This window comes from Panicum virgatum, chromosome 2N (genome assembly GCF_016808335.1).
Source record: "Panicum virgatum strain AP13 chromosome 2N, P.virgatum_v5, whole genome shotgun sequence".
Taxonomy (NCBI): Eukaryota; Viridiplantae; Streptophyta; class Magnoliopsida; order Poales; family Poaceae; genus Panicum; species Panicum virgatum.
In genome coordinates this window covers 27,387,506-27,448,453 of record NC_053146.1, presented here as the reverse complement: position 1 = coordinate 27,448,453, position 60,948 = coordinate 27,387,506, and the positions used below count along the sequence as shown (strand labels likewise).

General features: G+C 45.9%; 3 protein-coding genes and 1 non-coding gene across 4 annotated transcripts; 1 reads left to right on the top strand and 3 right to left on the bottom strand.

Moving 5' to 3' along the window:
- The first annotated feature begins 18,818 nt into the window (after positions 1 to 18,818).
- On the top strand, positions 18,819 to 19,434 carry LOC120658783. Its single transcript, XM_039936973.1, has 2 exons — positions 18,819 to 18,948; positions 19,054 to 19,434. Exons 1-2 carry the CDS (start codon positions 18,820 to 18,822, stop codon positions 19,402 to 19,404), a joined length of 480 nt encoding a protein of 159 aa, XP_039792907.1. The 5' UTR covers position 18,819; the 3' UTR covers positions 19,405 to 19,434.
- Positions 19,435 to 21,471: 2,037 nt separating this feature from the next.
- Positions 21,472 to 23,329, bottom strand: LOC120660173. Its single transcript, XM_039938571.1, has 2 exons — positions 21,634 to 23,329; positions 21,472 to 21,551 (listed from the first exon to the last, which is right to left on the bottom strand). The coding sequence occupies exons 1-2, from the start codon at positions 23,289 to 23,291 to the stop codon at positions 21,479 to 21,481; spliced, it is 1,731 nt and encodes a 576-aa protein (XP_039794505.1). The 5' UTR covers positions 23,292 to 23,329; the 3' UTR covers positions 21,472 to 21,478.
- On the bottom strand, positions 23,319 to 23,723 carry LOC120662514 (the record flags this gene model as incomplete). The annotated part of the gene is made up of 1 exon (XM_039941647.1): positions 23,319 to 23,723. A coding segment is annotated over exon 1 (381 nt), but the record flags the coding sequence as incomplete, so codon positions are not given.
- Positions 23,724 to 48,221: 24,498 nt separating this feature from the next.
- LOC120663231 lies at positions 48,222 to 48,328 on the bottom strand. Its single transcript, XR_005670448.1, has one exon. It is a non-coding gene; the product is annotated as a small nucleolar RNA R71 (small nucleolar RNA).
- Between the last annotated feature and the right edge of the window lie 12,620 nt (positions 48,329 to 60,948).

Here is a 60,948-nt window from a genome sequence, read left to right as displayed (position 1 = left end):
ATTTGCTTGAGAGCTCAAGCTACTTCCCATCTGATATAAACTTGCAGTAAATGAAATACCTTTTCACCCTTGTTAAGTTACATAGTTGTAAAATTAGAGTGGGTAACAGAGCAACCTATTTGTTATTTTTAGAAAGAAACAAAATAATTAATATGCCTATTGTTTGTTCATTAATTAAAATCTGCATACAATATAATATGCATTTTGGATTCCAAATCATATTGTCTAAACTTTTCAATTGCCTTTTGTTTCTAAACACTACTACAGAAATGCTAATTTGTCCCGGTTGGGAAACCCTTGTTGTCCCGGTTTCCCAACCGGGAACGCCAGGCCGGGACAAAAGGGGGGTCCTTTTGTCTCGGGTCTGGCAACCGGGACAAAAGAGTACTTTTTGTCCCGGTTGGTAACACCAACCGGGACAAAAGATGCTGCCAGCGCCACGTGGCTGGCGCACTCTTTTGTCCCGGTTGGTGTTACCAACCGGGACAAAATGTCCTTTTTTTTCCTATTTTCTTTTTCTCAATTCTTTTTCTATTTCAATTATACTTTTGCATTTCAATTAAACTTATGTATTGGAATTCAGCGTGTATGATCTCCACTAATATATACATATATATATAGTTACTTATATAATATTTTTACTAGATAGTTTTCATATATAAATTAATTCACTTATATATATATATGTATACACATATCTATACATGTGAATTCCTTTACATATGAAAATGTCTAGGACCAATATTATATATATATATATATATACACACATATATTATTGGAGTGCTTATATATATAATACATACATACTCATAAATAGAAATTTAATACATACACACATATATATTTACATAGGTATATTCGTTCTTAATTACATATATACGCGTATATTATCATATTTGCTGCGATTGTCAATATTAGATAGTCCATCATAGTAGAATTCGCCTTTTGGATCGAGAACTTGCTCAACAATAAATCCGGACAATTGTTCTTGAATCGCCATAATCTTTTCCTCCGGTATGAGTTTATCGCACATCTCCTCGACCTATGGAAAAAGGGGATAATTAATTTCGACTAGTTAAAATACGAGTTCAAATATTAACAAGTTTTTTACTTACTTCCTCCTCCCAATCTGTCCAGGCCCTTGGAGGACCTACCAGACCATGGATGTTCTCGCATACATAGTATGTGCATAAATTAGTGCCTTGTTTCTGCCTCATACACTTTAAGAGAGAAGAAATTATCAGGTATTTACATGAATATATAATAAAACTAATGAATCGTGCAACAAATCATCCAAGTGCGTACCGCAAAATCTGTCTTGATCTTCAATTCCTTGTCAAATTTGCCTGAATGATTTTTAGGGAATTGTTTCCAAATCCTGTGCATGATTAGAACAATTATAGTCAAGTAACAAAGTGATTCAAATTATCGGTCATCGACGGAGTAGTGGTAGAATTACTTTTTTCATCATGTTAAGAAGATTTTCGTATTGTTCTGGATTTCTCCTCAATGAGTCCATAACCACGAGTAGGCTCTTCTCGGGAATTATGACAATTAGCACCCAGTGTTCACTACAAGATTATACGGAGGCAGTTCTTGGTAGTTAAGGTTTAAATAATTCGATTACATAATAGAAAGAGCTAGACGGAAGGAATCACTTACGCAAAGTTGTAAGGAAACAATATCATTTGCTTGTTGTGATGAACGCTTATGTACTTGAACAAGTTTTGGAATAGCTCATCGGAAGTGTCGCGTAGAATCCTCCAATTACAAGTAATTGGGTCGATGAAGCCGAGGTGAGAGTATCCCTTTCTCCTGCAAGTTTGTATCTCCATTCTACATGATACCGAATAAATCAAGAGATCAGTATGTTGAGATCATGCAAAACAATACGTAAGGAGAGTAAAATACTTACAGAACCCATAAGCCGACCATAGAGATGTCGAGGTTCTCCTGATGGAATAGTTGGTAAATTTCTTCCCAGTTTATCCATATAATGGCCTCCCCCCGTAAGAAATCGTCATCTTTAATCTTTCCGCCCTGCATGAAGATGCAATCGGCCATCGCACGCATGTAGTGCTGGTGCAGCTTATACATTTGCGTTAGAAGCACGGACACTACTTTGGGGGTACAAGAGATTTGCCCAGCTCATACGTCTATTTGACGACCACATCGGCCTTTGGAATATCTTCTCCCCCTACAATCTGAGCCGCCGTCAGGTTTGATTCTTTAAAAAATATAACAAAGTCTTGTTGTTGCGTCGTCTGTTCCACTACGAGAGGCTCTATTGATTGTTTCTTTTGGGCTCCGAGCTGTGGAACGTCGGACGACGACGACTTTGATTGTCTCTTCTTTTTCTCAGTAGTTTTGATAATTGTGCGTTCGTAGTCTGAAGGGGGATCTCTCGGAATGAATTTTCTCTTATTTGCTTCGCACATTCCCTTAAAAAATTTCAAATCTACCGGATTTATCACTTTCTCGGTCTCCGGCTCCGGCTTCGGCTTCGGCTTGAAGTGCTCTTTAACTCTTTCTTGAGTTATCCGATCGCATTCTTCAAGGCTCATGTCCCAGGGTTTAATAGGAGCCTCCTTGGTTTTCTTCTTCTTTTCCTTCTTCTTTGGAGGCTCCTTAGCCGGTGCAGCTACCTTCTTTGCCGGCGGCTATTTCTGCTTCTTTGCCGGCGGCGGAGGGGGTGACCATGGAGGCGACGGTGACGCTTGAGTGTTCATCGGTGCATGAGATGATGGTGATGGAGAATGTGCCGGTGAACCTTGCTGAGACAGTGCTGCCCTTGGGGGTTTTGCGGAGATGATGGCCTTGGAGAGGCATGCTGAGATGCCGGTCTTGGTGTTCGATCATCCGACTTTAGGACAACGTAGCGCTTATCCCATAGGATGTAGCCATGAATGGCTTCTGCTAGTGTCCTCTCCCCATCGCCTCCTGGAATACCAAGCTCGAGCGTCTCCCAACCCTGGCACACCTGCTCCACGCCAACTCTTGTATATCCTACCGGAATTTGCTACCCGTGGTACACGTCGCCTGGTTGGGTTGGCATGGTGGTACCGTACGCAACAGTGAACATTAAGTTCTTAATGGCAGTCTGCAGGTCACAACGTGTCTGCTGGGTGGTCCCATCCACTGGAAATCGCTGCGGGGCCTTCGCTTCACCTGCGGCCTGGATCCCCGTTGGCTCGACGGCGACGTCTGTGGAAGCGTAGCTGATTTTCCGCTGAGACATATGATCGGCTGCGACATTAGGCTCTGAAGGCACCGTTTGCGCTTGCTGTTGCTGGCTCATTGCTATGGCACTTGGCATTGAACCTCTTCCTCCAGTCTTTGATCGTGTGACATGAGCCGTTCCTCTAGCCTTCGCAAGTGCTCCCGCTCATCATTCTTTCTTCTTTGCCGGCTTCTATATGATTCAATGTAATCCCTGAACCCATACTTCCACGGAACCACGCCTTTGCCTCTTGTGCGGCCCGGATGCTCTGGATTCCCAAGGGCGTAAGTCAGCTCGTCCCTCTCTGTATCCGGCTGGAATGTTCCCTCGGCTACTGCTTGTATGGCCTCTTGTAGTCTCTGGGCTGCTAGCTGGATCTTTGGCCCATAGATGCAGTCCCCAGTCAATGGGTCCAAGCTTCCCCCGTGACCATAAAACCAGGTCCTTGACCTTTCAGGCCAGTTCATGGTCGCAGATTGGATGCCTCTGTCAAGCAGATCCTGCTCCATCTTCTCCCATTTGGGTATTGCAAGCTTGTAGCCTCCTTGGCCTAGAGTGTGATGGTACACTTTCTTCGAGGCGTTGTCTTTGGCCTTCTGCACCTTCTGAAGCCCAACCTCTGAAGACTTGTATTCCACAAATGCATCCCAGTGACCCCTGAGCTTTTCGAGCTCGCCGGTAAATACGGGTGTGGTCCCGGTCTTGATATATTTCTTCGTCAAAATTTTCTTGAATGATTGCAGCTGTTCGGCCATCTTACTCAGGGTCCAGCGCTTGCATATCTCTTCGGATTCAGCTGGAACCGTGAAGTTTTTCTTAAGCTCCCGCCAGCACCATTCTTTTTCTCTTTCGGGTACCGCATCCCGTTCCTCGCTTGGATTGGAAGCTTTCCAGAGCCTGAAGCTGATCGGGATGTGGTCCCTGACAATACATCCGTATTGTCTTATGATTTTTTTGACGGCAACTTCTGGAGCGATCGGTTCGCCATCTGGACCAACTTCTGTTATAATGAACCGCCCTTCCAGATTTTTGTCGGGCCTCGCTTTGTCTTTTTCTGCTGCGACGATGATCCAGACGGCTATAAAAAACATTCATAGTATTCATATAGATTCAGATGAAAATATGATTTTCACTACAAATAAGTATAGTTGTGATATGTGCATTAGCACTTTGTTCACCAGAAGTGTCATCCTGAATAGATGGTGGCTCAATTCCATCACCGGACATATTCAAATATATGTCGGTATTGCTGCCATCATTAGCTTGTTCAGGGACATCTCCTTGACCTTCGGCAATCATATTCAACAGGAACTGTTCGTCTTCCGCGTCTGTGTGTCGCGGGTCCATCGTAACTAAAATATGAATACAAATAAAACCCTTAAAAAAATTCTCTAAATAATCCACATATTTGCGATCATTTGATCGGAATTCGCAGGTCCATCTTGACTAAAACATATAAGAAAAATCACTAATTGCCTATAGATGGACGAGGTCGAGAAATATTCTCAAAGTAATTCAAGAAATATACTTGAAATATTGTGTAGTCACTAAGTAATATATATGAAATGTATAAGTCACAATATTCAATGAGTAACAATGTTCAAAAAGTATACATGAAATACTATAGACATTTCAATAAGTAATTCAAATATATGTACACAAAATTTCACAGTCCAGGAAATACATGAAATTCTATCAATAATTTCACTAAGTAATGTTCTATCAAATATATGTTACATTTAGATGTCGGCGAGGGTTGAAGGTCGATGAACGAGGTCGAGAAGGGGGGCGGATGGTTTAGTGCTTGGTAATGATTGATCGGACGTCCGTGCCTACATAAATTTAAATACACTTTATGCACACATACATACATACATTTAAAAATTAAATATACAAATTTTGATTTCATTCTAAATAACATGAACTCATATTCACATTCATACACCAATATGTTTTCAAATTTACACAACAAATTATGATGTCACTCTAAATAATATAATTTCAAAAGTAATTAACAAGTTAACAAATAATCTATATTTTAAACAATTATGATTTCACTCTAGTTGCCATCAATAATTATGATTTCACTCTAATTGTCATCACAATTAAATAAATTAACAAATAATCAATATGTTACAACATAATTTGTAAACAAATTTGAACTCATGTAATCCATATTTTCAAATTTCACTAAAAAATAGACATTAGGATTAGGGGGGCGGCGCCGGCCGGCAGCGCATGGCCGGGCTGCCAGCAGGGCTAGGGCGGCGCACGGCGCACGTACAGCGAGACTGGGCACAGGCAACGGCGGGGCGACCCGGACGCGCACAGGCGACGGCCGAGGTGCGGGCCAGGCAGCCCGGCCGGAGGCGGAGGTCGGGGAGGAGGACGACGATGTGGCCGGAGGCGCGCTCGGGGAGGGCACGGGGCTCGCGGGCGGGGGCCGGCGATGGCGGACGACGGCGCTCGCGGGGAGGAGCTCGAACGGGGATGATGGCGCTCGGGGACGACGCCGCGCGGTGGGGCAGCGGAGCTCGGGCGGCGCTTCCTCTTGCGGCGGAGGTAGGCGGCGCTCGAGGACGACGACGGCGGCGAGCAGGAGGCGGTGGGAGCAGGACGGCGGCGGCAAAGGGCGCAGATCAAGAACTGACAGTGTTGGGGGAAGGTGGAGGAAGAAGGGAGATATATTGGGGGGGTCTTTTGTCCCGCGTCATGGCTTCACCCGGGACAAAAAGGGTGGCCTTTTATCCCGAGTGCAGCCACCATCCGGGACAAAAGGGCCTTTTTTTCCCGGGTCATGGTTCCACCCGGGACAAAAGGTGTTTTTGGGCGGGCCGGGAAAATTCCCAGCCTACGGCCCACCTTTAGTCCCGGGTGGATCTACCACCCGAGATAAAAGGGGCTCGTTTTCCCTCATTCCCGCCAAATCTTATGTTTGTTTTTATTTCTTTTTACTTCTCTTTTAAAATAGGCTTTCATTTGTTAATTCAGTTAATAAATTTTGATTCCAAAAATTATGGAACAAAATTTCTTATCTCTATATAAACAAACTTGATACACGCAACAAAAATAATTAATTTTCATTCAAGTGATTGGGTCAACGAAATATCTAACTTTTTTGAAATCATATTTGTTATTTTGACTATGCAAAAATATATTAGGTGAACAAATTTTTTCAAACTGTTGCTTTTCGACAGAAAGTGGATTCTATCACGATATTAACATTTAAAAAGTGAATTTTACATAAAATTAAGCAATTTCATGATATTAATGAGTAGTGTGTGAGTTTGAGAGATAGTGTAAGTGAGATTGTGTGTGTTAGTGAGAGAGTATAGTGTGTTAATGTGAATGTAATTTCATGAAATAAATAAAATTAGTTGAGTAATCCATTATTGAATGAAAATTATAATTGAGTCTGGTAATTAAGTGAAAAATATAAAAAATGATATATATAACACATAAAGTATAATTGTACAATACATATACAATAAAAGTATTCGAATTGCGATTACGTTTTTATATAATAATATAAAATAATTCAAGTACATGAAGGATTAGTGGTAACAGACTTTCTCTTCACAAATGTCCCTTGATTATGATCACGGCGCAAGTATGGAGCATCATCATTGGCTAGCAGGATGCATGGATCAGCATTTACTTCGAATGGTGGAATGGCAACAAAATTATTATATTCTTCTGACAAGTCTATCTTGTCCTCCCTTCTAATGATGTTTCTCTTTCCTGATAGAACTATGTGTCGCTTAGGCTCATCCTTTTGCTTGTTTATCCCCTTCTTTGGCTTGCTGGACATGTCCTTAATGTAGAAAACCTGAGCGACATCCTGGGCTAGGACAAATGGCTCGTCTCTATACCCAAGATTGTTGAGATCAACTATTGTCATCTCATACTCATCTTTTGTTGCCCCTCCTCCAGATAGCTTAACCCATTGGCAACAAAATAGAGGCACCTTGAAATTGGGACCGTAATTCAGCTCCCATATCTCTTCAATGTAGCTGTAATATGTGTCCTTTTTTCCATTATTGCCCGTGGCATCCATACGAACACCGCTGTTTTGGTTGGTACTCTTTTTATCTTGGGCTATCGTATAAAATGTGTTTCCATTTATCTCGTACCCTTGGTATGTTAAGATATTCCAAGATGGTCCCCTAGCCAATAAGAACAATTGTTCACTTATATCCATGTTATGCATTAGATGCTTCCGCAACCAGCTGCAAAAAGTGTTCATGTGCTCACGTGTAATCCATGCCTCAGACTTTTCTAGGAAATTGAAGAGCAGAATTTTCTTGTATTCCTCGATATATGGGTCAACCAAGGATGATTGTTGAAGAACCATATAATACGCTTTCTTGAATGAGAAATCATCCGTGCAGACATAAGATTTCTTTCATAATGTACCCTTTCTAGTTAGTCTCCCCTCATATCGCGATTCAGGGACTCCAATCGGTTTAAGGTCATCAATAAAGTCAACACAAAAGTCAATGACCTCCTCAGTTCCATAGGCACTGGCGATGCTTCCTTCTGGACGAGCTCGATTACGAACACATTTCTTGAGTACCCCCATGAACCTTTCAAATGGGAACATGTTGTGTAGAAATACTAGTCCGAGGATATCAATCTCTTTCACAAGGTGCACTAGAAGATGTGTCATGATGTTGAAGAATGATGGTTGAAATATCAGCTCAAAGCCAACAAGACATTGCACCACATCGTTTTGCAGCTTTATCAAATTCTCCGGGTCAATTATCTTCTGAGAAACTGCGTTGAGGAAGGCACATAGCTTCACGATGGTTAACCGGACGTTATCAGGCAGAATCCCCCGCATCACAACCGGAAGAAGTTCGGTCATAAGCACATGGCAGTCATGGGACTTGAGATTTGTAAATTTCTTCTCTGCCAAATTTAAGATTCCTTTTATATTGGATGAGTATCCAGATAGAACCTTTATACTGCTCAAGCAGTCAAACATGATTTCTTTCTCTTCCTTGCTAAGAGTATAGCTGGCAGGACTTAAGTATTGTCATCCATTATCTCGCTGTTGTGGATGTAAGGCATCTCGTTCTTCCATACGTTGCAATTCTTGACGTGCTTCTACTGTGTCTTTTGTCTTTCCGTACACTCTCAAGAATGCAATCAGGTTGACGCAAAAATTCTTTGTGAGGTGCATCACATCAATTGCATGACGAACATTTAAGACTTCCCAATATGGTAGCTCCCAAAATATAGATTTCTTCTTCCACATGGGCGCCATTCTGTTTTCATTCGGAACAGGTTGGCTACCAGATCCCTTTCCAAAAATAACTTCTAGATCTTTTACCATGTTGAAGACGTCTTTACCACTACGGTGCATCGGTTTTGTTCGGTGGTCCGCTTGGCCTTTGAAATGCTTGCCCTTCTTTCGTACCGCATGCCTGATGGGAAGAAACCGACGATGACCCATGTATACAACTTTCTTATAGTGAGCCAACCATATATTATCGGTATCATCTAAACAGTGTGTGCATGCTTTGTATCCCTTGTTCGAATGTCCTGACAAGTTACTAAGAGCAGGCAAGTCATTGATCATTACGAACAGCAATGCTCGTAGGTTGAAGTTTTCCTGTTTGTATTCATCCCACATCCGTACACCTTCGTCGCCCCAGAGCAATAAGAGTTCTTCGACCAATGGTCTTAGGTACACATCAATGTCATTTCCGAGCTGCTTTGGACCCGGGATAAGCACTAGCATCATAATGAACTTTTGTTTTATGCAGAGCCATGGTGGAAGATTGTACATACAAAGAGTCACAGGCCAAGTGCTATGACCACTGCTCATCTCACCAAAAGGATTCATGCCATCTGTACTCAAACCGAACCTTATGTTTCTCGCATCCAAATCAAATTCAGGGTACATTCTATCTATTTTTCTCCACTGCGACCCATCAGCGGGGTGTCTCAACATCGAGTCTTTCTTACGTTCCTCTTTGTGCCATCGCATCAACTTAGCATTATCTTTATTTCTAAACAGATGCTTCAAATGTGGTATTATAGACGAATACCACATGACCTTCGCAGGAACTCTCTTCTGGGGAGGCTCCCCCTCGACATCTCCAGGATCATCTTTTCTAATCTTGTAACGCAATGCACTGCATACGGGACATGCATCCAAATTCTCGTACTCGCCTCGGTAGAGGATGCAGTCGTTGGGGGCATGCATGTATCTTTTGCATTTCCAATCCTAAAGGGCAAACAAGTTGTTTGGCTTCATACGTTGTGGTAGGCAATTCGTTGTCCTTAGGAAGCATTTTTTTAACAAGTTTGAGTAATTCACCAAATCCCTTGTCGGATACACCATTTGTCGCCTTCCATTGCAGCAACTCCAAGGTGGTGCCAAGTTTCTTCAATCCATTTCGACAATCTGGGTACAACAACTTACGGTGGTCCTCTAACAACTTCTGGAACTTCAACCTCTTTATTTCAGTCTCACAGTCTGCCTGCACATTGTGCAATGCCTGCCCCAGATCGTCGATGGGATCATTTTCTGCTACATCTACTTCGGACTCTTCCATGGGAATATCGTTATCGAATGCACCGATTCCAGCATTCCCGGTAAAGTGGTCGTCAAAATCTTCTTCTTCATTATCTTCCATTGTAACCCCCTGTTCTCCGTGCTTCGTCCAACAAACATACTTCTCCATGAAACCATTTGCGAAAATGTGGCTGTGTGGCATTCTTGAAGATGAGTAATCTTTGTTATTGTTGCAATGAACACACGGGCAGCACATAAAACCATTCTGCTTGTTTGTCTCAGCCACAGACAAAAAATAATGCAGGCCATCAATGAATTCTTTCGAACGCCGGTCAGCATTGTACATCCATTGGCGGTCCATCTGCATTTTAAATAAATCGATTTGAATTCTTTACACGTATTGAATAAATAAAATATATTAAACCTAAATTAAACTAAATGTAACATAACATGAATAATTAAAAGATCTGCAATATCCATCATACATCTTGATTAATTAAAAGGAGTACTTAATCCATTACAGGACTTAACAAAGGAGTACTATACATGAAACTTAAAAATTCGGACAACAACACATAGGTTTTCAACCGTCCTTGCGTTGGAACGCAGAATGCTCTAACGGATTTCTTGCTGGCGCAGAAGAAGATGGCGGAGCTGTAAACTCTGAGTTTGATGGTGACGAACCGTAACGCCGCAATAAATCCTCAAGATCAAACGGAGGTTCCTCGCCCCTTGCCATGTATTCTCTAAATTCTTAATAACGGAGCACTGCCCTATGAAAAGCACTAGGTTTTTTAGACCGACAACCTACTCGAGTTGTGCCATTCTCTCAAGAAGGACAACAATCACCCCCACCGGCGCCACTCCCTCCAGCTGCTGAAGCCATATTTTACTGAAAAATACCTTTATTTTCCACAAAATTATAAATTCTTACCATTACAATGCAAATATTATTTACTATTACAATTACAATGATCAGATTAATAACTCTCGCAAATAACAATGAAATCATATAAAAAAGACGAAATGTATCATTAATTGAAAGAAATCTCTAATTAATTGAAAGAAATCTCTATAACTTCTAATTACTTTGACACCCTTCAGTTCTAGGAGTACACTCTTTTCAATATCCAGAAACTCTCTAAAAAAATCTTTATTTCTAGAAATATATATGTCAGTAACCTCAACCCTGCGGTGATGACACTGTCTTTCGGGGGGACACGGTGCGGTACAAGGATGTCACCAATCGGCCAGTCGCAGTACCAATATTTACGATTAATAGGCACAGCACTTAGCACAGGCAGCGTGCTTGTTGATATGCTCTCAGTACAACAACGGCCATGCTGACTGCGTCAAATGTTGTCTTCTTATCAATCGGAAGTGCTGGTGATGCGACCAGCCGATTCGCGACGTCCTTATAGCGCATCGTGTATCCCCGAAAGGTAGTGCCATCACCGTTGGATGGAGATTAACGATGTATACTTGTTTCGAAATAAAGATTTTTTTAGCTTCTAGATAGTTTCAATGTGAGCCTGAATAAATATATCACTAGAGTGTCAAAATAATCCATTCATAATACAAAAAATTCTAATATACTCATTTCATTAATTCATTCATGAATACAAAAAATCAACTATCCACAATATGGTCATATATACAAGTACATCACATGAAGTGTCTACACTTATTCTAAAAATTTCTACTATCCACATACTCATCTAAATCTAAAAGAAAATCACACCTACATATGCAATCTAAATGTCCAAGAAATGAGCTAGCTACACATTTTTTCTATTTCTAAAGCATGAAATGAGCTATACAAGCCAAGGAAGAAGAGAAAAACAAGCCTCAAACCTTTAGCGCCGATGGATGGATGGGGAATCAAAGATCTTCAAATGTGGTGAAGAAATGAGCAAGAACTCCTCTCTCTCCCGAACCAAGAACAACAAGAACAAGTGAGATGAATGGCTCGGGCGGGGGAGAGGGAAGGGGATAAGGGGGCCAAGGAGTTTTGCCCCGGTTGGAGACACCAACCGGGACAAAAGGGGGGCATTTTATCCCGGTTGGTGGCTCCAACCGGGACAAAAAGGCTGCACGGGCCTTTTGTCCCGGTTGGAGCCACCAACCGGGATAAAAGGCCACCCTTTTGTCCCGGTTGGTGCCTCCAACCGGGACAAAAGGCCCTTGTCCCCCCGCTGGCCCGGCTAGCCGTTGGACCCGGGACAAAAGCCACCTATTGTCCCGGGCCCAAAGGCTGCGGAGACAAATGACCTGGAACACAGGCCTGTTTAGTAGTGAAAGTAAGTGTTTTACGACATAACAAGATAGACACACACAGAGAGAGAATATGAGTGTGCACGCTAGCTCGAGAGAGTGTGCGTGTGCATGCGCGTAATTCACTATTAACTATGAAATAATTAAATCTAAGCTAAACCTAATTAAATAAGCTAACAAAAAATAATTAAACTACAATTAATCAATTAGATTATCTAAATTATATGAAATAATTGAATCTACATTTGACACATGCACATTCATGGAACACCACTTAAATAAATCTGCCCACCAAATCTGCGGGGACCGAGCGATGAGGTGGATGTGGACGAATCCGGCGAATCTCCGACCACAACCTGCGCTTGCTCATGACGAGCTGGGAACCATCAGCATCCACAATTGCAGTGTTGCACCACCTTGGTGGCGGGGGGGGGGGGGGGGGGGGCTTCCCTTTCAACGGGCGTCCGCCATGAAGCCGCGACAGCGTGGCGTGATGGGATCCGACGGCGATTCCTTGACCTTTGAGGATGGATGGGGAGGAGGTACCAGCAGGTTTTCATTATCATCCTCGAAATCTGACGGGGTACTGAAACAAATTAAATCCACTCCGGTGTGCCACCGAAGCGACGGCTATGTCCTGCACATAGGGAGGAGAGAAGGGGGGAGGAGGCGTTGGGGTTGGGGGAGGAGGGGTTTGAGGCTTCAGAGGGGTAGCTGCGGGCGCTAGAGCTGTTGTGGAGAGCGGCTCACTCATTATGCTCCGCTTCTTCAGATCATAGGCATCCATAAAAAACGAAAATCACTCGGATGTTGAGTAGTCATTCCCCAGCACTAGCCGTAGGAGACGAAGGGCATGCGTCGCCGAAGAAGGAAAGCAAATTTATTTTCTTTCTTCTTGTTTCTTGAATATTGTTCGAGGCACATAATTTTTTTGTTCCCAAATATTCATGATTTGTTTTAGATGCCCTATGTATCTCGTTGCCATCATGAAATGTTATATGATGTAATTGAATTGTTCGTAAACTATTCATGACATGTTACATGAATAATTTTGTACAGTCATCTTCAAACCACTTTGCTATATCTGGAACAATTTTATCTTTAGCAGGAACAATTTATCATAAACCTGAAACACTTTCTCGTGAACATGTTCAAATTCATATAAAAAATTCCACCTGGGTAAAAATAATTTATTTAAAAATATCATTTAACCCAACACACGTGCGACACGCATGTTAAGAAAAAAAATCAGAAAGCATCTGTGACGACATGGCAAATAGCAGGAGTTTGTTCACAAATACAAACTATTTTTGGTTAACATATTTGCATCAACAAAAATCATGCTTGAGAAAGCAATAGTACTGATTGCATCAATTACTCTGTCCAAAGCCTCCCTAAGTGTTGATACCACCATGTGTTCATTGGCTCGATATGGCAAATTGTAGAAGTTTGTTCACAAATACAAACTACTTTTGGTTAACATATTTGCATCGACAAAAATCAAGCTCGAGAATGCAATAGTATTGATTATTGCATCAATTACCCTGCAACATGAACCAAGACATACAAAATAATAATCCCAATCAAGTGTTCGATGGCTCTATATGTCACCTCCCTGAAGATCAAAAGTGACATCTATATCTTTCTTCAAGCCAAATTCTGATCCTTTCCCAAAGCATAGTTATATACCGTTGCTACAAGCCAAATTCAAGGAACTTTTGTTATAAAGAATCCAAGGTCACCGCAATTTTTAAACAGTTAAATTTAGAAACTTTATAGCTTTTTCCGCCGTGCTACCAGAACAGTTAACACTAACACAATCAAGGCTACTATTGGAGTCTTTAGCAGAAAAAGAGCAAAAAATCATTTCCATAAGCCTAGAGTCAAAAAATAGAATCAGGAGATGCATCAGATACATATGATTTCGCACCCACAATAAAGCATGACATCAATTCTATTATTCTATTATTTGGCATTTCCTGTAGCAATGTCTAAAATCAATTTGCAGGAATTGGTTATGTTTCATATGATGCACCATTCTTGTGTGGCAGAAAGTTCATCTAACATGAATAAAACTTGCGAAATTTTTCATGTAGTGCCGGATCGAACAAAACTGCCCAATGCAGGAGAAGAGAGATGCAGGCCTTGCTCACGCCCTACTCATTCACTTCATTGACTGGGCTCTAGATCAGTACAAACGTGTGATGGAATTGTGAAGCATTACATCAACCCTTGCAATAGAGACATGGGTAACTATATGATGTGTGGCTCATAATTCATACCCGGTTAAAGCGGGGAGGCCAGAAGCAAAAGTAAGCTGTACTCCAAAACCTTGCATGCACCTGTCCACGAGGTAGTCAATTTTGGACCCACCACACACTAATGGCTCACCCATGGATCACTCTTGGCCTCATGCTATGGCCTTTACTATTTTGAGAAATCACAAACGTCATTAAAAGGTGAGCAACCCATCGGCATTCATAGCAACATTTTCTTGAATTGCCTCTCTACCACTTGTAAGCATAGTTGGCAATGGTAGCCAAGATCCTCCTACTCCTCCTTTTTGTTATCACAGTTGCAGAAGCTGCTCCGCTACCGGTGGAATGGGCCGCCGCCAACAAGTCCATCAGCGACGCGCGGGAGAAAATGCGAAAGGCTTTCGATGAGGTCAATGCTGCCGCGACACCAGATAAAAAAAAAAGAAGTCCAGGCTGCCACAATGGAGCAGTCATTGCAGGCTATTGTCATTCTCGATGAGGCCAAGAATGCAGGAGATGAGAAGAAAGTTGTTAACATTGCCCGTTCATATGAGAAAGCTGCAGACATGGTCCTTGCCGCCCCACCAACTGAGAAGCTCAAATTGATGAAAGAAGCCTTCAATGCAGCGGTTGTGCCAGATCCAACAGGATGTCCTACCGTCGACAAGTCTTTCTGTGAGACATAATCCAAAACTCAGAAAGTCTTTCAAGAAGTCAAAACTTTGATCCTTACCTCCGGAGAAGCCAAAACGGTGGAGCTGCAACGTGTGGCAATCAAGCAAAGATTTGTTATGGACACAACTATCAACGATGCCTATGCAACACGAGATGAGAAGAAAATTGCAGGGGTTCTTGATGCCTATAGGAAGGCTGCCGATGCAGTCATTGCGGCTGGGCCTGCCAAAATGGTCGAAGTAGTGGATAAGGCCTTCACGGCTGCCAGCGTTCATCCCAATGCATGAGTGGCATATACTTGGTCCGTTCAAGAGAAAGATGAATGGAAGGTAAAAGAAATGAGCGAAGTCCTATAGATGGCGACACGGCAGTGCCACATTCGGCGCTTGTGCGTCATCAGCCAATAATCATGTTTCTTACACCGATTGGTTTATGTATTAGTCATACAAGTCTTTTTAGCTGGTGAAATTTTTTAAGAGGACATGGCTGGTCAAAGCCGTGGCGAATTTTATCGTTTGATTATACTAATGCTAAATATGCGTGTTTCGTGTAATGAATGCCATTGTTGTACGAGAATGCACATTCCTTTTGGAGGATTTGAACATAGCTCGAACTTGGCAACGGGTTAAAAGGAGAAAGTCTAACAGTAGTTCAAAAAACTAAGAGTTGTACGGAAACTACTCCTTCCAAACAATCTTTTTAATGTTGGGTAATCAAATTGCAAAGTCACGATTTTAAAAATAGATAACTATCAATTTTAATTTTTTTACTAATTTTCAAATAAAAAACTTGATCTCATAATGATGGGCACTTGGTAAGGTTTTTGGTATACATGGACAGTTGTGGTTGCTACTCATGGATGCTTGCCGCCAGCCTACACATATGCAAGCAAGCTAGATTCCTCCTAAATATGTTGTGTTGACACATAATTGTGCCAAACACACTCGGATGCGCTAGAACACGCGAACGATCATCGAAACGACCAACACCAACGAGACCTTAGGCAGGCCGGTCTGACCGGTGCCGTCGACCGGTCTGACCGGTGCCGTCGACCGGTCTGACCGGTTTAGGCAGAGCTTCGCGAAGACCTAGAACAGTGAGCTCGGGAGGGACCCTATCAGAGCTCATGAAGCTAGGGTTGCTTTAAGATCGGCAGGCCACTTAGAGCGCCTTCAAACACCATCGAGACGCAGGAAGAACAGTAAATTAGGGTTTGAAAATAGTTAGGGTTTGAGAGATAAAAAGCAATGCGATTTTTGATTGATTCGGTTGGGAATAACCTCAATCGGCCTTAGCCTTCATATATATAGGCCGGGGAAGACGTACCCCTTCACGAGTTGATTTACAAAAGGAATCCTATCTCTAAATATAATTCTACTCGGATTATAGGCGCAGGCCGGTCTGACCAATCGGCCTCAGTGCATACCAAATTTGGGTGTCAACATATGCTCCCCTGCTTTTTAGTGAGTTTACAAGCTAAAAAGCAAAACAGAATCATGTTATACAATTCATGGGCCTAAAAAATACTAATAAGGGCGATCTCATAAATCGGTCATCTTCATCTTCATGCATCTTGCCATACACTGTGGTAGTATTTGTTTAAGTATCTTCCATTGATAGCTCTGGTTAGACGATCTCCTTGTAACTTCTCCAACATATAAAAATTCCCGAAGACAACTTTAACAACCTTGTATTGACCCTCCCAACTTGGTGACCACTTACCAAACTTATTGCTATTGTCTTCCAAACTAGATCTTCAACATGAAAAGATTTCCCTTTTACCTTCTTGTTGTAAGCTCTAGCAACCTGAAGCTTGTCCCTCTCAATCTCCTTTAAAGCCTTCAACCGCTTGTCAGTCACCTCATCAACATTATCCATCATCAAATTATAGTAATCAACAGTGGAGGGATCATTTTGTTTAGCCAATTGATAAGCCTCCAGATTTACCTCAACAAGTAAAATGACATCTTGACCATACACAAGCTCAAAATGAGTAACTTTAATAGCACCATGACGAGATATACGATGAGCCCATAATGCTTCGGATAACACTTCATGCCACCTCTTAGAATTTTCTTCTATTTTCTTCTTGACAAGCTTGATCAATATCTTATTACTTGACTCGGCCTGACCATTAGCCTGAGCATAATATGGAGATGAACTAAGCAATTTAATTTTGTAAGATTCGATGAACGCATGCACCTCCTTTGACATAAATGAAGAACCTTGATCCGTTGTCAAAGTTTGAGGGATACCGAATCAATTAATAATATGCTCAGTCATAAACTCAAGGGCTATTTATATTCCTACCCTTAGTTGTGAACCCCACCTCAGTTGTCCCCCTAACTCATTCCCCACCTCAGTTTTACCCTCCCACGCGCCACACTTCGCTGAATTCTACCCGCACGGACGGAAACCATCCGTCATTGACAGGTGGGGCCCACATTTCACCAAATATATGCACCGCGTTGTCTCACTGACCAGTGGGCCCCACGAGAAACTTTCCCCATTCATCCTCCACCAGCCATCTCGATCCAGATCTGGGAGGGAGGGCCGAGCTCCCTGCGCGCGCGGCCTCCTCCCTGCCGCCGCCGGGCGCCCCGCCGCGTGCCTCTGCACCGCCTCCCTGCGCGCCTCGCCTCCTCCCTACCGCCGCCGCGCGCCTCTGCACTGCGGGTCAAGCTCCCTGCGCACGCGGCCGGCCTCCCCGCGGCTTCCCTCTATCCGTCTCCCTGCCGCGCGCGTCCGACCTCCTCCGCTGTCCGCCCCCCTGCTGCGCGCGTGATGCCCACTCCCCACCGGTCGCCTCTGTTCCTCCTCCCCACCGGCTGCCTGCCCTGACCGAGCTGCACCTCCGGCAGCCCGAGGCTCCGCCGAATCCCCGCCGCCCTCGCCCCTGCGGCGCGCGTGCTTGCCCGGCGAGCGCGGGTCCCTGACGCGTGCGCGTGCTGTGCACGGCTCCCCGAGGGCCCCGCCGCGTGGTGCCGCGGCTCCCGGCCGCGCGCGTATGCCCGCCGACCTCCCCTGCCGCACCGGCCACCCGAGGCTCCCCGCCGGCGGCCCTCCACGTCCTGCGAGGCGTCGTGGCTCCCTGCCGCGCGCGGTCCGCAAGCCCCCTCCCTGCCTCGCGCGGGTGCCTGCCGGCCGCGTCTGGTCCGGGCCGCCACCGCCGCCGCATCCCCGCCGGCCACCGCTCCGTCGAGCCTCCTCACCGGTCACCGCTCCGCCGTCCGAGCTTTCCCGCCGCCCCCCGGTCGAGCTGTGGTCCGTGGGTTGAGCTCCCTGCGCGCGCGGCCGCCAGCAGGGCTCCCGCAGCCCGGCGCCAGGAGGCATTCCGCGCCCGGCCGCCGGCCTCTGCGCCTCTCCCCCGGCAGATCTCCTCCCAGGAGCGCGCGGGGTGCAGCTTCCCCCGGCCGCCTCCTCCCTCCGACTCCCTGATTGTTGAAGGTTGTTTTAGTTCTCTGCTCTATGATACACTGATTGTTGAAGGTTGTTTGTTGAGCTGCTAGTTTACAATTGCTTTGTTGTACTGCTGATCTTGATTTCTGAAAACCGTTACTCAGAATTCTAAAGCACATCCTAAGAGGCACATCGTTCTGACCACACATCCCCTATTTTAGACCATACTGCAGTCTTGCGCAAAGCAATAACATACATCAACTTAATAGGGTAAACTAAGAAAATAGGGTAAACTGGTTATTGAGAGCCTTCATCGAGCAAAATAGGATTTACTTAATGTTTCACATTTTGTAGTTGCATGATTTCTATAATAGCTTATGCTTATACATACCTATGAGCAGGTCAGCATGTCGCGTGGGAGCAGCTCAAGCATCAGAGCATATGAATTGGCCCCGAACGGGCCGATGCCACTCACCCGCTGTCCAAAATGCCCACGGTTGGATCCCCTTGTGAGGTGCACAACGAAAAGGACAGAGAATGGCAACTTTGGCCGTGAGTTCGTGAACTGCGAAAGCAAGGCGCAGGCAGGAAAGGTTTGCACTCGTTTTGCTCATGTTATTTAGCTTCCTAAGTGTTAGATTCGTGAATAGTTGTGTGGATCAAACTGTGTGATAATTTGTTTTATTTTGATGGATTAGGCTCTTAAACAATGCCACTTTTTTATGTGGTTGGATGAGTATATTGCGGCACTAGGCATATGCAGGGATGACATGATGACCGGAGCAGCCCCGGAACAAGCCGTCGACAGTAGGGCATATGTGGCTACCGACACACTTGCTGCCGAACTGAAGAACATGAATGCCAACCTTGCCGAACTAAAGATCATGAATGCCAACCTTGCCGAACTGAAGAAAATGAATGCCGACCTTGCCGAACTGAAGAACATGAATGCCGACCTTGCCGAACTGAAGAACATGAAGAAATTGTTTAAAGTCTTTTATATTTCTTTGATATCTATCGGTGTGCTTTTTCTTATGATGAATCATTGAAAACATCTCGCTATAAATTGCTTAGCACTGTGATGCCACTGTTGTTTAGGAGTGAGGAAATTTCAGTACGTAAATGTTGCTTTAGTATTAGGTCATGGCACTGTTGTTGTATGAACTGATGCTTTAGACATTTAGTGGGCAAAAATTAGTTTAACACTGAGCACATAAGCGGCCAAAACAGGCAAAAACCAGCCCTCCCCATGCACCTCACCCACCGCAAAAGGAAGCCTGACATCCCCCCACCCCCCAGCGCCAAACGGCCAAAAAATCCACCCCCATCCACCAGCGCCAAACTGCCAAAAAATTGGTGGTGCTGGGATTCGAACCATGCACCAGGGGTTGTGTATTAAAGAGTGCTCCAGGGACCAGTCGGACGGGCTCGAAGTTATGCCTTACAGTGCAACGGAATATAATTAACACATACCCAAGTTTCTACAATTAAACAAATTACAGAAAATTTTTTTCTATAAATTCGGATTTGAACTGTAGGTATGTCATATAGGGTTCAAAAAATCCTATATAAATATATACCTAACTAAGTATACACAAATACACATCATATCCAAAAATTGTTCAAAATTTCAAATATATGGCAACAATATTTAAATTCATATTATTCTAGTCATTTTCTGAAAAATAAAATAATATGTAAATGTGGTCCAAAAATTCTGAAAATTGGCATGGAGTCATAATATGATGCTGATAGTTTGTAATAAAAAATTTGAAACATTTGACAACAGTTCATATATACTTTGTTCACAAATGGGAACATCTCTGAAGAGGTTTCATAAGATTCAACTTGAAGTTCATAGTTTGAACTAGAGTCAATAAATGTTTAATTATTTTTACTTCAATTTTGCACTATATATTCATTTAAAGGCAAACATTATGTATTTCAATGATATTTACCATTTTTTAACGCTTAAACAATTTACTACATATTTATATGTGTTAAACTAGACAAAATAAATAATAATTGTCAAATGGGGTGAGGAGGCCCAGTTACATGTATATGTTTGGCCTAGTGCCAACGACTCAAATGACTCAAATTGTCAAATTGTCAAATAGTAGCAAAGATGTCTTAGTGGATTTGTGTTTCACGCAAATGACCTTCTGTACAGGAAAAAAAAGAAATATACTTTTCTTAAATGCTTCCTATTGTTGTTGTCAGTCTCACTGAGACACCACCAAGATATGTTTGCATCTTAGGATTGGTTTAAGAATTACCATCCCAAATTGTTCATGCAAAACAGAACATGCAGCAGGCTTAACAGGCAGATATATCGATGGGCAAAGTGATTTGGGGCTTATCCTTCGAGGAGAAAGTAGTTAGGGCTAATTTCCTTCCTGGCACCCACATTCAAATCAAATAAGTAAAAAAGAAGAAGCAACTGGATTGAAAGTGTAACAGTTTCCCATAATTCCCAAGTTTAACAGTTTCCAAGCGCATTAAATTTTCAGGTTGAAGACAAGGGTAACAAGTTAACTGTTACATAAACAAGCAATATTACCTGGGTCTCTAAGTCATGCCACAAACCAATAGCATGTTCAAGCATGCCAAAAATCAGCTACCATCCATGGGTCTCTAGGCCATTCAAGTCAGCCAACAATGAGCTACCATCCATAAGTTCCTAAGTCCAAAATACATCAATATCGCAGCCCACAAATTACAAGCCAAAAGACATCAACAGTCCACAATAAGTTTTTTCTTGCTTCTTGTTTTTTTTTGCAATATTGAGTTGCTTGCTCCTAGTGTTCTTGGCTGGACTATCTTCAGTTCCTCCCTTCCTTTTCTTCCCTTTGGATGGACCATCTTCAATTGGTTTCTTCCTTTTAGGTTGATTCTTTCCCCTGTGCATAAAAACAGCTATGTTCTGTTAACTGATAACTGCTATGTCTTGTACATCACTATGGCCTGACATGAAACATATTTCTCAGGTGGAGTCCACAAGCGAAACAACTAACTTGCAGGAACATACTGAACAAGCAAGACGGTTTAAATAAATTCTAGAAAAATAAAAGGGGCACTTGCAGCATCTCCTTTTCGTACAGACTTTCAAAGAATCAGCCAATATTACCTAGAGTTTTTCTCCAATCTTTCTTCAGTTCCTACCTTCCCTTTCTTCCCTTTGGGTGCACTCCTTGCCCTGAAAATCAATACACGCATAAGAGGAATTACTAGCAGAACATAAAAGTAGAATATCAATAACAATAATAGAGGAATAATACCTAGAGGGTCCATCTTGTGCCTCTACTGTATTTTCTTCTTCCTCATGCCCTTCTTCTCCAAAAGATGGATCAACTGCATTTTTACAATTTCTAGCAATGTGTCCAAATCTGCCACATCTCCTGCATTTTCGCTTTCTAGGCCCAAGTCCAGCTCCCTCAACACTTGATCTGATTCTAACTTTTTTTGGTCTTCCCGGTGCTCTTCCTTGAATTGGAGGATGCATCACGAAACCTGGATCAACAATGTCCCACTGATGCTTTGCCTCTATAGAAGGTACATTTTCAGCATAGGTTGCATTAAACTTGGCCACTGAGTAGTACTCATGTACATACTGATCTATTTCTGCAGCTAAACCACGAAGAGAAGTAATGAAGAAGAGGGCATGGGTGCACGGCAACCCGGTCATCTGCCACTTTCTACAAGTACATGTCCTCTTTTCCAAGTCCACTGGATATCTAAATTCTCTCTTTTTCTTATCCAGCACTGTCACCTCTGCCGCCAAAGGCTTGCGCTTGAGCAAAGTCATCTTCAATTGTCTAGTGTTCTGGTGTAGTTCCTTCATCACTTGCGGGATTATTCTGTGGCCAACAAATTTTTCAGAAGCAATTCTTTGACGCAACTCAAACTTGGCCATAAGCATCTGCCTAATCCTATCTATCAAGTCAATTAGCTGATACCCTTTAATGTGTCTAATCCATGAATTAAAAGACTCAGCAAGGTTATTATTCACATAGTCTACCTTGCATTTTTCACTAAACTTGCTTCTAGCCCATATTTTCCGGTGCTCAGCTTCCATGTATGCCTTCACCTCTGGCTTTGCATATATCTGATTCACATGGAAGTTATGCTTTTTTAGGCTATAAGTCAAAGATGCTGGCCATAGGTTGTCATCATATATCTTGCCCTTGTAGTACTTGCTGAAATTTGAAGCAAGATGCCTCATGCATTCCCTATGTTCCACTCCAGGAAAAACTATATCAACTGCTAACTCTAAGCCCTTGCAAGCATCAGTATGGATAGTCAAACCATCAGGATGCCCAATAACTGCACGTAAGTGCTCAAGAAACCAAGTCCAACTTTCGGTTGTTTCCGCCTCAACTACGCCGTAAGCAACCGGAAACAACCAATTATGTGCATCGATTGCACATGCAGCCACAAGTTGTCCTCTATATCTTCCATTTAAAGAAGTTGCATCCACTGCCAAATAGGGTCTACATCCATCTAGAAACCCCTTCCAACATGCCATATATGAAATAAACATTCTCCTAAAACATTCCTTTTCCCTAATCTTGCCTTTCACCTTGTACTGCACTTTATGGTGGTCAATCTCTACCACACTCCCAGGGCATGCCTTCTCCACTTCAGCTTTGTAAGTGTAGAGCAACTTGAAACTTTCTTGCCAAGGACCATAAATCATGTCCAGAGCCTGTTCTTTTCCATAGAATACCCTCATGTAAGGGACCTCAACACTATACTTCTCTTTGATTTTCTTCACTAATTCAGTGGGGCCAATAGATGGATTCTCTGTCACCCATGGCAACACTACATCACCACACCACCTACTCTTACACAACTTCAATGATGCTTTCCTTTCAGCACTTGGACAAGAGTGACGATGCGGGTTCACTTTGACTTGAATGATTCTGCTATTCCTCATTGGGGAGGCATGCAACCTCCATTGACACCTCTTGAAGACACAATGCATAGTTAATCTTCTTGGCTCACTCTTGTCGATTTCGTAATCATATTCATTCTTAAGACAGTAGGTAGCAAGTGCATTCCGTAAAGCAACCATTGATGGAAATACACTGCCCTCTTCAAGAGAAGGATTCTCTTTGTCATATTCAATCATCGGGAAGTCATCTACATCCTCATCATCCCCATTCACAGCCATGTCATTATTCTCCTCCTCCTCCTCCTCATCTGTTTCTTCGAATTGTGGCAAATTGCCAACAAACTCAGGATATAGTCTCTCATCATCATCAGGTAACACATCTAATGGAACTGATGCCTCTGCTGCCTCACTTGGATTCTGTGGCTGCTGCTCGGAAGTATTTGCATCCATCCTATTTGATGAAAAAAAAGAGAAAGAAATATACATGAGCACAGCCACTTATAAAAGCAATCATCATTTCAGGACAAAGCAATGCCCATTGTAATATGCACCCATGCTGAGAATTGTAATCATCATTTCACTAACTCAGCAATTGTAATCATCATTTCTTTCAGTAATTGTAAATATCATTTCACTAACTCAACAATTGTAATCATTATTTCAGCAAGTAATCATCAGTTGTAAGCATCATTTCAGAACAAAGCAATTGTAATCTGCACTAGTTCACTAACTCAGCAGTACAACAAAGCAATTGTAAACTAGCAGCTCAACAAATAACCTTCAACAATCAGTATATTGTAGAGCAGAGAACTAAAACAACCTTCAACAATCAGGGAGTCGGAGGGAGGAGGCGGCCGGGGGAAGGAGGAGGCGGCCGGGGGAAGCTGCACCCCGCGCGCTCCTGGGAGGAGATCTGCCGGGGGAGAGGCGCAGAGGCCGGCGGCCGGGCGCGGAATGCCTCCTGGCGCCGGGCTGCGGGAGCCCTGCTGGCGGCCGCGCGCGCAGGGAGCTCAACCCACGGACCACAGCTCGACCGGGGGGCGGCGGGAAAGCTCGGGCGGCCGGCGCGGCAGGGGAGGTCGGCGGGCATACGCGCGCGGCCGGGAGCCGCGGCACCACGCGGCGGGGCCCTCGGGGAGCCGCGCACAGCACGCGCACGCGTCAGGGACCCGCGCTCGCCGGGCAAGCACGCGCGCCGCAGGGGCGAGGGCGGCGGGGATTCGGCGGAGCCTCGGGCTGCCGGAGGTGCAGCTCGGTCAGGGCAGGCAGCCGGTGGGGAGGAGGAACAGAGGCGACCGGTGGGGAGTGGGCATCACGCGCGCAGCAGGGGGGCGGACAGCGGAGGAGGTCGGACGCGCGCGGCAGGGAGGCGGATAGAGGGAAGCCGCGGGGAGGCCGGCCGCGTGCGCAGGGAGCTTGACCCGCAGTGCAGAGGCACGCGGCGGCGGTAGGGAGGAGGCGAGGCGCGCAGGGAGGCGGTGCAGAGGCACGTGGCGGGGCGCCCGGCGGCGGCAGGGAGGAGGCCGCGCGCGCAGGGAGCTCGGCCCTCCCTCCCAGATCTGGATCGAGATGGCTGGTGGAGGATGAATGGGGAAAGTTTCTCGTGGGGCCCACTGGTCAGTGAGACAACGCGGTGCATATATTTGGTGAAATGTGGGCCCCACCTGTCAATGACGGACGGTTTCCGTCCGTGCGGGTAGAATTCAGCGAAGTGTGGCGCGTGGGAGGGTAAAACTGAGGTGGGGAATGAGTTAGGGGGACAACTGAGGTGGGGTTCACAACTAAGGGTAGGAATATAAATAGCCCTAAACTCAATTACCTCTCTATATGTCATATTCTTCAAAGGAACCACTTCGATCTATTTAGTAAAATAATCTGTAGCCACCAACACGAAGCGATGCCCCTTTGAAGATGGAGGATTGATTTGCTCAATAAAATCCAACCTCCAACCTCAGAACGGCCATGGTTTAATAATATGATGCATTAACGCAGCTGGCACCAGTTGTAAATCACCAAATCGCTGAAATTCTTCACATCCTTTATAATATCTGAAACAATCTGACATCATGGAAGGCCAATAGAAACCGGCTCTTCTAAGCAACCATTTCATTTTAGGATCCGATTGATGAGTACCACAAATGCCTTCATGAACTTCACCCATAGTAACTCTGGCCTGATTTGAATCTAAACATTTGAGAAGCAAATCTTCGATGGTCCGACGATAAAGTTCCTCATCAATCAAATCATATTTAAATGCCGAACATTGAATTTTTCTCTCTGCACCATGACCAAGATCTTTAAGATAGGAGATTGTTGGCTGTCCTTAGCCTTACAGATAAATCTGCAAGCGTACGGATACCGATGTAGCTTTCACCTTGGAGTATTCCAGGGTATGGAATCTTGTTTGTCCAGTGGATATGACGGGAGTGAAGAGGTCCAGATAAGATAGGTAGAGGTGTTCTAACATTGTCTTGCTAACTACTCCTATCAAGAATACTTGACTTATACTCTAGTTGCTTCTGCGGCTGGAAGAGGTAGGACTTCAGAAAGGGGTGAGAGGGGAGTCCAACGGCAACCTGCAATTACTGCTATGAAAACACCCGAATGTGGTGGACTATGAAGGACGGACATGGCTGTCACCACCTGCCGCCTACCACTGCGGTTTCGCGGGGTGGAACACAACCCAAGGTAACTATCAAGCCTAGGCACCAAGCCTACACTATCAAATCACTAACTTCTGCCTCACATTAAGGCAAGAAGAAACACCAAATGGATAGAACTTGCTACCCATGCAGACAAGGGATCCCACAACTAGAGACACCAAGTATTCAAGTACTAATAAAGTAAAGGAGAGAAAGCGATATTATCAACAAAAGAGGAGGAAATTACTCGAGTTGGAGCTTCAATCCTCGGAGGCACAAAGTTGGAGAGGGGCCGACACTCTGGCTCCTCTCCAGACTCTCACCTTGCCTCTCTCCCTTATTATCTAAAGATATGTGGAGCTCTGCGCTTCACCTTGGACTTGCTCCTATTCTCCGTGCTTGGGAAGTGAGGTGAGGGCTGCTATTTATAGTGCTTTAGAGGTCGGCACTTGAGCCAATGCGTGTCTTGTATGCAGGTACATCGGCTGAGGTAACTTCCACGTGAAGTTGAGCATGTGGTGTGGAAATGTCAGGCATACCGGCTTAGGATTCACCAACTGTTGATCGAACACCCAATATTCCTTCTTGCAACATCGCTTAGAGCAACCGCCAACTTGATTTGGTCCGATCGGCCAAAAAGTGAGGCCGACCAGCTTGGGATTTTGGCCCCCAGGCATCGGATCACCTGCCATTGTGTGATGGACGACGTGGAGTTGCTCTTCCAAGGCGGTTTCAAGTTGGTTGGACGTTATCCATGCGGAAGGTGGCCATTCAATCCATGTGACAAGCTCATCGATCCCTTCACTTGTGCTATGCTTCATCCAATGGTTGACATTGATCCTTTTTGTGTTTCTTTGCATGTAGGTGCAGGTCCAACCATGTGTGATCAAGCCAAACTTCGAGTGGCCACTTCGGGAGCCCATTGGAGGGACACATGAGGCCTTTCAGTCTTAGTTTCACTTTTGGCTTGCCTCCCAAGTGTTTTGGGGTCCATTGGTGAGTCCCCAAGGCAATGATGATGAGTGGTAAGTGTTTGCAGAAGGTGCCAGGCCGGCCGGCCTAAGTCAGGCCGACTGGTCTAACAGGTCCGTGTCGGTGATCTTTCCGGAGGCGTAACTTTTCTGTCTGGAATCCGAATTGGGTGATCCAAGTGTCCATTTTGATCATCTCGATGAGCTCTTCGACAAGGTGCTGTCAATTATGTGATTTGAGTAACTTTTGTACCATGTCCAAGTGTCATTTGTATCGAGACGTCTGAATGAATCTTCATTTGTATGGCCTCGACTGCTACTTCACCAATAATGGTATTTGTGCACCATATTACCTGTATTTCTCGCAAAACATGGTGGGACACAAAACTCGTGGAACTCATTAGTTAAAATAGAACTTTATATCAAAACTTCTTTAGGTTCCCTCATTAATGGCAATGGTTGGAGGCCAAAATGAGCGTGTAATGGCCATCAACACACCCCCACGCTCAGATCTTTGCTCGTCCCGAACAAAGGTTAGGATCAAGAAACCCAGATCGAGCAAGAACTAAGGTAGACTTTGATCCACAAATTCTCAAAGTAAATGGCTAGCATAAAATTTATTCCAAAACATTTCTCATACCTGTGGGGTTTGAGGTGCTTATGATCCTTGCCTTCGGCGGTTGAAAAGTGGAACAACTCGAATGAAGGTATGGCCTTCCTCTTAATCAGCCATACTTGGAGTTTTGATAATATTTTTTTAAAATAAACTCCTTAGCTCATATGATCCTCAGATGGCACTCTTGGATCGTTCATGTGGTAACTTTATTCCTCACTAAGGCCATTGGCCTGCCTCTCCCTACAATCTATAGGCTTTTGTGGAAAAGTAGGCTCACCTATGTTGTGTATTTTGTTAAGTCAAAAATTGGTCCAAGTGAAATTGGTCAAAAATTCGATCATTAGGAAATGGATACAACACAAATGCAATGGAATGTGGTGAACAAACTATGTATTGTGCTTTTGAAAGAATATGGCCTTGAATGGTACTCCTTATTTTTCATGGATCCCCCTAGGAATTTTGGAGATTTGAAACTATGGAGCTCCCTTTTTTTTCTTTGCCTGCGAGCAGGCCAGCTTTTTTTTTTTGCTCGATAGCTCCATGCCTCCTTTCTCTAAAGGATTTTGGGGGGATATGTGTAGGATATAGTTGGAGTATTTATTTTGAAAGGCCATATTTGTCAGTAGGATATCTAGGATACGCGAACAAAGTGATGTGGGTTTCAATTGATGGAGGAATGTCTGGCAATGGTGGATTCTAGAATCCATTGTGGAACTTAGCATATCCAGACATGGGAAGGCTAGCAATTAAGGAGAATTGTAAAGGAGGGAATGATCGGTATTGAAATATCACTATTCCATAAGGCACAAGATTTGACAAAACCCAACACATCTATATAGGCGGCAAATGTATAGGTTTGATTATGAGAAGCATTTTGACCGTAGTAGGAATTTTGAACCATCGAGGAGAAGTGAGACTAAGGGTTTTGGATTTTTTTTATAAAAAATAAAAACTCTTCAAGCGATGCTCAATCAAGAAGGAAAGAAATACTTCAATCTTATTATATCACACTTTCCAACAACTTAGGCAAGATCTTCCTAAATTGATGATCCCACAAGAATTGAGTACTAGTTATGGAATAAAACTTATGCTTGCCAACATGTGAGATGCGGAGTTGTGATCAAGTTTGTGGCACATGGTTAATTTTATCATGTAAAAGAGGCTTCGACAAAAGATATGGACATTATGAAATAACCTCGAGTGGGGAGAGTGAGAAAGAAGTGCAAACCAGCATTGATGACTTGATTTGAGCTTTGCCATTGGTACCGAGAGTCGTGTTCACTTGTGGCGTCATGGATGCACTTGTCATTCAAGCTGTGTCCTCCCCACCCTCAGATTTTGCGACACTTGGTGCCGAAAATTGAGCGCCTGAGGTTGTACTCTCCTTTGATCTTTCTGCATTTGAGCCTGGAAGTGGCTCTTTGTAACACGCTAATTTAAATTTCAGTATTTAATAATAAATTTAATTGGCTTTGTTTAATTTTATAAGGTTTATTATAATTAGTCTTGCATTTAATCTAATTTTGTTTCACAAGGAATTAAAATTTTTCTAGGATAAATATGTTTGTGCATTCATGCTGGTGCATGGTTTTATTTTGGTTTGAGTGCATAGGATTTGAATTCAAATAGTTTGAGTATAGTTTGGAAAAGAAAAAGAGAAAAGAAGAAAGGAATAGAAAAAGGGAACCCAACCCGGCGGCCCAACCCGCTCCCTCCTTCCCTCTTCTCCCCGCGGCCCAGTCCACCTCCCCAGCCGGCCCAAACCCCGCGCTCGGCCCACGTGGCACCGGCCTAGCTCCCTCCTTTCCTCTCCCGCGCTTAGCCTAGGTTGCCCCTCCCCGTTCGGCCCAGCGCCACGGCCCGCTTCCCCGCTCGCCGCTCCAGCGCACGCGGCCCGCGCAACGCGTCGCTCGCCCGTTGCTGACGCTGTGGCCCCACCTATCGGCCCCTTCTCCCTCCTCCCGCACCCTCCGCTCGCGCACCGGCCTCCACCCGTGATCTCCGCCGTGACTCCGCCCGGGCACACCTCCCCGAGATCCCCGGCCTTACCCTTTAAACGCCCGCGACCCCCTGCGCCCTCCTCCCATCCGCAGCTGCCACCACCAAACCCTAGCTCGCCACCTCTCCTTGCTCCGCAGCATAAAGGCTCTGCGCCGCCGCGGCCACGCCGCTCCGCCACATCCCAACCTCGACCAGCCCGTGCAACATCTTCGCCGACGCACCTAGAGCATCCCCGAACTCGTTGACCCCCAAGCTTGGCCGCGCCTCGCCGAGAATTTTGCTCGGACGCCAGCGCAGGTGAACTCTGCCGCCGCCGCGATTCCACGCCGCTGTTGACGCCTCAGCCTCGCTGACCGCTCCCTTGGTTTCGCAGCATGACCTTGAAGCCACCCGTGGGATCCAGGCGCCCAGAGTACCACCACAGCACCCCGTCCGCGAGCACTGCCTCCGCTCCACCGCCGGTCAACGTCGCCATCGACCCTACCCGGCCGTTCTAGCCCGCTCCGCACCTTGGTGAGCTACACCCCGGCCCGTTCTACCTTTTGCGCGAGTTTCCATAGGCCGGGGCCTGTCCTAGGCGCCGGTACACCGCACGCCGGCGAGCGTCAACGCCCAGAGCCGCCGCCGCAGCCACTTTCGCACCCCTGAGTCCTACCGTGCCCAGCTGTTGCCTCCAGTGGATTACGCATGGTGCGTAGTCCATCCTAGACCCAAAGCTCGGTCGATTTGAGCCCGGGAACACCCGAAACGCCAAACTCCGGCAAGTCCTGCTGTGCGCCGCCGCGGGAAACGTCGTCGGCGTTGTATCGCCGCCGCCCCGGGCGCCCAAACCAACCGTGGCCATCCGATCCCAGATCAACGGCCCAGAACTGATCCAGCCCGAGTCAACCAAGGGGATACCGGTCAGCGCCTAGCAACTTTGCTAAAGAAACCCCCCAGTTTCCCGTATTCAACCCGCGGTTCAGTTAGTACAAAAATAATTCAATCCAGGCCCTAATTTATTCACTTTAGCCCTTGCACTTCTCGTGTATAGAACCCGCTGTCCAGCTCAGGTCTTTTTGCACGTCAGCCCTCGGATCTTTCTAGTTTTTACATTTTAGTCCCTGGTTTTTGCAGAAAACCCCTGGAAACTTAGTTTTTCTTGCAGTTTAGTCCCTGGATCTTGTTTTAGGCCTAGTTTTCGCGTTTTAGCCCCGTTTTAGGTGTTCTTTATGTCCACGCGATCGTTGCAGCGCGTAGAATAGCTCTAGCTTTGTTTTATTTGCTGTTTTTATGTAATGTTGTACTGTTTCTTAGTTTTTGTCTTGTTTGCATGTATGTGTATGTGCTGGACTTTGTTTTGGCGTTGCGATCGTGAGTAGACGTTGAGCAGTCGGAGGAGCACCAGGAGCCACCCTCCACGGGACATTTCGAGCAGCAGGAGCAATTTGAGGAAGGCAAGTATAACATGAAGACCACCTATCACTTTTAAATACATTTTCATACTGCATTTTAATATTGTATGCCTATAAGGACTTTCCTAACCACTTCATATCCTTTATATATATATATATATATATATATTTATATCTCTTGGGTTGCATTTCGGTTAGTTGTGCTAGGTGCCGCAGTATAACACACTTGGTCCTTTTTAATTAATTTGAGTGGCTCACGTCTCGTTAAAATTGGTTTTTCTAGAAACATGGTTTAGGGGGCCAGCACGATGCTTAGTGCTGGGTTGGCCACTCTCCCTAAGGACCGGTTCATAGAGCGACAACCTGGGACAACAACGCTACCACAAGACTGGAATGGGACGGTCTTGGCTTACTAATTAGGTCATTTTGGTTCGGGAGTAACTTACCGACGGGGCAAGAGGAAGGGTGAGCTTCAATGGTCCCTGCGCTGCGAGGCTTGGTCTGTGTTGTCTTGTACCCCCTCGAGGTGGGCCCCATCATTGCGGAGCCTAAATCCTTAGCGGTTACACCTTACCAACGTGGTCCTTTGTAACGGCCTCGTAGTGTGTTTGCTAGTCATCTCACCTAAGGAAGTGTGATGAACAACTAGTGTAACTCACGACTTGTGGGTAAAGATGTGCAACCTCTGCAGAGTGTAAAACTGGTATACTAGCCATGCTCACGGTTATGAGTGGCCCAGATCCTCCTTTTGATTAGTGGGGTTATCTTCCTTTGATTAGGGGGGTTCCCCGGGTGGTTTGGTTTGGTATGGTTCTCAGTAGTATCATAATTAATTCTGATTAATTACTATGTAACTGGGGTATGGTAACTCATCAACTTGTAGTAAATAGCTTTAATAAAATTTTGCCAAGATTAAAAGCTAATGCAGTTGAGTCAGCCAACCTTTGAGCCTCATAGTTTGTGTTATACTTGTTGAGTACAAGTTATGTACTCACTCTTGCCTACTCTACTCTTTTTCTCTTGTTCTTTTTGGGGATACTCTACTGCTGCTCAGTTCCTGCCAACACGAGGGAGTTCACCCAGAGCTACCAGGAGTACGAGGACTTCTAGTTGTTCGTCTCCCAGTCGACGTCCCTGTGGCGCCCAGCTTCCGAGTTTCGTACTTGGTCTACGCTTCCGCATACTCTGTATCAGACATTTTATCATTAAGGTAATAAATAACATTCATACTCGCTTTATTATATCTTTTTACGTGATATGTGCTGTGATATACTGTTCATTCTGTTGTATATATGTGTGACTTGATTCTGGCACGTATATGATTGCTCGGTTTATGTCCTTTTGTAAACCGGGTGTTACACTCTTTTATCCAATTGTGCAAACTCTTCGGTCATTTAAGTCCCAGCCTGAAAGGTTAGTGACAAAAATACCCGAAGGGAACGAGTCCTAGTATTATGTCATAAAGCTCTATTCGATTTTATTTTAATGGAAAGTGAAAAATTATTATCCCTTTTTCTTGAAATAGAAGTGAATTTTGTTTTTTTTTGGAGAAAACTAGAAAAAAAATACGGGTTACCTCCCGGCAGTGCTTGTTTATGGTCAAAAGCTCGACCTTGGGAGCCTCGTCTTAACGTTGCAGCTAGCTTGGTGTTGTGGCTCCCTCCATCACCAGTCTTTGGATTAAGCTTGTGATATCTAGCTGCAAGATTTGCACAACAAACCACAACGGGATTTGCAATATTTATGATAGACGAAATCATCCACAACCACCCTTTTGAAATTTTTCTGATATAGGGGCAAGGGATGGCTGGACTCGGGGCGTGTAATAAGTGCGGGAGGAGATGGGGTCTCCTCGAAGGAGTATGTATCTTGTGGTTCTTCCAAGATGAAACTTTCATGCTTCGTTGACTTCCGGATCCGATATGGAGTTTGCAGCCTCGAGAGTATCCATAAAGCAGACATTTTTGACATCTTGCTCTAGCATATAGTATTCATGAGGTGTATTAATGCCTTCAATGTGGAAGTCCTTGGATTGCTCCGGGTCAAGAAGAAAAGATGTTTCCTCGGAGTCGTATCCAGGCATTGATATGATTCTTGGAGTTTTGAGGTACTTGGCGAGATAGGAGCTTTGAACTCCTCATCAAAAAATTCAAACGCTTCCTCCGAGAATCGGAACTCCATGTTGTGGAATGGTGAATCCTCCTTTCCTTGATCAGTGTTGGGCAAGGATTCTTCATCGGGATCGGGAGTCACTACCTCAGATTCTCCATAAGCATCACTTTCGTCTCTTGGTGATGATGAGATATCACCGTCAACTATTAATTCATCATCGTCAAACATGGACAAGAAGAAAGGTCGATGATTTTCGCTGAAGGGCTTATGATCTGAGGCGAAAGGGTCTAGTTCAGCAATCCTTTGTGGGCAAGGTGTTGGAGATTGAAGTAAAGGTTCTGCTCTTTCAGCAGGCTCTCGAGATTCTACAGGCAGGTCTTCATATACTCCAGTATACTCGTTATTCTTGAGGATCCTATCAAGGATGGCTTTGGCTTCGCTTACGGTTTTGTGCAAGAAGGACCCCCGGAGGCCTTGTCTAAAAAGGTTGGAGTATTTTTTCTAAGGCCATAGGCAAAGTGTTGTAAGTGCATAGCCTTGGGTATACCCAAGTCTGGCCCTGAAGAAATTAGTTCTGTATAATTGAGCCCATGCTACTCCTAGAGATTCTTCCTCTAGTTTCTCGAAAAAAAAGAGCTTCTATATGAAGTTTAACGATCTTACTTAAGGGGAAGTAACGGAGACAGAACTTCTCTTTTAGAACATTCCAATCACCCTCTACGCTTCATACGGTTATGGAGTACCAATCTTTGGCACGACCAGTCAAAGAGAATGGAAAAAGCTTCCATTTCACAGTTTCATTGTGCATGCCTGGTATTAAGATGATAGAGCAGTTCTGCTCGAATTCACGTAGGTGAGTGTAGGGATTTTCATCCTTGCGCCCAGAAAAGGATTGTGATTTAACCATGGCTACGAAACTAGGGCGGATCTCATAGCCTGGTGTAAGGATGGGATGACATGAAGGTGGACGCTCACGATGACTACTACTGCTTGCAGCCAAGAAGTCACGAAGGGTAATGGAGTCCATGGGAAAGGTGGATGATACAAGGATAAACTTGAATCAATACTAGTGCAGCTACCATGCCCCGGCAACAGTGCCAGAAAGCTTGTTGGCAGTCCTTAGCCTTACAGATAAATCCGCAAGCGTACGGATACCGATGTAGCTTTCACCTTGGAGTATTCTAGGGTATCGAATCCTCGAGGAACGAGAAGTGTACTAGTAGTGACTCTTGTTTGTCCAGTGGATATGGCGGGAGTGAAGAGGTCCAGATAAGATAGGTAGTGGTCTTCTAACATCGTCTTGCTAACTTCTCCTATCAAGAATACTTGATTTATACTCTAGTTGCTTCAGCGGCTGGAAGAGGAAGGACTTCAGAAACGGGTGAGAGGGGAGTCCAACGGCAACCTGCAACTACTGCTATGAAAACACCCAAACGTGGTGGACTACGAAGGACGGACAGGCTGTCACCACCTTCCACCTACCACTGCGGTTCTGTATGGAGGAACGCAACCCAAGGTAACTATCAAGCCTAGGCACCATGCCTACACTATCAAGTCACTGACTTCTGCCTCACGTTAAGGCAAGAAGAAACCCCAAATCGATAGAACTTGCTCACCATGCAGACAAGGGATCCCACAACTAGAGAGACCAAGTATTCAAGTACTAATAAAGTAAAGGAGAGAAAGCAATATTATTGACGAATGAGGAGGAAATTACTCGAATCGGAGCTTCATTCCTCGGAGGCACAAAGTTGGAGAGGGGCTGACACTCTGGCTCCTCTCTGAACTCTCACCTCGCCTCTCTCCCTATTTTCTAAAGATATGTGGAGCTCTGCACTTCGCCTTGTAATTGCTCCAATTCTCCATGCTTGGGAAGTGAGGTGAGGGCTGCTATTTATAGTGCTTTGGAGCTCGGTACTTGAGCCAATGCATGTCTTGTATGTAGGTACATTGGCTGAGGTAACTACCACGCGAAGTTGAGCATAGAAATATCAGGCTGACCGGCCATGGATTCACCGACTTTTGATCGAACGCCCAATATTCCATCTTGCAACGTCGCTTAGAGCAACCGCCAACTTGATTTGGTCTGATTGGCCGAAAAGTGAGGCCGGCGGGCCTAGATGAGGCCGGCCAGCCTGGGATTTTGGCTCCAGGCATTGGATCAACTGCCATTGTGTGATGGACAACATAGAGTTGCTCTTCCAAGGCGGTTTCAAGTCAGTTGTACGTTATCCATGTGGAAGGTGGGCCATTCAATCCATGTGACAAGCTCATCGATCCCTTCACTTGTGCTATGCTTCATCCAATGGTTGCCATTGATCCTCTTTGTGTTTCTTTGCATGTAGGTGCAGGTCCAACCATGTGTGATCAAGACAAACTTCGAGTGGCCACTTCGGGAGCCCATTGGAGGGACACATAAGGCCTTTCTATCTTAGTTTCACTTTTGGCTTGCCTCCCAAGTGTTTGGGGGTCCATTGGTGAGTCCCCAAGGCAATGATGATGAGTGGTAAGTCCATTGGTGAGTCCCCAAGGCAATGATGATGAGTGGTAAGTGTTTGCAGAAGGTGCCAGTCCGGCCGGCCTTATCCAGGCCGGCCGGTCTAAGACAGGCTGACCGGCCTGACAGGGCCGTGTCGGTGTTCTTCCCAGAGGCGTAACTTTTCTGTTCGGACTCTGAATTGGGTGATCCAAGTGTCCATTTTGATCATCTCGATGAGCTCTTCAATATGATGCTGTCAAATATGTGATTTTTGTAACTTTTGTATCATGTCCAAATGTCTTTTGTACCGAGACATCTGAATGAATCTTCATTTGTATGGCCTCGACTGCTTCTTCACCAATAATGGTATTTGTGCACCATATTACATGTACTCCTCGCAAAACATGGTGGGACACAAAACTCGTGTAACCCAATATTTTAAATAGAACTTTATATCAAAACTTCTTCAAGTTCCCTCATTAATGGCAATGGTTGGCGGCCAAAATGAGCATGTAATGGCCGTCAACAGAGATTATAGTAATCCTCCAATCCCGATCTTTGGCTTTAGTGACTAAATCACTCTTTGTAGCCAAATCAGTGTCTTCTGCTGTCTGGACGGTCAGATTGGTCTCGTGACCGGTCAGACCAGTTGTCCAGAACTTGTAACTCGGCTTTGATATGCATCAGTTTTCTAATGTTGAAATTTTTCTTTTCAACCTTGTAACTAGATGCTTGCTGAGCCAGATCGTTAGCCTGTCCATTCTCTTCCCTTGGTAAAAATAACAAATTTATCAAAAGAAGAAATAATGTCGAGGCACTTATCAAGATATGCACTTTGAGAATCGTTATAACATTAGCATCCATACATGCTGCACTACGAGAAGCGAATCACCAAAACTTTCAACATGCTTTGTATCGTTGTAACATTAGCATCCATACCGGGTGGCTGAATGGACAACCCGACTCCCTGTATCATTGTGATAGTCCCTGGATCAGTCACTATCAGATACAAAATACATCTAAGGCAGTAATCATAGTTATACCATCGATAAATAGTGCAATCACGGGTTTAATTATTACAGCAACCGAGGATATGCAGTACGAATCTCTGAGCACAAGTTCGCTGGGCTAAAAGTGAAACAAGCAGAAAGCATAGCAATAACTAGGCCTCAAGCCAAACTCCTTCTAGGATCTTCTCCTCCATAGGCATCCTTGAGCGTAGCACAGCTTCAGTCGTACCATCCATTGTCATTGATGTCGTACTCTTGGTCAGACCCTGCATCAAGCCAGGCTATCCCCAAGGACGGGATAGGTTCACGTCACCATCCGCATGAAGCATATATGTGGATGCATAACGGTATAAATTAATGATAAGGATAGGCTATGTCTTCCTATGCAAGTAGCATGCAAAAAGTATAAGTCATCCAATCCCCTTCGGCGTGGGCTGTTCCGGCATCTCGGACTCCCAGTCTCCTATCTTCCATTACGAGTAACCCAACCCTGGTTTCCTGCAGGAACTCCCTCTCTCCGCACCTCAATGACTATCTGAGCAGCAAAAGTAGAATAGAGGGAGATAGAATAATATATGTGGAACTACTCTAAGAAGTGAATCGGGATTTAGAAATGTACATGACCGAGTACGCGGCTATACGTATAGTTTTCTGCCTGCAGGGGTTATGCACCTATACCCACTCGCCCCGAAACCAGCCAGCAAGCAACACCGACTGATTCCGAGACACCAGTCTAATGAAACTAACGGCTAAGGCACCAATCTGCTCCCGGTTTGGGATGCGTCCTCCTGCGAGAGGTCGCCCGGGGCTGTGAAGAAATCTAGAATGAGATTGAAATGAATCCTGCTGATCGAGGGCTATAGGTTAGCCCTCTCCCTCTACACTGATATTCTATCCTCCTACAGACTTGGTACCGCGCATAGCTATCCCGAACTGGGTCCACCCTCATAATGGATAGTGGTGTGCACGTTTGACAAAGTTCCGTTTCTAGGTCCACAATGCCCGGTCCTTAACCTACCGAGGCGAGCCTCTTCGTCCAAAGAACGTCCCTTCAACACGGTCCACGATCGGCAGCCATTACAGGTATTTCTCGCCTAACACCGCTGTTGTTCCTGAAGGAACGGTCCTGCACCCGCCACAGGTGCCCATCAGGATTGTGCCCAACACACAACCCCCGGCCCCCAATCCAAAGATCGGGAAAGGTTCGCTCGCCCCCGCAAAAAGCCCTAGTCACCAACTCCTATATGTAGTTGCAACTTCACTCAAGCCAAGACTATCATATCATGGATTCCCACAAAAATATCATACACATAGTAGCCAAAGCATTCATTAGTTCAAGGTAAATATAGGAATCAAGGGATACGGTAAATAAATGGCTATGCAAGCTCATCACAACACAATAATAAAGCATAGCGTATCTAGCAAGCCATGCCTAATAGGTACTTAAAGCAAGGATGGGCGTGAACCTGGTGGTTCCTCATAGTACTCTTGAGTCTCAGGATAGTCTTGATCGGTGCCGAGCCCTATTCGTAAATACAGAGAAACATAAGGTCTAAAGTGCAAAGATGCACAAAACTCCCCAAAATAAGATCCAAATCAAGGCAATTCAGGTAGATCATAATTTTAGAAGAATTATGAAACTGGTTTCATAATTTTCTGAGCTATGGTTGATTTATTATGATTTTTCTAAGATTAAAAGCATTTATAAAATTAATAAAAAGATTTCATAAAATAGAAAAAGAAAATCAATGACACGTGGCAGCCTCTGGGCGTGCAATATGGCATGCTGACGTTAGCGTGACGTCATCCGGGGGTCGGCTGGTGCTGACGTCAGCATGGCCTATGCTGACGTCAGCGTTAACCGGTCAGCGTTGACTAGGTCAATAGGTCAACTGTCTACGGGGCCCACTGGTCAGTCTCTGGGTCTCACTGACAGGTGGGCCCCATGTGTCGGGGCGGTGTAAAAAGAAAAAGAAAAAGAAAAAGGAAAAACATGTTAGCGGGCTCGAAGACGAACTGGGCTCCTCCTCTTCATGGGATTACTGGGCCAGATCCAGCCCATTCCTCCTTCGTCTCCTTCTCTTTTCTTTTTCCTTCTTTTCCCGCGGCTTACAGCTAGGCCCCACGTGTCAGTGACAGCGGGATCTCGTGTGGCTCAGTCCAGATCCCGTGCAAATCTCTGTGTGTGTGCGTGTGCGTAAGCACTCAAGGTGCTTAACGGAACTCCCCATCGAGCTCACCACGCCGCGAATGCGACATCGCGACGTGGGCGCAGCGAGCACAGTGATGTCAAGGCAGCAACAGCGTTCAGCGGCGGCAGCGGCGCTTGGCACCGGTGCCCCGGCGAGCAAAGGCTCCGCCTTGGGCTCAGGCTTGCACGCGCGGCCTCATACCTGGCCAAAAACGCGGCCTTTATAAGGCGGTCACGCGCGCACGCCGGTGTGGCCGTGGCATGGCCATGGCGTACCGGCAGTGGCGAGACAGGGCGGCGGTAACCAATTCTTGTCGCCAAGGCGAGCAAAAGCTACGGCTTGGGCCCCATCGCACTCGTCCGCGTGCGGGACAAACAGTGTGGCCACGGCGGTGGCGGGAGGTGACAGCAGCCACGATGCAAAGGCACTGGTGCAAGTAAGGCTTGGGCGGTGGGCCACCATGATGCACAAGGTGGCATCTTGGTGCGGGCTGCACACGCATGCACGTGGGCACTAGGTTCCCTTGGTTGCGGCGTGGTCCGGCTGAGCGGACTCGGCATGGCAGCACGAGGTTTTGCAACGGCGAGCTGCGGTTTGCGACGGCGAAGCGGTGGCGGGTCCCTATAGGCACACACGCAAAAGGGGAAGGGATTCCTATGGCTGGCTACATGGCGACTCAAGGCAACGCCGGCACAGGGAATAGCGGCGAGCGAGGACGATGGGGCTCACCAGCAGGTTCGGGGTCGTCGAGCTTGGTTCGGAGGTGAAGCGATGCAGGGGACTTGGGGCATGCTGGGAGAGCCGCTGCAACGGTGTAGACATACGACGCAGGCTCGGCGGAGCTCCCGGTGGCGGAGGCGGCTTGCCTTCTCCTCCTTCCTCCTGTTTCCTCTCCTCCTCTGTTTCTCCCTCGACGGCGGCAGAAAGGGGAAACCCTTGGGAGTCTAGGGTTTAGGCTTGGCGGCCGTGGGCGGTCTTACAGTCGAGGCGCTAGGGTTTGGATGGAGCGGCCGGGCACAAACATCGAGGGCCTTGATGGGACAGCCGCGGCACAGGGGTGTGTGGCGGCCATCCGGGCTCGGTAGGCTAGGGTTTTGGGCACGGGCTGGTCAAGCGGGATGTGGCGGTCGCCATGGTAGTGCGGGGTGACGTCATGGAGTGTAGGCGAGGCCATTATGCCGGCTTGGCGCGACGCGGAGGCGGAACGAGGTGAGGCGGGGGTGGAACAGAGGAAAGCAGAGGACAGCGGGCGGCGAGAGGAGGGAGGTAAAGCTGACTAGTGGGCTCCACTTGTCAGCGCCCCCTCTCGGCACGGCAGGTGGTAGCAGGCCGAGGCTACAGGCCGGTGTGGGAGAAACGGGCTAGCTGGCCAGGCAGGCTGGTAGGGGTGCTCTCGCTGGCCAGCTCGGGCCGCCTAGCGCATCCGCGTACGGGCGCGCGCGGGTCTGGCCACGGCGACGGGTTTGGGCCAGAAGGGAAGGAAGCTGGGCTGGCATGGGTGGGTTTTGGGCTGGCGGTTTGGGTTTTTGGCCCGAGACCTAGCTAGACGGTAGGTTAGCTTTTGTATTTAATTTGAATGGCCAAATTCAAATTAAAATCCACCCAATTTCAAACAAACTTCATCCAAATATTTTTGAAACAAGTTCAGACCATTAAACTCCAAATAAAACCAAAATATATCACTCTAGCATTTAGGTCCTTGTATTCAAAATAAAATTTAAATTTCTAGGAATTTTGGGGGAAGGTTAGCATTAATCCTTAAGTGATCCTAGCTAACAACACTCCCACGCAAAAGTTTTTGAAAACTCGCATTTTTGAAGAATATAATTCCGTAAAATTACGATATGTTACAGTCCCCCCCTCATGAGAATCTCGTCCTCGAGATTAAAGGTTTACCTGGGTTTCAAACAAGTGTGGATACTTCTCCTTCAAGTCGTCCTCCTTCGCCAAAGTGGCCTCCCGTTCTGTGTGGTTGCTCCACCAGACCTTCAAGTATGGTATTGTGGTCCTCCTCATTTCTTTGACGGCTCTGTCCAATATCATCTCGGGATACTCCACGTACTCAAGGATATCTTGCAAATCCACAGCTTCTGCAGGTATTGATTCTTCTGGCACTCGAAGACATTTGCATAACTGTGACACATGGAACACTGGGTGTATTTTGGCAAGCTCCTCTGGCAATTGCAGCTTGTAAGCCAAATCCCCAATCTTTTGGATAACCGGGTAGGGTCTGATATACCTCGGGGCGAGCTTCCCTTTCACATGGAACCTCCGGGTCCCACGAAGTGGTGATACCTTCAGGTATAGATGATCTCCAACTTCAAAGGTCAGTTCTCTTAATCTCTTGTTGGCATAGCTTTTCTGCCTGCTCTAGGCCATCTTCAAGTTATCACGAACCTTGGCCACATTCTCAACTACTTCTTCAATTGATTTCGAACCAAAGAAGTGTCGTTCTCTGACCTCTGACCACATCCATGGGGTTCTGCACTGTCTTCTGTATAACGCCTCGAAGGGTGACATCTTGAAGCTAGCCTGAAAGCTGTTGTTGTAGGTGAACTCGGCATAAGACAGGACCTTCTCCCAGTCGATGCTATAAGTCAAAACACAAGCTCTCAGCAGGTCTTCAAGTATCTGATTGACTCTTTCAGTTTGACCATCTGTCTGGGGGTGATAAGCATAGTTGTACTCCAGGGTGGTTGCAATGGACTCATGCAAGCTCTTCCACAATTGGGCGATGAACTGCGGACCTCTATCTGATACTATGCTCTTGGGTGCGCCATGCAGTCGTAGGATGTTGTCGACAAACAATTCTGCCAACTTGTCAACTCTGTTGTTCTCCTTGACTCGGCTATCTCTGTCCTCATATCGTTCCAATAGAAGCGATCCTTGAGGTCTTGGTACATCTTGGTACTCCCTGGGTGTATGGAGTATTTGGAGTTGTGACCTTCATTCAAGATTTCTCCACGGATTTGTTCATCCTTAGGAACACATATCCGATCCTTCAATCACAAGGTTCCTTGTTTGTCGACTCTGTAGTCTGTCGCTTTTCCTTTCTTCATTAATCCTAGTATTTCCTACATCTCAGGACATTGTTTCTGTGCTCCCCGAATCCTGTCCTCAAGGTCATAGTTGATGATCATCTCACTTAACTGCCCCTGCTCTACTATCTCAAGCTTCAGCTTTTCTAGCTCATCACACAGTTCGGGTTGTTCGTTGCGAACCATCATGTTGTTGCAGTAGCTCTTCCTGCTGAGTGCATCGGCCACAATGTTGGCTTTTCCGAGTTGATACTGGATGTTGAGGTCATAGTCCTTGATCAGTTCCAGCTATCTTCTCTACCTCATGTTCAGCTCTGATTAGGTGAAAAAGTACTTGAAACTTTTGTGGTTTGTGTAGATGTCGCACTTGTTGCCGATCAGGTAATGCCTCCATATCTTCAGGGCGTATACAACTGGTGTGATCTCAAGGTCATGGGTTGGGTAATTCTCTTCGTGCTTTTGTAGCTGTTGCGAAGCATAAGCAACAACCTTGCCTTCTTGCATCAGTATGCAACCTAGACCTTGGCGAGAAGCATCACAATATACCACATAATCCTTCCGGATATCCGGGAGAGTAAGGATTGGGGTAGTAGTGACCTTAGACTTGAGGTCCTGGAAACTGGCTTCACATTTTGCTGACCAGACGAACAGTACCCCATTCTTGAGTAACTCAGTCATTGGCTTGGCTATCTTGGAGAAGTTTTCGATGAATCGCCGATAGTATCTGGCCAATCCGGAAAACTTCTGATATCTGTGATGTTCTTCAGTTGCTGCCATTCTGTCATGGCTTCTATCTTGGCTGGATCCACTACAACACCTTCTGCTGTCAACACATGTCCTAAAAAGGCAACCTTTTCTAGCCAAAATTCACACTTGCTGAACTTGGCGTACAGTTGGTTCTGCCTCAGCTTCTCAAGTATGATCCGTAAAGGCTCTGCATGTTCTTCAGCAATTTCAGAGTAGATCAGAATGTTGTCAATGAAGACTATGACAAGCTTGTCCAATTCCTCCATGAACACCTTATTCATCATGTTCATGAAGTAGGCTGGTGCATTGGTCAGTCCGAAAGATAGGATAGTGAACTCATACAGACCATAACGGGTCACAAATACTGTCTTTGGGATGTCACCAGGACGAATCTTCATCTGGTGATAGCCGGATCTTAGGTCAATCTTGCTGAAGTACTTGACATTCTTGAGTTGATCCAACAAGTCATCAATTCTTGGCAATGGGTACTTGTTCTTGATCGTCACGCATTCAAGGAGCGGCAATCGATGCACATTCTCATAGATCCGTCCTTCTTCACAAACAAGACTGGTGATCCCCACGGGGAAGCACTAGGTCGGATATACTCCTTTTCTAGCAGCTCCATTAACTACTTCTCAGTTCAACCAATTCTTCCAATGACATTCGATAGGGTCATTTGGCGATCGGAGTTGTGCCTGGCACAAGGACGATCGCAAACTCGATGTCCCTGTCGGGCGGTAGTCCTGGCAACTCTTCTAGAAATACATCTGGGTATTCACACACAACTGGCTCATCGAAGAGTGTTTTCTCCGTTGCTCCGTCTAGGTTGTACACCCGTGGTACATCTAGGGATTTCAGGGGTTCTACCTCTATTTTTTTCCCACTGGGATGTTCTAGGATTACAAGTCGAGGTGAGAAAGAGATGACTCCCTTATGTTTGGTTAACTAGTCCATCCCTAGGATTACATCTATCCCTTCTGACTTTAACACAGTCAGGTCAGCCATGTAAGACATACCTTGGATCATAATCTTCACCCCTTTACACTCATGGGTACATCTAAGGTCTCCAAGAGGGGGGCTGGTGACTATAGGACGGCTTCTAATGGTCATGTGTAGGGAGTTTTGTGAAGCAAACTTGGTGGAAACATAGGAGCTGGTTGCTCCGGAGTCAAACAAAACCAAAGCGGTTGCACCATTAATTGAATACTTACCTGTCACCACTTCGGGTGCATCACGAGCTTCTTCCTCGGTCATGTGGTTCAGAAGACCACGGTTGGCGTGTGAGGCATCTGCGCAGGCCTGTTAGCAGGTGCTGAAGCGTGAGCAGGCGTCTGCATCTTCTTCTCAGGGCATTCGTAGGACTTGTGGCCCGGCTTGTGGTAGTTGAAGCAAACAACCGGAGGGGTACTGGTGTTAGCTCGTTGATTCTGCTGGAAGCGGTTGTAGCCTCCTCCTCCTTGAGCAGGTCCCCTATTGTAGTTGTGCTTGTTTTTTCCCCCTCTGAAGTTCCTGATTGGTGGGTTGGAGCCGGAGCGGTAGTTGTTCCTGAACGGAGGCGGTGGTGCGCTCCTGGCCCTCTGGAAGGGGCGGTCGCAGATCTACTGATCAGCCCGCCTCTTCTTGTTGCACTGGCGGTCCTCCCATCCAAGCCTCTCCATCTCGATGGAAATGCAATGGCTCACCATGTGCCGGAGCGTGGTGAACTCGAATCCGTCCACCATCTGGCGAATCCTGTGGTGCAAGCCGCAGTGGAACCAGAATTGCTTCTTCTCCTCGGTGTTGGTGTCATCGGGGCCGTATCTCATCATCTTCTGAAGTGATGCTCATATTCCTCCACCTTCATGGTGCAGAACTCCTGAGCCTTCTGGATTAGGACTTGCTTCGGCATGTGCTAGTCATGGAAGGCCTTAGCAAACTCCTACCAAGAGATGTGGTCATCATTGTAGTTGGTGAGGTCGAGCTTGGTCTCAATGATCCTAAGCCAGTCATCGGCATCCATTGGGTCTTCTAAGTAGCTAAACATAGGGGCCTTCATATGAATGAGCCTCTCAATCTTACGGTGTAAGCCCTCCTCCTAGGGTCCGGGGTGCTGTCCCCCAAGCTGGACTCCCTGCTCAGCGAGCTGGGTCAGACACTACATCCACTGGGTTTGAGCAGCCATAACCTCGGCTAGGTTAGGCAATGGTGGTGGTGGTGGTGGCATTTGTTGCTGCTGAGGTGCTCCTTCAACCTCGATCTCCTCATCGACTTCTTCATCTTCATCCTCTCCTCCTTCCACCTGCCCGACAGGGTGTTGAGCGGATTGGGCAGCCGGGGCTGCGCCCCTGCCATGCCTCGCAGGCAGAACAAGTGCAGGAGCATGTCCACGTCCACGGCCAGCTGTGTGGCCACGTCGACGGCCACGTGCGGCGGCAGCAACTTCCTCGAACCAGGCCATGATTCGGTTGGACCAGCGGATCGACATCTTCTGAGAAGGATAGACGAAGGTTTTGCTTTAACGCGCGTCTCTCATAAAAAGGATTTATTAACATGACAAAATACACTCAATGTGAAAAATGAAAATAACATTTAAACACCAATATAAAATCAAAGCACTCAGTCAATTATGCATGCAGTACAAGAGACACTGGTGTGATCTGAGGCTACCTCCTGGTCCTTGGATAACACACCCAACGCACTCTCTAGTGATACATCATGGAAAAACTCAAAAGGGGTGACTCTTATCATTTACATGACATCTCAGGACAACCCTGCCGGCATTTAACCTCGGCTCAACACTACTCATAACTCTCATGCCGGAATGGTACATCGGTGGCAACTACACTACAACTACCTTATCCAGACTCTACTGCTCATACTTTACTCTGGGCGGGGACGCTTGCAGAACGGAAAGACTCTCTTGAACTTCTCAAGGTAGTGGGCGGGGAAGATCTCTCTGATGGTCTCCAGGCCCTGCAGAACCTGTGGTGTCTCGACTGGCGGCAGCAGGCTCTCGTAAGGACAGCGGTGCAAGTGCAGGTCAGTAGGGATTAGCAGGAAGTCCTCCTTGCAGATCTCTATCTGACTCCCCTCTGGAAGCTGGCTCTGCAAGTCCTGCAACTCAATAACTCTCATGGCATCCGACAGCCTCCAGGTCTCCTCCAAGCGGGTAGCCTTGTCGCGGTAGTACGCTATAGTGCGGAGCAGCATAGTGATGTTGTTCTGGCTCTCCTTCTGGCGAGTCTCGAGCTCTGTGACCTTGTCGGTCATGGTAGACTCCAGGTACTCTCTGTCAGTGATGATCATGTGAAGATCCTTCATCTGAGTTGTCATGCTGCGACGCTCTACCTCTGACTTGCTCAGCTTCTTCTCGGCTTTGGCTCTTGCGGCATAGTCGAGGTTGCCCTTCTGTCGGGCCTCCTGAGCGACATTGCAGCACTAGTGAAGCATCCACATCGGGTGGTCGTGGGTCTTGGCCCAAGTCCAGATCTCACTCTCCAACTGTGGTATCAGCTTGGCACTACCCTACAAGTTGTAGTACAGTCGACGTACCTCCTCAGTAGTGCCCTCCAATAGGTTGTCAGTATCAAACAGGTATGACTCGGTAGTGTGCACTAAGGCTCTGCCTCCCTTCTCCTCCTGGACTGGTGTTGAGAACATCTCCAAACGGGTGACATCTGGATCCTCCTCTAGTAGTATCGCTCGGGTAAGAATGTGGTAACTGCTGTTCTGGAACTTACTCTCCCAGAACTGAGCTAGCAACTTCTTCACCATCCTGTGGGCGGCGAGCTGGACACTAACGACGGTCGTGGTAGAAGAACCCTCAGCTAACAGTTGTTGACGACCATTATCTCACGTTTTGACCGTCAACTTCTCGGAAATAAATTGAGTTTTGCACTATGTTCCATGCATATTTTATTTGATTCTAATAAATTCCATAAGTTTTGGATGAGTTGTGTCTGCAGGAATCCACTGTCCAAAGATGGTCGAAATTAGAGAAAATCCCGACCGCCCGGCACATTCCGTGCCGACCGGCCTGACACCTCCACATACATGGGTCCGATACTTTTACTGGAGCAATGTGACATGTTCATAAGGTTCCAGAACAAGGCGAACATTGCATATGCTGTCAGTGAACCGGGAAGGCACAAGGATCAACCCAAAGACCCACATACCAGTGCCAAGATCATCAAATGAGGAAACCACCCATCCCAGAGGCAATGTGGAGTGTTGATTTGCAACATCGGCAAAACGGAGGGTTGAGAGGCCCCAGGACCAGGCCGCCCGGCCTCCCCCGGGCCGCCCGGCCTAACATTCCAGTATCTGAGGAAAATACCCGAAGCACCGATGTCGAGGAGGGATCAGAGGCCATCCACAGAAGGTCGGTGGCCAGGTGGCACAATCCTAGGCCGGCCGGCCTAGGTTGGGCCACCCAGCCCAACCTTGCAGCCTCCGGCTCCCGGCTTCACATGGGAGTTAAGCACGGCCTCTACAGTAGCGTGCACCTGTCGCTAACGGAATTACCGGCCTTCTACCGACCTAGGAAGCCTATAAATACCACTCTTCCCCTCACTTGTAAACACACACTCAAAGGAGCAATTCTCTCTTCTCAAGTCTAGAGTAGGTTAGTAGTTGGGAGTTAGAGTCGAGTCGAGCTTGTCTCGGGGATCCGGAGTCATCATCGGAGCTCGGTAAAGCTCTTGTATCTTTTTCTTTGACTATTTTTAATATAAGTTATCTTCTTTATTTACTTGAGTCAGCTTTAATTCCCGCAAGTATTTACCTTCCCAAGTACTGGTACTTGTCTGCGGGCGTACGTCTTACCTCTAGTTCAGCTTAAGTTATCTTCCTTGCTTGTCAGAGTTAGTCTTACGGGTTTTCTCGCCCATACTAGTGTAACTCAAGTTAGTTCGCTAGGTTGAGGGGAATTTCTCTTGAAAACCTCAAAAGAAATCCTAGTACCGAGAGCAGACGTGGTGTCTGACTCAGTGCTAGCTAGAAAGTGTGTTCCACCCCACGGTACCGCAGTGGTAGGCGGCAAGTGGTCACAGCCTTGTCCGTCCCTTGTAGTCCACCACGTTCGGGAGTTTTCATTGCAGTAGGATTGCCAAAAGTATGTTGGGCCCCTTCTCAACCCTGTCTGCGCTCTTCGCTTAGGCCGCCGAAGTAAGCTCCTTGTTCCGACATCAAGTCAGAAACTTAGATTAGTTCTAGTGAGGATAGCTCAGTAGATTAGAAGTGTTTCAGGAGTCCTTTCTCGCTAGTTGTCCTCCCAGCTGCTACCACAGAGCAATGCATGACCGGTTTTAATCTACCATCCAACTTGTATCCGAATCCTCAGAGAATTGGGCGAATTGTGAGACACCGCATCATCCCACCCCAGAAGAAACCCACTTGGAATCCTCGTTTGTCAGTCTCAGTACCACCCATGGCCAAGACTCTCAGGTAGTACTCGGCCCCGTCAAGCAGCCACATCCCTACTGGACTAAACAATGACCAAGGCGATGATGGCTTTGAGCTCAAGTCGGGACTGGTGAACATGGTTCAAGCGAGTCCATTCTGTGGCAAGGCATTGGAGGATGCCAACGCTCACCTCCAAAACTTCTTGGAAGTGAGCAGCACCATCAACCCCAGAGGTACCACGATGGATTACGTCCATCTTCGACTGTTCCCATTCTCCTTGCTAGGCAAGGCGAAGATGTGGTTTTACACCAACAAAACAGACTTCACCACATGGGAAGCTTGCTCCAATGCATTCCTGACGAAGTATTTTCTGGTGGACAAAACCAATGCCCTCCGAGGCAAGATCTCTAGATTTCAACAGCTCCAGGATGAAGCCATTCCGGAAGCTTGAGAGAGATTCCAGGAGTACATTGCAGCATGCCCCCATCACGACATGGAGGAATGGCTGATTATTCAGAGTTTCTTCAATGGCCTGAACACACTAGCTCAGAACCACATCGATGCAGCATCAGGTGGTTCCTTCCTTTCGCTCAGCGTCCCTGAAGCAAAAGCGCTGGTAGAGAAGATTGCAAGGTGAAAGGCAGCAACAGCCCCGCAAGGGAGTTCATCAGATCGACAGTATCGATATGCTTGCTGCCAAGATGGACATTCACATGAAGAGACTGGAGTCTCCACACCAGGAGGCTAACCAAGTTATGGATTCTCGTATGACATGCGAGATGTGTGGAGAAACTGAACACATGGGCAACTCTTGCCCAATCACTCAGGAGGAAGCTCACTTCGTTGGGGCGAACAACTCCAACAACTCAGGCTTCCGTCCTCAGCAGAGTTGGGATTCTAAACTCAGCCTCCCCTTCAGTCAGCAGCAAGGTATGAACTTTAATAACAATTTTCAGCCTTCTTTAAAGGACCTATTTTATGGCCAGAAACAAATTAATGATAACATTAGTAAGAAATTCCTTGCTAATTATAAAATTTTAGAGTCTTTGGCCGGACAACTAGAGGGCATAAACTCTATTATTAAAAACAAGTTGAGCTTCAACAAAATGATAGAAACCCAGGTTGCTCAACTAGCCTCATCTTGTCCTAACAATAATTCGGGAAAACTCCCCGGGCAACCGGAGGTTCCACCGAAGGAAAATGTTAGTGTGGTAACTACGCGGACGGGTAAGTCCACACAAGAACCACCATACCCTATAGATGTAGGATCTCGGCGGAAAGCCGTACCCGCCAGCAATACCTCTGTTGCAAACGAAGATCAGGAGGAGGCAGAAGAGTCCAACACAACTGCTGTCCAGGAGGAAACCATGGAACCCCCAAGAACTTCACAGGAGTTTCATGACACTACTGCCTTACCATTTCCAGAATGGTTAAGGAAGCTGGTGGCCGACGAGCAATTCGGCAAGTTTGTCGAGGTAATACGGAAGTTGTATGTCAATATACCGCTTCTTGACGCTATGCAGGTCCCAACCTACACCAAGTATATCAAGGACATACTTGGTAACAAGAGAAGCCTGCCCACCACCGAGGTCGTGCAACTCACAGAGGAGTGTAGCACAGCTATACTCGATCCTCCTGGAGAAGAAAGATCCAGGATGCCCCACAATCACATGCTCAATCGGGACTCAACATTTCTTACACGCTTTGTGTGATCTGGGAGCAAGCGTCAGCATCATGCCCAAGGTAGTTTATGATAAACTAAACTATCATGAGCTTGCCCCTACTGCTATGTGCTTGCAGCTAGCTGACCAGACGGTCCGTTACCCCATGGGAATTGCAGAGAATGTTCCGGATAAAATCCGGAACTTTTTTATTCCCGTTGATTTCGTCGTCCTCGACATGGAGGTTGACGCCTCTCATTCTGGGAAGGCCGTTCTTGAGTACCGCAAATGCACACATTGATGTTGGAGCCGGAGAAATTCAACTCAACATCAATGGGCAAACGGAGAGGTTTGCCTTCCGACCGAAGCTAGAGCAATGTTCCCACGTCAAAGCATTCAACTGGAAGATATCCGAGAAAGAACAAGAGAAGCTATCAACACCCATAATCGATATCCTTGCCAAGCTCTTGGAAAGACTAAGAATCGACAGGGAAATTAGAGTGCATAACTACAGGAACGCAAGACGACGGATCCTTTGTAAAGAATTTGAGGAATCGGAGGCGAAAGCGATCAGAACAAAACCCCTCACCAAGAAGGAATGGCGGAGAAAAGTGTCTTCATCTAGAACTCCATCCAGCGACGACAACCGAACCCGAGGTATGGAGAGTCCCGCTCCGGACTCAAAACCCGAGCTATCGCCATGAGAACCATGGTACGTATCCATTCTTGCATTTGCATATAGGATAGTTTAAATTTCTTGCATAATCTTTCTTTTTAAAAATCATGGCATATTTACAATTCTAAACAAAAGTTTAAATTTTTGTTTTGCATTAAATATTTTTTTCTTTATACATGCATATAAAAAAAATCGGCCAAAGTTTAGGCCGGCCGGCCCCACCTAGGCTAGTCGGCCCCACATGTTCTCATTTGGTCAGGAGGTAGCAAGGAACCGAAGTCTTGGAGTGCATTAGAAGCAAACCAAGGAGGCCGACACCTTTCAAAGGAAGGGGGTAGGCCGGCCGGCCTCATCATGTCCACCCGGCGCCTTTCCTTCGCTCGTGTCCCGTCGCCACCCACCAGAGCCTGAGCACCTGCAAGTCTACGGAGTAGGCACTGACATGGAGGAAGGAAGGCCGCGGGAGGTGCCGCCCAGTGCCATGCAGGCCGGCCGGCCCTGCCCCTGCGTACCCCTGTAAATGGCCACCACGCCGGCGTCGTTCGTCACAACTACACTACGAGCACGCAGGTCACTCTCCTGCACTCGAGTTCTCTCTTCCTCTCTCTGAGTTTTCTTGCTTACTGAAGCTCTTAGGAGCTAATTAAGTTAAGTAAGTCAAGTGCTAAGCCCCACAAGAGTACTAGTAGTGCTAAGATTAGCTCAGTACTAATAATATAAAAATTAGTAGTAACCCTCTCCTAAAATGAAAACCACAAAAATATTCCCAGTAGAATAATCAAGCTCTGAACGAAGAACGTTTGTGGTGGATTGATCCCCACAAGAACGACTAAAAACTGACCCCTCTAAATATTTTTCCCTTCATATTCTTTGTACTAATCTTTTGCAGGAGATATGTTGCTGTGGGGGAACATCAAAGGCAAGGTGAAGAAGCTGGGCTCGTCATCCCGATCCCGAAGTTCGTGAGCGTCATCAGGCTCCCGGGATGACATGTCGGTGGATTCTGTCCGCCGACCGTCACGATCCCAGGAAGAAGAGGAGGAAGCCCCTGCCTCTCCAGCAGTCTCGAGGCCCCATCTCAAAATCAGAGTTCTGACATCGATCGAACAGATCGTCGTCCGGACTGATTATGAGCGGGATGCCCACGAGCTGTTGAAGAAGCAGTAGTACGGCCACGCCAAGCGGTTCGATACAGAATTCCTCATGATGACGGGACTCCGCCAGAACATGAACCGTGCCGTGCGTTCACGGCCGTGGGATGGTCACGCTTCGCCGACATCACCGAACCAAGTTCTCACCTTCTCACCATGGAATTCTTGTCTACACTTCATGTTGAAACCATTGGAAAAGAAACTAAAATCCACTTCTGCTTTTTCAACGTGTTCTTTGAAATGCTACCTAGAGACTTTAGTAATGCACTAGGCCTTAGTAAGAAATGCCCATTAGAAGCTAATGCATTACAGATGATCTTGAATATGACCATAGTGCTTGGTCGAACCAAATCTCAGATGAACCAGTGAGTAGTAAAAACAGCATAGTCTCCATCCATAATCCAACTCTGAGAGTTCTAGCTAAGTATCTGGCTATTGTAGTATTTTCTCGAGCAGACCTCAAGCTATGTAGCTCCTCGGAGCTCATGTGCCTTTATGCCATGGCAAAGAAGATCCGCTACTCACCCGTCATGGGCATGGTCGCACATTGGCAGAAAATGATCATGTGCAAATCTCCCATCGACATAACCTCACTGGTCACCCACATTGCGCGGTATGTCAGTGTTCTGGAGAATGCACAAGTCACATATCTGCCCGCAACGGATGAGTACCAAACTTTCATTGGTCTGGCCCACTTTGTTCACGCGCACATGATGCGTGAAGGTCTCGGGAACTCAGTTTTCATGTTCTATCCGGGGTATGAGAGAGAGTTCGAGCTGCCATGCCGAAAACTCTCGCTCTACTCCGTGAAGCGTCTGACCCTCCAGATGGAAAAGAAGGAGCCAGGATGCCACAACACAGCTGGCCCTATGACACGTGGTAGAATTTGGCGTGACGCACAGTTGGCCGAGGGTGGCACATCACAGCAGGCAGGAGTTTCCTGTCAGGCAGGCACATCCCGCCAGGCTGGGACTTCTTGCCAGCCAGGAGCTTCATGATAGGCCCGTGCTTCCTAGGAAGCTGGACCATCACACGCTACACCCTCACCTGATGCCTCAGCACAGCCTCACCCAGACACCACTCACATGAGCTTCAAGGAGGCCTACGGGTTTTACGACCAAGGTGGTTAGCCCTCGTACCAGCCAGAGGGTAGCACGGGGTATGGGCACGGCTAGGGGTTTTACTATCCCTCGAGTATGGGGACCTCTCATGGCCCGTAGGTTGGCCCATCGGCGTCAGCACACTTCGAGTACGACAACCCGCTCACACGGGAGTTGTCAGGCCTCACTGCCCAAATATGCACCATAGAGTTACGTTAGGAGGAGTGTTGGCGCCTACCAACGTCACCAGCGATGACGCCCGCAGATGCCAATTTGGGGTGGCAGTATTTCATGAACCACGAATGAATCCGCAAGCGCACGGAATATCGTTGTAGCATTTTACCCGGGAGTATACCAGGGTGTCATTTATATTTCCGCAGGGATGGCGGTGAGTGAGAGAATATATAGATTAGTGGGTGAACTCTATCTAGATTGGATATTGTCATCCATAAACAGGGTTAAGATAATAACATGGTAGGAGGTAGTGTGACACACACACAAACTACCCTCTCGGATAAATAAATAAAAGAAAGATAAAAGATGCTTTAGGCCGAGAGCAAGGTAAAAGTCAGAGCTCGAGTCAGCTGTGACACCCTAGGTGTCTGCACATTAGTGTTGTATACCTTTTGTACATCTTGTGCTTGTTTTGCTTGAAAAATGACCTTTTTGTAATTATTAAAGGTTATATGTGTAATTATGATTTTATGCAAGGTCCTTTCTGCAGTTATATTTGAATTAGGGTGTGCAATTATAGCTTTTGTGGAGGGTGTTTTTGCAAAATGTGGTGTAATCATTACATGACAGAAAACTTTTCAAATCAGCCCAAGTTTGAAGTGAAATTTCATTGAAAAAGACAAGTTTCCTTTAAATTTAAATCCCTCTTATGTTTTCAAATTTAGCTTTTGAATCTTTGATCAAATAAATTTTTGCAGAACATCAAAGTTGTAGATCTTGAAAAGTTGAACAACTTTTATGTTGGGCACTTTTTCATTTGAGCTTTAGTTTAAAAGTTATTGCTTGTTTGCATTCAGGTCCCTGAAATTTTGGAAATTGCATTTAGGTCCCTATCTTCCACCTCCAGCCTGCCCCTCTGTTTCTGCTGTCGCCGGCGCGTCGCCGCGCCTCCCGGCGCTCTGGGTCGCCCCCCCCCCCCTCTTGCGTTGCGCTGGCCTCCACACGTCGCCTGGAAGGTCCCCGTCGCCACCCAAGCTGCTCCGCTGGCCTGGTGCATGCACGCCATGCCGCCCAGAACCCCCCACCGGCCGCCACCGCGACGCTGCCGTGGCTGGCCCGCTGTAGAACCCTGGAGCTCTATCTCGCGCGCGCTCCAGAACTAGTGGCACTCCCGTATTCTTTTCCCCTCACGCATTTGCCCTTTTCTGCCCCCCGCTCGCCCAGAACAGCGCCGCCGCCCGCCCGAGCTCCGGTGAACGCGACCTCACCGTCGAACCCCTCCCTCCGCCCTTCCCCGACCTCAATCGACCCCACCATTAGCTTTGCATCGACCTCGCGCAGCTCTCAGGCCTAATCCCGCCCTCAGACCACCACCGGAACCACCCCGCCGCCGTAGCCGAGCTCCGCCGCCGCCCTGCTCGCCGTAGACCTGTCATTCTAGTATTGCTCCGCCCCTCCCAACCACCCTAGCAGCTTCACCTTGCTCCCGTGAGGCTTTTCCCCCACTCCTCGACACCCTCCCACTACCGGAGCGCCGCCTCCGTCAACACAGCTCGCCGCCGGCCGCCGGGATCCGTTGAGCCGTCGCCTCAGTCCACCTCAGCCCCACCCAAGACCCTCTACAAGTGCGCCGTGGTCCCCTCTAGCTCCCTGGACCCCTTCCCCTCGCCGCCGGCGACACACGCCGCCGGGATCCGGCGCTCCCTCCCCTGTTCCCCTTCCCAAACCAGGCCAGGGACCCCGTGTTAGAATTTAGAAACCCCAGGGGGCTGTCTGTGAAGCTCAAGACACATATGAATAGTGCTATAGGGGCTTGTTTGTTATGTTTTGCTGTGAATTTTGAAATTCAATATCAATTCGTAGAAAATTCGTAAAATAGAAAATCTTGATGTTTTGGAATCCTCTTGAAGAGTTCTATGCAGTAGAACCATAATATGTTAGGCTTTAGTTGCAAGTTTTTGCTGAAAATTTTGATTTGTGTTACTAGTGCATATATATTAGTTGTTTTTATCTTTTTCTTAGCTACTGTTTGAAATCTTGTCTTGCTCTGAAACTTCTATGGTAGTTTATTCTTATAACACTAGTATTGTTATAAATATTTCATGATCAGTTCTCTGTTGTAGCTATTTATATGATTTAATCCTTGTTTAGTAGACTTTATTTATGGTAAATAGTTTCTTTTCGTAATAAATCATGAAAATATTTCTGCATGTTCTTCTTGAGCAGCTTAGCTTGTCCAGGAAGTTTGAGCCTCAGTTCATGGCTAGAACAGGAGCTAAAAATGAATCTTGCTAATCTGTTGTCTATTTTGTATATTTTCTCAGAATTAATTATGTGTAGATAAAACATGAAAAATTCACAGTAGCTAGTTAACTTCTGTGTAAACCTCCTGTTAAATTTTGAGTTTCTTCTTTGCTCTAGTTTAACCTGTAAAATTCAAGCTTTCTCTAGGTGTTGTCTGAATGAATGAATTGTTATGAATAATTGGCTACATGTTTTGGCAAGAGTTTTATAGGATAGCTTACTCTGTTAATATTCTGTTTAGGGTAATTCTTGCTGATTTTATTACTGTTTGTGCTCTGAGTTGTAAATTTGTTAGCAAACCTTGATTTAATTACTATAGGAAACCACTCCAACTTGTTTATGAAGTTAGTATGGTTCTTTTAAGTTGTTGATCATGATGCCTTGTGTAGTTAGAAATGTTGAGTTACCACTCTATAAATGATTGCCCTTGTGTGTATTTGTTTTGTTTGCTTAGCTTCACTACATCGCGAGTGTGTTTATAATTCTGTTTTTTTTGCATTACATATAGATACGACCGCTTTATCGGACGGGACGTACGAGCTGATCCCGGAGTCTGACGGAGGTGATCTCGAAGCTCAAGCGAACACCGCCGTACTAACTGAAGCCCCGGCCCAAAGTTTGGAAGAGCCTAGGGCTGAAATAGTTAGTGGCTACCAAGAAGGCAAGCCCCGGACATAACCCATATTTCAAATTATGATCATTTACTGTTGTTACTTACTTGTGCATTTACAGTTCTTAGGATTTGAATTGAATCCCTAGATGCATGATCCTAGGAACCTATGTACTAAACACTAGACTTGAGTTCGATTACTTGCTAAGCTTATAGGACCGGTAAAAGTCGAGTGATTGCCTGTCACTCGCGAGCTTTATAGGAATTACTTGTTTACTTTCTGTTATCAATATAAGGACGACGGACGGGGTTGTGTTCGACATCATAACTTTTTGTGAGACCCCGTCTGTGTTGATGAACTTGCTAAGGTCGCGGTGTGTGGTAGCGGTGGTTAAGTTTTTGAAACTACTAGCCACATGCCGTAAATATGGTACGCAGCAAGCCTAGTAGCCGATTGGACCGGAGAGTGGATATATCTCCCACTCTCTCTTAGGGATAGGTTTATTTTTATGTTGCGCAACACTACGACTTCTAGGGACAAGGGTGGACCGGACACGGGTGGACCTTGGAGCCCTGTAGTCGGGGAGAGTGGCACTATCCACAAGCCGGAAAGAAAGGTCAACAGTTGTTTGGGAACGACCCGACGGTGTTCCAGACGTGTGTGCTAGGTTTATCCTTGCAAGGTTGAATTTCGATTCAGAATCGTCCGCCTCTCACGATGTTATGAGACTGCTTGATCCCTTTGCCACATAGAGTAATAAGAGCAACAATATTATTTATCAATCTTGATTTTTGCTTAGTCTTCTACCATGATTGGATAGTAGTTGCTTACATAGAATGGTTAATCGACTAGAATCTTGAAAGCTAAAACTTGAAAGTAAGGATCTACTCTTTATTGCTTTTTAGTAAAAAGGAAAACCAGAGCCTCACAAACCTTGCATAGTCTAGCTATAGTGGGTTACTTAGACCCGTTGACGGTTAAGTCTTGCTGAGTATTAGAATACTCAGCCTTGCTGTTGAAACTCTTTTTCAGGTTTGAGTCTTGAGGACCAGGTCGCTAGTTTGACCTATCCCTGCTCTTTGCCTCCTGGCTGGTCCGTCGAGTGGGATACGTCTTCGGCCGGCAATGACCCTGGAGAGTGATACCTTGCTTGGGCTAGCTTGGTACCATTTTGCGACATGTTGTAGCCGTCGTGTTTTATCTTCCGCTGTTTAAACTCTGAAACTTTACCCTTATGGTTTGTATAACTGCTTTTTAAAGTTTGTACTTGTAATAATGTTTTAGAACTGGTTTGTAATAACTTTTATGCCTGTGATGCAAAACTTGTGGTTGTAATATCTCTGGACTCGCCTTCGTGCGGGGTATGCTTGTTCGATCCGAGAACCGGTGGTTGTATCGGGACGTTACCCGACAGACCAAGAATTGTTCCGTTTGAAGTGCGTTGAGCTAGTGTCGCCTTTATGGTGCTGGCCTGCGCACTTGATCCGGGATAATTCAGGTGGTTCTGCCACAACTGGTATCAGAGCTGCAAGCATACACCGGAGGTGTTGGAACCTTAAAAATTGGTTTTCTTATAAAATTGGAACAACAAGGTATTTCGGAAAACTACGTTGGATTCGTTAAGGGTTGTGCATAGAACGTAAAGCCCTAGGGAATTTATGGGAATTACTAGGTGGCTATTTATGTATGGTTTATGTATCTGACTTCCAGCACTTTACATTTTGTTAAACCATACTCACAAGCAACTTTTAATTCCTGTAACGACGCACCTACGTTGAGGTAAGAAGGTAAGGATCCTCAGTCAGCTGAGGGAGTCTGACCTTCCTGTCGGTGATGCGAGCCGAACGCTGCCCTCAAGCAGTGGCTTACTTGAGGTGCTTCCAATATACCGACTATTAGTTGACTATATTGGAAGTAAAGTGTGCTCAGTCAGCTGAGGGAGTCTGACCTTCCCATCGGCGATGCGAACCGAACGCTGCGCTCAAGCAGTGGCCTACTTGAGCTGCTGCCAATATATCGATCTTGGTTGACTATATTGGGAGTAAAGGAACTTGTGAATACGCTTCTGAGTAGCGTATGTTAACGTTGGCCATACGGCGGAAATTGTATGGCTGCTGCTTCTATAGTGAGCGGTAATGTTTGGGGACGCTTTCATGAGTGCTGATATGAAAGGTTCATTGGATATATATATATGTTTGTCAATCTTCTGCAGGTACACTAACCGCGATTCGATAAGTTAAGAATGGTTAGAATGTATCGACTAGCTATATAGGGAGGGCCGTATTTATGTATGCCACCGTGCTAACCACGTAAGTCCAACGATAGTTGGCAATTGTTTATCTTGTGAGGACGGTCAGGACGTGCATGCATATCTAGTTGATGTTTGAATTGGTTCCTAGTGTTTGAAGTTGTTACATGAGCTTTTTAAGGAATTTCTTGTATGAATCCTCATAGATAAGTGTTAGTGTGCTTAAATCATGAGTGAGTTAAATTTTGATTTTAGGAACATGCTTGTTAAAATGCTTAGACTTTCTTGGATCAAAAAGATGGTTTTGAGTCGTGCCTTCATCCTAAGCCCCATCTTGTTGTTATAAGGATTTTTTCATTCCTTAGAATCGCAAATGATGAACCAATACCAATTGTGGTTTATTATTTTCTGAGTTTGGAACCATATCATCTTTGGAATCAGAATCATATTTTTTCTACCTTCTTCTTAAAAAGTTTATTTGAGAAAGTCTTTTGTAAGTTAGTGGCTTTGGATTTTGTATGAACCTTACCATTGATCTTAGCTTGTTAATCAATCCAACCCTTGATCAGTGCCTTGAATCTATTCCTATCAAAACCATTATTCCTTTTCCTTCATGGCTCCCTGGTTAAGCCATGATGTTTGTTAAAAAAACCCCCACCAGTAGTCATTCTATTCCTCTTGGTATTATGCCTGATCTTGCTGGCTATTTTGATTTCAACAGCTGAATCCTATATTTTCATTCTTGCTCAGTTAATTTGAGATAAAATTAAAAAGGTTTATGGTAATAATAAACTTTTGAAATACAGTCTTTGATGCAATAATCATGCATCACATCATTTCATGCCATTCGTCAGTGCATAGTGTTGCATCATGATTGGGAATCTGTAGACTGACTAATGGGTATGTGTTTAGGTACCACTTCGTGGGTTGTCTTCGGTTCCTATCTTATCGTTGCTGGCGCTATTGGGTTGCCACTCTTGTTTTCTCTTGTGGTGGAGTTTAGTCATATAACCTTGATGCCACGACAAAACCTAGACTCTCGTGTGTGCTGCAGCCACATGATTGAGTTACTAGGAGCGCGCTGGTGTCTAGTATGTGTGACGTAACTCACTGCAATCCCCTTCTATGCAACCCTACTAGTGTCCTAACCTCTGATCCTTCCTCAAGTGTATAGGGCTAACGAGTTTTAGTCGGGGGAATATGGGTACGATACGTGCATTGCACTGTGTGCATCATTAACTCATGTGGGTACGCATCATACTTTATGCCTCTCCTACATGCATACGTCAAAGAACATTGTCATCATTGCATCATGGTGTATGCATCATTAGATCAGCATCATTACAATTGCATTGCGTCATATGCACCATTTCAGTTGCGCAGGGAACATTCCATCATTGCATTGCACCACCATTGCAATCCTACATCTTATGGGTGCATCATTATCATGGTTTCGAGCATTTGCACTTGGAGTTGGAAGATTTTGTCATTACCCCTTGATGGCATTGGCATACATAAGCATATTTTGCCACTAGCATCCTGCAACTCAATCCGATAATAAAATCCTGAGCAAGGATGTTCCAAAAATCTTCTCCTAAACCATTCTTTGTGTATCCTCACTTGTTCTCACAAATCTTGTGCTGAATCTCACCGACATCCGTTTTCTTCATGTGGTGATCTCAGCATTGTGAGAACTGGCCACCTTGCATCATTATCGTTCCTCGTTCCTTCTGACATTTTCTTTTTGGATCTGAAAATCTTATATGGCTTACCTATCCGACCGCGTTGAAAAGCCGTGCAAGAATTAAGTTCGGGCGTTTGCTTAAAAGCATCATCGTCATCAGGAGGCGTCCCTAGCTGCATACAAAGAGGAAGTTCCTTTCACCTTACTAGGAAATTCTGGTTTTGGACTGCATGTGTAACCTTGAGTTCCCTAAACCACCTTGTTTATTTTGGGCTAGAAACTCTTGTATGCAATGTTGTTTACAGCTATTTGTGTGTAGGAGGTTTATGTGGGTCCTCCTGAAATAGAAGTTGTCATACTGCTAAAGATGTCACCACTTTATTTTGTTTCTTAGGTGAATAATGGAGTATGCAGTGGGAAATGGTAGGAAGGACCCTGGTCAGGGGCACATCAACCTTCTACCCTCTGATGTCGTGATAACCGAAGCACCAATGAAGCAATTTGAGCCTTGCCACTGTTGTAAGACGTACGACCGCCCTTGTCTACGAAGCAGCTCCAGCAAAAAGAAAAGTGATCACAGCGAAGTATCCAAAGGATATGCTAACCCTAGACCGGAAATAAATGGGAAGAAAGAGAAGGCACCGACTGGACCCTCCGGTGTGCAGCCACCGAGATATCGTTTGATGCCAAACGCAGCTCCTAAGGCCCCACCGAGAAATACTCCATCAGGCAAATGGATTTTTAGGCCATCCCAACAGCAAGGAGCAACTAGATTCTCAACACCACAGCAACAGCAACATTCTGGTCCAAGGACAAATGATCGACCGTTCAGTCGCAAGAATAGTTACAACTGTTGTTTCAATTGCGGGAGTACCTTCCACTTTGCTAAAAATTGTCCAGAACCCAAGAAATCTTATTCGAGTCAGAACTTCAACCAGAACACTAACCAGAATAATCAAGGCAAGGGCAAGAAGCAAGACATGCAAGGGAAGATCAACCTTATTACTCTTGCTAAACTTTTGGAGCAACAAAATTCTCCCGACTTCCTTAATCCAGGTACTTAGCCTCTCGGTCCTTTCCTATTCTCGAATCTCGGGGCGAGATTCCTTTTTAGGGGGGAAGGCTGTGACACCCTAGGTGTCTGCACATTAGTGTTGTATACCTTTTGTACATCTTGTGCTTGTTTTGCTTGAAAAAGGACCTTTTTGTAATTATTAAAGGTTATATGTGTAATTATGATTTTATGCAAGGTCCTTTCTGCAGTTATATTTGAATTGGGTGTGTAATTATAGCTTTTGTGGAGGGTGTTTTTGCAAAATGTGGTGTAATCATTACATGACAGAAAACTTTTCAAATCAGCCCAAGTTTGAAGTGAAATTTCATTGAAAAAGACAAGTTTCCTTTAAATTTAAATCCCTCTTATGTTTTCAAATTTAGCTCTTGAATCTTTGATCAAATAAATTTTTGCACAACATCAAAGTTGTAGATCTTGAAAATTTGAACAAC

Bases quoted from the DNA above. Each gene is read 5' to 3' on its own strand.
- LOC120658783 (XM_039936973.1), top strand. From the start codon at position 18,820: ATGCCACTCACCCGCTGTCCAAAATGCCCACGGTTGGATCCCCTTGTG. The intron at 18,949-19,053 runs GTTTGCACTCGT...TTGATGGATTAG, and splicing joins GCAAGGCGCAGGCAGGAAAG to GCTCTTAAACAATGCCACTT.
- LOC120660173 (XM_039938571.1), bottom strand. From the start codon at position 23,291: ATGAGGAATAGCAGAATCATTCAAGTCAAAGTGAACCCGCATCGTCAC. The intron at 21,552-21,633 runs GTATTATTCCTC...ATTGATTTTCAG, and splicing joins GCACAAGATGGACCCTCTAG to GGCAAGGAGTGCACCCAAAG.